Source organism: Electrophorus electricus, chromosome 9, assembly GCF_041902795.1.
Source record: "Electrophorus electricus isolate QZ-2024a chromosome 9, ASM4190279v1, whole genome shotgun sequence".
NCBI lineage: Eukaryota > Metazoa > Chordata > Actinopteri > Gymnotiformes > Gymnotidae > Electrophorus > Electrophorus electricus.
In genome coordinates this window covers 17131802-17200932 of record NC_137505.1, presented here as the reverse complement: position 1 = coordinate 17200932, position 69131 = coordinate 17131802, and the positions used below count along the sequence as shown (strand labels likewise).

At 40.9% G+C, this 69131-nt stretch overlaps 9 protein-coding genes across 29 annotated transcripts in view; 4 read left to right on the top strand and 5 right to left on the bottom strand.

Annotated features, from left to right (window-relative positions):
- The window catches only part of LOC113590770 (sushi-repeat containing protein X-linked), a 26416-nt gene extending 26204 nt beyond the window's left edge, over positions 1-212 (top strand). For 3 of the 13 annotated variants that reach the window (XR_014125408.1, XR_014125405.1, XR_014125409.1), the window contains one exon: positions 1-44. This exon is cut by the window's left edge and continues 285 nt beyond it. The gene's annotated coding sequence lies outside the window, so the exon portion shown is untranslated. Of the gene's footprint in view, positions 51-75 lie in introns of those variants that run through there. The other 10 variants (XR_014125411.1, XR_014125415.1, XR_014125414.1 and 7 more) reach the window with 8 other exon arrangements.
- The window catches only part of LOC113590769 (NADP-dependent malic enzyme, mitochondrial-like), a 3585-nt gene extending 982 nt beyond the window's left edge, over positions 1-2603 (top strand). Inside the window, exons 5-7 of the mRNA XM_081720371.1 lie at positions 76-246; positions 420-518; positions 871-2603. Of these exons, the coding sequence (XP_081576497.1) occupies positions 76-246; positions 420-518; positions 871-1128 (528 nt within the window). The 3' untranslated portion in view covers positions 1129-2603. The remainder of the gene's footprint in view (positions 1-75; positions 247-419; positions 519-870) is intronic.
- Positions 2604-3694: 1091 nt separating this feature from the next.
- On the top strand, positions 3695-5399 carry LOC118240790 (sushi repeat-containing protein SRPX-like). The gene is made up of 3 exons (XM_035522940.2): positions 3695-3883; positions 4378-4499; positions 4871-5399. Exons 1-3 carry the CDS (start codon positions 3752-3754, stop codon positions 5046-5048), a joined length of 432 nt encoding a protein of 143 aa, XP_035378833.1. The 5' UTR covers positions 3695-3751; the 3' UTR covers positions 5049-5399.
- Positions 5400-15454: 10055 nt separating this feature from the next.
- LOC113590773 (gamma-glutamylaminecyclotransferase C) lies at positions 15455-22224 on the bottom strand. Of its 2 annotated transcripts, none has more exons than XM_027031070.3 (2): positions 22115-22224; positions 15455-16318 (listed from the first exon to the last, which is right to left on the bottom strand). In XM_027031070.3, exon 2 carries the CDS (start codon positions 16316-16318, stop codon positions 15833-15835), a length of 486 nt encoding a protein of 161 aa, XP_026886871.1. In that variant the 5' UTR covers positions 22115-22224; the 3' UTR covers positions 15455-15832. The 2 variants fall into 2 exon arrangements, with proteins under 2 accessions (XP_026886871.1, XP_081577081.1); XM_081720955.1 differs by lacking the exon at positions 15455-16318 and adding an exon at positions 17062-20930.
- A 430-nt stretch (positions 22225-22654) lies between these two features.
- Positions 22655-38436, bottom strand: sytl5 (synaptotagmin-like 5). 5 transcript variants are annotated; one of them, XM_027031061.3, is made up of 17 exons: positions 37698-38431; positions 32503-32855; positions 31969-32178; positions 31753-31868; positions 31485-31635; positions 30274-30370; positions 29959-30088; positions 29682-29782; positions 29378-29455; positions 28469-28548; positions 27941-28114; positions 27355-27457; positions 27109-27270; positions 26914-27022; positions 26693-26822; positions 25101-25309; positions 22655-24162 (listed from the first exon to the last, which is right to left on the bottom strand). In XM_027031061.3, exons 2-17 carry the CDS (start codon positions 32619-32621, stop codon positions 24020-24022), a joined length of 2112 nt encoding a protein of 703 aa, XP_026886862.2. In that variant the 5' UTR covers positions 32622-32855; positions 37698-38431; the 3' UTR covers positions 22655-24019. The 5 variants fall into 5 exon arrangements, with proteins under 5 accessions (XP_026886862.2, XP_081576897.1, XP_026886863.2 ...); XM_081720771.1 differs by having other exon boundaries at positions 32503-32647; XM_027031062.3 differs by having other exon boundaries at positions 27941-28119; positions 28483-28548; positions 37698-38430.
- A 3441-nt stretch (positions 38437-41877) lies between these two features.
- piga (phosphatidylinositol glycan anchor biosynthesis, class A) lies at positions 41878-45976 on the bottom strand. Its single transcript, XM_027031068.3, has 7 exons — positions 45700-45976; positions 45024-45358; positions 44421-44853; positions 44201-44333; positions 43618-43750; positions 43281-43487; positions 41878-43139 (listed from the first exon to the last, which is right to left on the bottom strand). The coding sequence occupies exons 2-7, from the start codon at positions 45348-45350 to the stop codon at positions 42861-42863; spliced, it is 1512 nt and encodes a 503-aa protein (XP_026886869.2). The 5' UTR covers positions 45351-45358; positions 45700-45976; the 3' UTR covers positions 41878-42860.
- Positions 45977-48199: 2223 nt separating this feature from the next.
- Positions 48200-49577, bottom strand: LOC113590781 (TLR adapter interacting with SLC15A4 on the lysosome). 2 transcript variants are annotated; one of them, XM_081720833.1, is made up of 2 exons: positions 49466-49558; positions 48200-49306 (listed from the first exon to the last, which is right to left on the bottom strand). In XM_081720833.1, the coding sequence occupies exon 2, from the start codon at positions 49299-49301 to the stop codon at positions 48405-48407; it is 897 nt and encodes a 298-aa protein (XP_081576959.1). In that variant the 5' UTR covers positions 49302-49306; positions 49466-49558; the 3' UTR covers positions 48200-48404. The 2 variants fall into 2 exon arrangements, with proteins under 2 accessions (XP_081576959.1, XP_026886878.3); XM_027031077.3 differs by having other exon boundaries at positions 48202-49302; positions 49466-49577.
- Positions 49578-51639: 2062 nt separating this feature from the next.
- c9h13orf42 (chromosome 9 C13orf42 homolog) lies at positions 51640-54399 on the top strand. Its single transcript, XM_027031075.3, has 3 exons — positions 51640-52290; positions 52470-52614; positions 52885-54399. Exons 1-3 carry the CDS (start codon positions 51880-51882, stop codon positions 53133-53135), a joined length of 807 nt encoding a protein of 268 aa, XP_026886876.1. The 5' UTR covers positions 51640-51879; the 3' UTR covers positions 53136-54399.
- A 400-nt stretch (positions 54400-54799) lies between these two features.
- Positions 54800-59676, bottom strand: rnaseh2b (ribonuclease H2, subunit B). Of its 3 annotated transcripts, none has more exons than XM_027031073.3 (11): positions 59498-59675; positions 59156-59227; positions 58957-59064; positions 58594-58670; positions 58350-58464; positions 58158-58222; positions 57795-57900; positions 57629-57710; positions 56221-56266; positions 55569-55646; positions 54800-55356 (listed from the first exon to the last, which is right to left on the bottom strand). In XM_027031073.3, exons 1-11 carry the CDS (start codon positions 59559-59561, stop codon positions 55246-55248), a joined length of 924 nt encoding a protein of 307 aa, XP_026886874.2. In that variant the 5' UTR covers positions 59562-59675; the 3' UTR covers positions 54800-55245. The 3 variants fall into 3 exon arrangements, with proteins under 3 accessions (XP_026886874.2, XP_081577025.1, XP_026886875.2); XM_081720899.1 differs by lacking the exon at positions 59498-59675 and adding an exon at positions 59350-59475; XM_027031074.3 differs by lacking the exon at positions 55569-55646 and having other exon boundaries at positions 59498-59676.
- Between the last annotated feature and the right edge of the window lie 9455 nt (positions 59677-69131).

Genomic DNA, 69131 nt, shown 5'->3' with positions numbered 1-69131 from the left:
CTCTCTCTCTCTCTCTCTCTCTCTCTCTCTCTCTCTCTCTCTCTCTCTCTCTCTCTCTCTCTCTCTCTCTCTCAGGGTCATGGTATATTTGCCAGTGGAAGCCCCTTCAAGAAGGTGACACTCGCGGATGGCTGTACCTTCCACCCAGGCCAAGGCAACAATGCCTGCGTGATCCTAGGGGTGGCACTCGGGATCATCACCTGTGGGGTGCGCCACATATCCGATAACATTTTCCTCACAGCACAGGTAAGCATTCATGTTCACACACTCTGATCACACTGATAACACCGCAGAGAACATTAGAATGATAAATGTACCATACCTGCTCTAGTTTCAGTTCCTAGAACTCTCTGTAATCTGTCCCATTTTTACAGAGGTGGTAAGCCTGTGTCTCACAAATGTTCTGATGTGTATATCAGGCAGTAGCTGACATGGTCACAGAGGAGCACCTAGCTGAGGGAAGACTGTATCCTCCTCTTGGCTCAATCAGAGAAGTGTCCTTTAAAATTGCCATGAAGGTTAGTGACTAATTCCCTGTGATGTCCTGTTTAAACAAGGCCAGCAGTTGAGTATATTGTATAGTGCTGTTGAGCAGTGTGTACATATGTGCACGTATGTGTGCATGTACACCTTCATCTTAGTGCCCATAAAGATGGTGAAATTATAGGGAGCTATATTAAGGCACTGGTCTCGATTGTAAACTAGGTTGAGGAGTGTCAGGCCAGACAGTGGATCGGACTATTTAGGCTTCTATGTATAACCTGATATCCAAGTTTAGTCAACCTCTCTCCTTCCATTGTCTAAACGGTTCAGGTTCTCATTTCTCTGACTTCCTGCGAATGACTTTGTCTTCATCTCTTCTTCTCTCAGATCGTGGACTACGCCTACGAACACGGCATTGCTGCTTGGTATCCAGAGCCCAAGGATAAAGAAGCCTTTGTGTTGTCTCATGTCTACAATTCAGACTATGACTCCTTCACACTGGACTCTTATACATGGCCCAAGGAAGCCATGAAGGTCCAGGATGTACAGCTGCTCTTACACCCCCCACCCCCACCCCTGGTCTCCTCCTCCCTGAGAGAGATCCACAAAACGCCACCTTGTCTTGCCCATCTGCTCCTCATCTGACATGCTAGTCATTTCAGTCTTTTTGCCTTTGCATTCAGTGTTCAACCAAATCCCCATGGCTAGATTTTTGGTAAGTTAAAAGTAGACGTGCCTGCTCTTAAGACATTGCCTCTGCCCACAGATGCCAAAGACTGCAGTTCATCTGATTGGCCACATGGCTGTGCTGCAGACACAGGTGTTGAAGGTTCACTGGAATGATGGCTGTCGCTACAGGTTAAAAAAACTACCGCAGTCCACTGATGTCTAGCCAACTGCTAAATTATTCAAGTGTAGCTTTTATGAATAGATTGTATGTCACTCCAGGATTTGCTTTACACTTATGAGTGCGCTCCAAGCCAAAATATCTGGTTTTAAACTCTCTTTTGATTCCAGTCCGTGTTTTGTCTAGTACTGATGCATGCGGCAATCGTGCAGCTATCAATTTAGTGAGAGGTTCTTTTTATACCATAGCTGTCAGTAGGATCTGAAGAACTGACTGCAACATATTGGATGTTTCTCTAGTTTTATTTATAAGATGGCATCATTCTTGAATAAGCAGGTTGCCTCTGTTTTATTTATTTATTTATTTATTTATTTTTATTTATTTTTTGCTGTTTTTAAGACTCCTGTGTTGTCTCGTACGGATTTTGCCAAAGGACATTGTGTCAAACGCATCAAAAGCAGACAATACTGTGCTAACTACAAAGCATGACTACCTGTCTGGGCCACCCTCTTTTTCAGTGGTAGCTAGCAAATTGTTCAGTGCTTAGTGTCTGAAGAATTGTTGCTATCGTCATTCATAAATTGATTGAGCACTGTAAACAAAGTCTATTTTCACATGTTCAGCGAAGGGGAACTTTTAAATAAACAATTTAAAAGCAAATCCATTCCATGTATGTGTGTGATTTAGATTATTGGAGAAAAGGAGGAATACGGTAAGAACCAACACTTAAGAAACTGCTCTGTAGTCTACCAGTTATACTGAGCACCTTCTCAGCATTTACCTTTTAAACATTCTAACTTTCCAGTCCACTTCAGTAGAGTACTTCATGAAGTCTTGCTCGTCCACGTATCTGCATCTGGGCTTCAACACTTGTGCCTCCAATGGGCCTCGAGAGCTGTTGTGATGAGACATGATTTAGTCCCCTTAAGAACCTTTAAGGTGTCTAATCCCTGTGGAATTAAGTGACTTCAGGGCATGTGGTTCAGCTGTCTAGTCCTGTGTAAAAACGGAAGGGCGTGCCACATTCAAAATCTACAGACATGGAAGCTGACCAGCTACATTCACTGAATTAGCCTCTATACAGTGTAATTCTGGCTGTAACGCTAAGTAGCACTCACCTGTGGGCAGGCTGAAGCTGGCAGAGGCTGTGTGTAAAACTCTGGGCCTGCCAACCAGGTGGGTGCTGGCTGCAGTGCGACTCAGCTCATACAGGTAAAGGGGCAGTCTGGGCACGTGCGGGCGATGTTACAGCTCTGTCATTAAAGATGTAGGAATGCTACACAGAAAGAGGCAAACAAGCCTCATTGTTGGACAGTTGGATATAACCATCAAAGGCAAATAAATATATAGTACATGCTGCAAGATTTCTACAAACAGAAAATTTCATAAGACATTAATATTCAAGCTACAAGAACATCTGTATTATTTAATCATTTTATAGTTTGCAAGATCAAGCTGATTGAATATGGAATTCTATTAAACAATTGTATGGCACTCCTTTCTGCTTTACTGTTTATTGACTGGTTAGGTAGAACTAGGTGGGGAGAAGAGCAGCTGTGTTTAGGAGTGTCTGCCAGGCTGAACATGGCTGCTTCCTGTATGGTGACATCAGCTACTCAGCCTGCTGGGCAGAAGGGCCTGACAACCACACAGACTCACTTATGGGAACAAGACACATGGTAATTACTGAAAGGTCATCAACAGAACGTTCGCTTTACGGCTACACCCCCCTTCCCAAAAGAACTGGCAAGAAGTAACACATCTTTTTGTGCCTCATGGGTCCTCTGAGACCTCTATTGACATTCTCATGCCTGGTCCTGACTACTCCCTCTGCTATGCAACCATCATATCTCGAAGGGTGTGAGATATGGCTTGCCTAAGCAGACATTGCTTCTGAATTCAAGGCCCTTCCTGTCCACCCTGATTTTTGGTATCTGTTCATGTTGAGAAAACAAATTTTATTTTGCTGTGCACTTTGTATTCAGCTACTGAAGCAGCCCCAAGATTGTTTGATACCCTGATTGAGGCCTTTTGTGTAATCCTCTTGAACATTCAATGACTTCCCTTCATTCTTCATCCTCTGGATGACTTCCTCACCATCAACTTTCCTCCTTCCCCCTGCCCAGTGTCTATCTACCGAATTGTCTCCCTTCCACCACCTTGGGGTCCCAATCTCCCTGGAATGACCATGATCTCTACCATCTGATTTAAATTTTTCTGCATCATTCTTGAAACAGTCCACACGTGCCTCCATATGGATAAACTCAGCTGTGTAACCCTTACCTTCCAATTTTGTGACCATGGTGCAGCTCCTATCTCTCATGATCTTGATGCTTAGTAAAGCATTGTGCAGTGAGTCTCAATAACATAGGACAGGACACCCAAGACCCAAGTTTCTGTTTGTTTGTATATATTACAGCTATGAGTATTAATGTTGGAGTGCGATCAGCAGCTGAATTACTGGACCAGTTCTATGAGAAACGTCGCCTCCTTATAATCTCTGCCCCAACAGCTGCCAACCATTACTATAGATTCCAAGTATCTAATTTACAGGTAACATTTCTTCTCACACACCCTGATCAAGTAGATCCAAGCAAGCTTTAAAAGTGGTCACTTTATGAAGTACTCCTACTCTATAGTTATACCAAGCAGATAACCCTAGACTGTACAGCCAGTAGTAAAATGTAATCCCTCTCTGCCAGAGACTGGTAATGTGACATCAGGTGACTGACTGTACCAGAGTCTTGCACCCTGTGTATGCTGGTTTAACCTTTATTGGCCTCTTTAAATGAATTACCTATTTTGACCATAGAGCAGTTCATAGACAAGTTGCATATATACACATTTATACTCTAAATGCACTAATGCATAGTGTTTATGCAAACACCTATGAATAAACTGACATATAAATAGACATAAAACACCAAAACATAAACTGCCCTGTTTTTCAAATGAGGGAATTCTTGAAATAGGCCACTGGAACCATGGAACAGCATGTTCTAAAATCTGATTAATTAATTAATGTGTAAATGTATGTGACATTACAGCATGCTCAGTGTGGTTTGGATTTAAGACACGTGACTGTGATTGAGCTAGTGGGAATGTATCCAGCTCAGCTAGGCCGCATTCGACACCGCCTCATCCCTCCTGGACTGGCCCTACAACTCAGGTATACCCCAACAACCTAAATTAACATTCCTAAACAACACTCTAAGAAAATACCAGTGAAAATATTGAAGCTCATGAACAGAAACGTCATCAGGCTGCAAGCTATTCAAGTAGCAAGCAACAGCAGAAAACAAGAAACCCTGATACTTTCTTCACAAACCTTCTTCAATTTGTCAATAACTGAAGTAACCGTAACTTCAAGTGTAAGTGGTCACGTGGCCTGTCACATTGGCACACTCAGGCTTTCCAAACATCTTTGTCTTAGCAAAGAGTCATACCCACCAGCATGAACCCATGAACACTTATTGTTAATGAATGTGTACCGAATAGGCACTATAACACTGATTTCTGCTGTGTTTGCGTGTTGGGCAGACTGCTGCTGCAGTTGTCTCAGAATTCCTTTAACCTGGTGCTGCTGGATAAGCAAGGAGTGGACAAGCAGCGCTACACCTACCCCATCACTGCTGCAGAGCTCTTCAGCACTATTGATACCTTCCCCCTGCGTACTGAAGAAGCCATCCTGCAGAAAGAGGCAGGTCACAGCTGCTAGACACACACACACACACACACACACACACACACACACACACACACACAACCGACCAACCAAAAAAATGTATGCAATCTTTCACCCATTTTGTACTGGGTTTAAAGTTACCCAGGCTTAAGGGGGAGGCAGGACAGAGCTGCTACACATGCAAGCATGAGTGATTTTCTTTGATACCTGTATGTCATTTTTTTAAGATGCTCTGCAACATTTTATGTATTGTCTATATTTATGTCAGTCTATGTCAGAATGGAGAGTGGGACCTCTTTCTGCCAGTTCAATCAAATCTTAATTTGTTTATCGAAGTCCTTTTTTGTTTCGAGAAATAAATATGCTTAACTTGGTGAGTCTAAACTGCCTCTGATTTTAGTCAATCATTGCACTACATTCAAACATTTTAATATAAATAACTGATGCTGAAATTTTAGTCACATACACCGAATTTCATCAGTTAATGTTTAACTGAACCTTAGAATGGGCAAGCATGGCTTGAGAGCTGGTGTTAGTTGGTGTAAGCATGGCTTGAGAGTTGGTGCTCTGCCAATAGAGGCAGAGCAGTCGTTTGCAGATAATTCTATTTAAATAGTAAAATAGTATCTGCCAAAACCTGTTGCTTAACTGGTAAAAAGCACAACTTCAGTTAAAAATATCATATCCTCACACTGGCAGAGTTAAGCAAGAGCCCAGTGCTGGAACAGGAAAGGGCCTTCTTAAAAGTATGACCACAATGGAAGCATATAATTGTTTTAATTGTCTTTGTATGCTGTAGCATTAACAAGACTCTTTACTGTAAATAAGACATCTAGCCCATTCTGTGAAAAGCATTCCAAAACAGCCCTCTTTCATCACACTTGACTGTATGTACTTTGCATTCCAGTAGGCAGAGGTCTTGACTTTATAAGGGCGTGGATGAAACACCTAAACGCAATAATTACAAGGTGCAGCCACATTATTTGACCATAATGTAGCTCTTGGTACTGGGTGAGATTCTGTGTGTTTGCACTCACTTTATATTACTGTTATTAAGAAATACTGTGAACTTTATTTAAAGAAATCTCTTGTATCATGCATAACAACTCTTTACGGTCGGTGATTATAGTTTTGTTTCTAATATTCTATACATTCAGGTGACCTGTACTTAAGTACACAAAGAACCTATTAAAAAAAAAAAAAAAAAGATAAAATCAAACTACAAATTCATAGAACCCAGGGTCCCCTGTGTATGATCGTCATGCATATTAAAAGGGGCTGAGTCACTACATCAGTGCTTTGGACCAACAATAAATTATTTCACTGATGATATTAGAACAGGTTTCAGAGTTTTTGTATATAGCTCACAGATCAAAACAGCGTTTCAATAGTAAAAGTAATACATCAGTAGTATTATCATATTTTATTGCCTTTCCACTTAAAAAGTCACATTTGCTTTCTGTGTTGCACACTGTTGGATCCTTTTGTTGAAACCTAAAAAGGCTCAAATGTCATACTGAGGTCACATTTTGAGGTCAAAGAGTGGAGTTCCATGGTCCTTCCCTTCTTCCAACTGAGGTTTTTATTTTTCCTCCTCAAATCAGTCACTTTACTATACTCCGTTATTCATGGAGGATAATTATGGATCCTCGAATGTTGCTTCTTTCTCTATTCCTCCCTTTATGAGAGGTCTTGTTTATCGCCAGTGTACCAAATGGGGACTGAAAGCACAGTACAGAATAAAACATGTGGTTGAGTACAATAAAACCCACCCCCACATGTCTTGGTGAAAGAGAAAACTCCTTAGTAATCCTCATTCAGTAAACTAATAAACTACTCCTCAGCATATGGCCCATTGGAAAACATCTCTCCTTGTCCCATGATGCCATCATCACAGGTTCTTTTTGTTAATCTTATTGCCGTAATGTATGTTGATGGCATCCAACACAACTGTAGGAAGTGTGTCAGAGAATGGATATGCTGTTGTAGTGTGTTTTGATCCTCCTTGCTTAGAACTGTGTAGGAATTGAAGCAACTTCTGTGAATTAGAGCAAAAATTCTATGGGTATAATTTGCATTATTCACAACTCCCCTGTGGGATTTTGTTGGACAAACATTTCCTCACTAACTAGGAAGCTCTTCTCAGATAAGTGAATAATCACTTTCATTTCTCATTAAATACAAAGCTATCCCTTCACTCACTACACTTCTTGGCTCACTCCTGAGAATTTGGTGACTCTGGTTGCTCTGTCTTTTCATTCACCCATTCTCCAAGGCATCTCAGCAGAGAATGTCTCAAGAGTGGCATTTCACTTCACTTCTCTTTCTATCTCCTCTTTTGAATTTCATGCTATTATAGTGTGTTTCCCTACCAAGCTTTATATTTACAGCACTTAGCTCACACTGTTTTCCAAAGAAACTTACAACTATTATTGAGTACAACTTGAGCAAATGGCCAAAGGTTAATCCTTGGGCCTTGCCCAACAATGGCAACTTGGCAGGGGTGGGGCTTGAACCAGCAACCTTCTAATTACAGTCAAGTACCTGATTACAAGTCAAGTACCTTAACCAATGAGCTACCATGACCACTGCAAGTACCCAAACTTCACGTAGATAATTTAATTCATGAGCTTGACATCTGCCTGAGTCAATTCCCCATTGAAGGAAATCCATCCATTCTCCTTGGAGACTTCAATCTTCCGTCTGACAAGCTACATTCCTCCTGCATCCTTCCAATGTTGACAGTATCTGAGCTCACTCTCAACCAGTCTCCACAGACTGACAAAGTGGGCAATGTTCTGGACCTGATCTTCACCCGGACCACTACAGCAGTGGACATTGACGGCTCCAGCATTATGTAATATCTTCTCATGTTTCATATTTCTCATATTTCATTGTTTGATGAAAGAACAGGTTTTAGAGTTTTCACGCCTATGTCTGCAGTCCCTCCTCCACACTTTGGATCAGTCTCGCCAGTCTATTAGCCACTGGCCACACCACTGCCTGCACACCCATAGTATTCATCAAGGACTCTTTCTAGGTCACCATCACACACACCATGTCACGCTCGCAGACCGGAGCGTCCGCCGTTTCCCTGCCTACTTAACCACTTACTTGTTATCCCACTGTCGTCTGTTTCTATGGTGTCCTGTCTCCTCCCCTTTAGCTCCAGCTGTTCGTCGTTGGTGTTTCTATTTAAACCATGTTTCTTCGTTTCACAGCTGCTGGTTATTGTGTAGGTATATCCTTCGCGATCTCGCTTTTCGTCCCTATGCACTTTCTCTCGGCGCTCCAGGTTAAGTTACTCTTTGTCTACGTTGCTTCCTCTGTTCGTATTCGCCTATCTTATTTTGTTTTCATTTGTCGTCAGGTGTTCTCCCGTCGCTTCGCTTGTGTTTAAGGTCAAGTGACACTTCCAAAAACATTCATTTATTCATTCATACGGGTAGAGTTGGATCACCAGCAGACTGTAGAAACGATGCAGGTTGGCTCAAGTTCAACGGTATCCTCGTCGCTATTTATTGTGTTCTCGATTTTGGAACCAGATGAACAACCGCGTCGGATGAAATATAACTTTTTAATGTCACTCGCTACAACGGCTAGCTAACGTCCACCTTGCTCTAGCTTGTTCACCATCACCAGGTGGAACCGCTCTACCGCTACACATAGCTTTAGCCCCCTCTAGAGGTTTTCTCCAGACACCGCAATGCCCTTTTTCACTGACGTGCCGTTTCAGCCCAATTTTTGAATGCTCTTCACCATCCCATTTCACATGATGGACTACAGGATCGTGGATTCGCTCTCGGCTTAACTAAAGTGTCTGCGTCGGTATGCTATTTACTTTTTAAAAGTGTTTTATTTATTTACTTTTTGTACTACTTTTAAACTTTCTTTTTACAGAGGGCGATAAACATAAAGTAGGGTATGTCCTTTTGAAGTCGTTTGTTGGTCTACTAAAAAGAAAAGTAGACCATTCATATTACTCGTTTTCCTGGGCATATACGTGAAAGTCAAGCTCTCCATGTAATTTTAATTATATTAACTAGACTTTCAAAATATGTGGCTTGGTCAGTTTAACGCTACGACTCTTAGTCTTTTATTACATATAACCTGTACAGACCCACATTGCTATTGCCCCTTCAGTAGTAAATGAATACGAACTGAAATCTTTCTATACCATTAATGTGCAGGCTATTTCAAAACGTTTTCTTGCAATGTAATAATTTATTTCACAATATACTTGCTTTATCCACTATAAAGATTAATAGTTATAATTATGAATAATAGCCTGATAACAATTGAAGGCTCCAATAAATTTGCACAAGGCACGTCATCGCTGTGACGTTGGCGGCACAGAGGGCGGGAGAGGCAAATAAGGTTCAGGAGGGTCTTTATTTTCCATAACGGCTCAGATCAAAAGAAAACATTAAAAAGTAGCAGTGATAACTGCTCGGTCGCTCAGCAAGTGGGTGATTGGGACCTTGGTTCGGGAGTGGAGCGGGCATGTCTCTCCTATTCAGTGCTCGGCGCACCGTGACAGCTGTCTTACAGCGTTCATTAATCACTTGTTCGTTCCCATGTAATTCAAACTGGATTTATGACACCGAATCCTGACCCTACTACAGTCCCGCCCACTACTGGACTAGAACCAGGATTTAGATAGAAATGCAGGCCAGGTTCTGGTGCTTGGGTGAACTCGGAGTGATCACCCCTGAGATTGCACTTTATTGTGGCTTATTTGGTAGTGCAGACACTGTGCCATACCACACAATGACCATGAAGAAACCATGGCAGAGATGGTAAAGTCCTTAAGAAACCCCACTCACATAAAATTACTTCTCACTAAATACTCAAAACCATTACCATCCCGCCTGCATAAGTTTGAAAATGGCAGTATAGAATTTACTGAAAAGGGGGGAAAAAAGGTTTTTAAAATTCGTTTCAGGTCACGCAAATATTTATTTAAATATTTACCCAAATCAAATTGCAAAAAGTCTGAAAAATTCATGCATAACTATGCCTCCTTTCTTACACAGTAACATTTTTCACATATGCTGCCTTTCATGTATTTACATTTACACTTACGCTCACATATAGATCTTATTTAACGATGTAAAATACTCAAAATAATCTTTGAAAAATCTGTGGAAATTAGCTTTCTTTACGCAATCTATAAAGTGAAGCTCAATTATAAAACTACCACTATAAGCATAACACTAAATAAATTAAGTAGCTATGAGAAATCTTAACATTTTGAATTATGCTTACAAACCATTTACTTTTTCTTTGCTGTAAACGCTGTTTAAGTATCCTTGGTTTACATAAACTATATTAAAACAGAAAATCACCACAATTAACTCAGATTTAAAAAACAGAAACAAGCAAAATTATGGATACGTGCTGAATGATTAAATAAGCTTTATGCCTATTGTGCAGTTTTATGAACTCGTATTGACTGTCGTTCCTTTGCTAACATGTTCTTTTAACTTTTAAAGTATATAAGTATACATATGTAACGTTAAAGTCCCGACAGAGCGCAATAAGAAGCTCTCCAGTATTGTATCGTTCATATCCATGTAGAATCCCGTATATCAGCGTTCAGTTGATGATGGCTTTCGAAGTTAAGCGCGAACGCGCTTCAGTTAAGTTCAGTCTACCCAGACTGTACTGACGTCGATCCTTGACATTTTAACCGGTTTTCCTGGAAACATTAACTCTGGATATGTTTGGTCAAGTTAGTTCAACTCAGAGTTCAAGGTTACATTTAAGGTTTGTTAAACTCGCTTTCGGGATTACCACGTTGGTGTCTTTTTAAAAGCTGGTCTATTGTTAATAAAGAACTTGTCTTGAGCAGAAGTTGTCTTTTGGACTCTTCTTCAATATTGATGCTACAGTATTCATTTAAAATGCTCACTGATAACACATCAATGAAAAAAGCCTTCTGATATCAATGTCTATGAATGGCTAACTATTCCCCTTCCTACACAGATATAAACACACAGTATTGTATGAATGCTTACCAGGTTTTACAGAGCCTACTGTATTTTTGTTTCTTACAGTTATTAGTCAACATCCTGTAACAGCTAGTCCTGCTTTATGATTTTGTTGTGACAGTGGAAAACTCATAAAAAGGAAATTGTATTTAAGGCTGCCATAGTAAACTATGTGATGCTACATTGGAGGCTACAACAAATTTGCAAAGGATATGTCACTTCATATTATTGTCTTAACGCATGTTCCCTCCCTTGTAATTAAGACATGGTTTTCTTCTTGGATACAGAGGGTATCCCTGCCTGCTGCCTCCTACAACAATATAGCCTGATCCTGCTACTGTCTGCCTCAGCAAAGGACTAGAGCAAGAACTGAGACAGGAACAAAATCCAGGCCATGTTCTAGTGTCTGAATGAATTCAGGGTCATCACTGAGAAAGCATGAGACTTCATGGTGTGACATTACTCTGGGCCATCCGATTGGTTTTGCCCCATTTGTGTTTCAGGTGAAACTGCTTTGACCTAACTGGCTACTGAGACAAGCTGGAGAGGACTGTTGGAACCTTTTTTTTTTTTGGTCTCTCTTTACTGCAAAATAATTTTTCAGGCCTCCTAGGAGCCAGTACTGGCAGGGATTCAGTGATGTAGCTTTGCTGGGGTTTGATTTAACCGGTAGTATTTTGCTAACATCAGTTCAAGGTTTGTTAAACCCACTTTTTTGAATACCTCCACATTCACTTAGTTGGTGGGAGAGTTCAAAAGTCTGTTATAGATCATAAGGTATACAAAAAGTGGATTGAAGGGAATAATGTATCAGGTATAGTCTGAAAAATTGAGGCCATAACATTTATAATAAACATTTTGAACATTAACAAAGATCACACGTAAGAACTTCCAGCAAGAGAAAAGGCTCCAACCTGTGGTCATCAGTCTATTGCTACTATGATCTGTAGTTTAGAACAAGAAGGAGCATACATTTGTCCAACTAGCCCAAGAAGCAGGAAGATTATAGTGATATTTCTCTTATCCAAGGGGAGCTTCCTGATGAATAAGGAAATTTTTGTTCATCAAGATTTTAGTGATCATGAGAATTATCCTTGTGGAATTTTCATAGAGTCCAAAAAAGCTGCTTCCATTCCTATGGATTTGTAATCAAAGAGGATTGTGTGTGTGTGTGTGTGTGTGTGTGTGTGTGTGTGTGTGTGTGTGTGTGTGTGTAAGGGAGGGCCATGTCCCACTGTCCTTGGTCTAACAAAATGTGACCCGAGGATGACATTTGAGTCTTCTTATGGTTCAGCAAAAGGATCCAACAAAATCCAACAGAAAAAGCAGATGTGATGCACTTTAGGTGGAGAGGCAATAAAATACAAAACACTACTACTGGAAATTACTTCTGAATTACACACTTGGAAACAAACTGGTAGGGGAAATTTAGCCTGAGCCCAGTGGAAAACAAAAGAGCTCACAATGTTCTTATAGGAGCCCAGGTATACTACTGACCATTACACAATCAACAGACTTGATTTGATCCGCCAGTTGTATGCAAAATTGTAAAGACAAAGAGAAAGCATATGCAGGCAAAGCCACATGATTGATAGAATCCAAATCACAGATACAGAGTACGACCATTTAAAAAACCAGGATCAGCAGAGACAGGCAAGGCGAGGTCAAAATACAATCCAAAAATGATACGTAGCAGGCAAACACAATAGACAAGATAATGGCTTAGAAGGACACAATAGCGTTGTGAGACGTTGCATTAAAAAGGTTCAAATGTCACCCTGAGTTCACATTTTAGTGGTGTGTAACATTTGGGAGGTAGAGAGCGAATACACTTGCGAAGTGACAACGGCTCGGACGTGAGAAGGAACTGAATCACAAACTAGGGAAGCCATAATGTGAACAACAGACAGGATAGAATAAATGAATACATTTAATAAAAGAAACAGACTAACCAGGGAAACGATACAGAATAGAATGAAGGAACAAAACAGAAGAATAACAGGCTAATAGGGTGAGGGCGAGAACTAGGCAACAAAAGAAAAACACCAAGGAAAGACTAACGGAGAACAACGATGGGCCGTAAAACTAGGACAGGCGGGGAATACACTGAACCGGGCTTAATAAGATAGACAAACAATAACCATACCAGGCAACACTTGCTTATATGAACATGGGAAGAGAAACCTAGGTTAAGAAAGCCGTGACGATAAACTGCTGTGGCGGAAGCTAAGGTGTTGACGGGTACACCAGAGTGGCACGCTACGTCCGAGTCACGGAAAAGGCAAGCCAACACAGCGAGCTCGTGACATATTGAATGTTGCGCATGGAATTATATGACACAGATGTGGTCCCGGTAAGCACGCTGCTAGCTCACCTGGATGCCCTGCTAGAGACACTCTGTGCAGGAGTTGCAACAAGACATTTTGCTAAAGTGTGTCGAGGAACCAAGAAAGTTTCTGAAGTGACCATTGAGCATGAGGCGCGTGATACGCGCAAAACTAACGTGCTTGGTGCAGGTCAGTGCTGGCGGTGGTCAGAAACTGGAACTGATATTAGACACAGGTTCAGCTGTTTTCATTTTACCCATCTCAATGTATAAGCAGTTTTTTCCCCTCCCACACTGCCCTTTCTGCACCAAAGTTAAACCTGGTTTGGGGGTAATGCCATACATGTTGACGGTTGTTTGAAGACCAACGTAAATGTTCAATCATCAGAAAAACACCTCAAAACTATATATCGTGCAGCAGGGTTCTGCGCTGCTTGCCAGGGGCTTATTCTCAGCGTTACGGTTATAGATAGTTAATGGCATTGTCAGTCGAGCGCCACATGACCATTCAGTCTCCAAGTTGGCAAGTATACAAGAAATTGCTTCAGCTATGAAAAGGGCTTTCTTCATCACATGAAAATGTTATCAGATGTCCAGCCTGTGCAGCAGAAATTACAATGCCTACTGAGTTCAGTGTCGAAGCAGTTTCAGCAGAGTTAAAGAAAGCCTGCATCTGAATGGGTCTCTCTAATAGTGATCATCAGTAAGAAAGACAGATTCAGACTGGGTCGACTTAAGAGAGCTGAACAAGGGAGTAGTAATTGACAGTTTTCCTCTGCCATGGAAATGTTATGGAATAACATGGAAGAAATAACATGGAAGAAATGTTTGCAGAGTTGGGTGGAGCAACACTTTTCACACACATGATGGCCTTGTCCGTTTCAAGCTTGTACTGTATAGACTAGTTCCAGCATCTAGCTGTTTTCAACATATGATAGTTATCATTCTGAAGACTCAGACAGGAGTACAATGCTAACTGGACGATATTGTTTCAGTGACGATGGTTGAGGAACATGACTAGAATAAGAAAGCAGCACTGCAGTGCATAGAGCAGGCCAGGCTTAGGCTGAATCTTGTCAATTGTCATATCAGGCAACTGGAACAGTCCTTGAACATACTATATCAGCAAAAGGATTGTAGCCTGATGCTTCACACATGGCAGCAGTGTCACAAGCTCCACTACCTATGGATGTATTCAGCCTTTGATCATTTTTGGGGGCTTACCTCTTGGTATGCAAAATTCATAACACAATAGTCTGCTTAGGAGTTCTGCTTCATTTACATGAATACAAGCCCAGCAAAGTTTTGAGAGGGTCAAGGAACTCATAATTAGCAGCCCTGCTCTTGCTCTGTTTTATCCGGAGCTGCTCACCATAATCACCAGACTATGTATTGGGACTGTGCTTACGCAGATACATCCCGATGGTACTGAGAATTCTGTAGCATTTGCATCACGCACACTCACCCAAGCTGAGAGAAAATACTCTACCATATAAAAAAAGGCACTAACGTGTGTAGGGAACACAAAGATGGAGAACTTGTGCAGGAGATACTTTAAATTGCATACAGCCCACTGACCACACTGTTGTCTTCAAAAGGTCATGGTAGAGTGGGCATGCGCACAGCTAGATGGTCAGCTAGGCTAATGTTATACATGTACATCATTCAGTACAAAACAGGACGGGAAATCTACACTGCCGACTGTCTATCCAACCTGCTTCTGCATGGTAAAGGACCTTGCCAGGCATTCTTCCAAAGACAGTCTTAGTTTGGACAGCCTTAGTTTGGACAGCCCCTCAAAGTCATGGAAAAGAAGGGGCCGTACTCCTACAAACCACCAGGTGGTGCTGGAAAGCATCTCAACTAGGGCCAGCAACGGGAGGGAGGATTCAAGTGCTTTTTCATTAATGGTCTTTGACACTGCAATGCCTTCACAAAATATACAGGTCACAACCTCATCAAGGTCTAGAAGGGCACCTGTATAGGCTAAAGATTCTAATAGTAGAATCCTTGTCAACACATTAATTTAAAAAAAGAGAAAGACAAAGTTAGACAAAATTAACTGCATGCTTACACAAATAAATGTAAACATTATTTTAACACCAAAGAAATTCCAAACATTTGTTTTTCAGTAAATTAATGTTTTTAATATTTCATATGTGTAAATTATATGCATCTGTAAGACATTTTGTTTGCAAACCAATTATATTTTATACATAACAAGACAAAACCTATGGTTCCAAAAAATTACTGAAAATGTTTTACTGATGATTCACTGGATAAAATGTAGATTGTTTTTTGTCACCACTTTAAATCTAAAAGAACATACATGATTAATGATTCAAACTGGATCTTAGGTAATGCTGCACTAATGGGATAAACTAGTAATAAAGTGTTTTAAACAATTTTTCCAAAACTAAAGGAATTATTTTTGTCACAGCTCTAAAGATCCAGATGTATTCCTGTTCCTAAGTTTGGGAGTCACCACCCTAGGCTTCTCACATTTGCTTATGCCAGTCCAAATCTCTGGCTTCTCGAGACACAAGCCGTAGTCCGTGATTCCCATATGAATCGTAGCTTTCAAAAGTTGAATTCTGGAGCCACTCAGGTTTGTAAGTGGTAGTACTATATGTAAAAGCCTGAAAGGTACTCCTCACTTTAAGAGCATCTTCTCCTTCTCCAACCCAGTCCTCCAGCTCAAGTAGGACCTGTGAACGCTGATACATTTGTGGGCAGCTTTCAAACCAGTCCAGGAACTTCAACATCTGGTCATCTACTCTGTAGACTTCTCCCTGGACCCTCTGGCCTTCTCCGGGAACATTAAGAAGGAAGGGGATGTTGTACTTGCCTGCTATCACCAGTGGATATTTGTCGATGGTGCGAGCACAGCCAAGGAATTCGGCCCTACCATTGGCAGTGTTGAGCATCCTGTAGTGGTTGGGCTGGCCTTTTTTTAGAGTTCCATACACGAAGATGTTCGTCATCTGTCCAACAGGGAGTACAAAGTTAACAATCCCCTTTCAGGAGAAACAAAACAACTGTTTTGCATAACAGTCTTTAGGTACTCTATTATTAGTCATATCAAACATGACTGCCTCAAAAATGTTTATATATCATAATTCATAGGAATGTTATCAGATAGGGTGAATTTGTAAATTTGAAATTATTAAACTTATGCTTAGCAAAACTGCAGGAGTTACCTATCTTACCTGCTGGTGCAGGTCTTGGATAACAGTTCTTAAACAGTTATTTAGATATGACAAGTTTTATTATTTGAGTTTTATGTGAACACTAACAGGGAGAACCTTCTCTAAATAAGACAGTAGAGCCTACCGTAGAGATAATAGTTGTTAGTAATCTTACTGAAGTTGTCCTACATCTTTAAATGAAATCAAATGATAGCAGGAAAAAATGGGAAGTACCACTGCAGTTGAAAAACATGGAAAACAAGTGAATTTAACAAATCTTTGTTTTGGGTCATTGTTATTGTGCTTTGGCTGTGTGGATTTTCTTAATGCTTTTTGTTTTTACCCTAATGTCTTATTTGTTTGTTTGATTGATTTAACAACAGTGTGGTGACTATGTGCCACCCACTAAATTACGAAGTGGATCTGGATCAAACTCATTTGTCACCTGTCACAGAGTTAATCACTTCTAGATTGGCAATATTAGACATTCAAATAAAGGACTTCTCCAACACTCCATATTATAAGGAAAACATTTTATTGATTCTTTTGTAAAATTGAAATCATATATATTGAAAAGCAAACAATATTGGGAATTGCAAATTTCATTATTCACAAATTTGCATAATATATACATAATTATAAATAAGTGTATATATCCTGAATAAATAATTAACATAAGTACCATACATTATAAATACATGTATATAATGCAACCTCCTACGGTAGCTGTGATGCTCCATTGCACTGCAAATGAAAAAAGCGTTGCAATTGCACAAAACATTAATCAAAATGAAAACATGCCCAATATTTCCAAAATGCAGTGCAAATTTAAAAAATCCAGTCACGACACAACCATTTCTGGAGGATATGCAGCTGGACTCCTATGAGACAAGCTGTAACCAAGTAAATAATTATATTGACCACTGTTAAATCATTATAGGCTAATACAGAATTTTTACATTGCTCAGTGTCTGACCAGTGGAAACTGGGTGGTGGGGTTTGAAGTGGCAACTTTCTGATTACTAGCCAAGTACTGTAACTACTAAGTTACCACTGGCCTATTCATGGGCTGCATGCTAGGTTGTACAGAACACTGCCTTAATTAATTAAAGGAAACTGATAAAAATGCCATTTAACACTACTAACTTTCTATCTTATTACCTGGTTAGCTAGTGTGATGTATTAACGAGATGCACATGCATAAATCACTTTAGACCAACTTGTTACTGTTGAGCTCTTGCAACACCAAGGTCATTTCACATCACGTGCAGAACACAAAGCTCAAGTCTACTGAGATCTATGGCAACTCAAAGTTATCAATATACTACATTACCTCCCTCTTTAGATTTGAGCCACCCAACATGAACTAGTTAAAATTTAACATAACATCAGTGTTCTAGGGTGTTTGCCTCTTCAAGGGCTATAACATCTAGGTGTTCTGATAACCCTTTTTGAGTGCCTCAAAGCCAGTGGACTTGAGTTTGGAGGCTATGGAGGTTCCAAGGGCTCACATGGGCCCTGAAAGCCAGTTTGAATCAAAGTCCTTTTTCTTTGTCAGATCTGTGGCGTCTTCAAATGACAGCTGTGGTGTTTCTGGAGGAACACGCAGTTTTAGTTGATCTCCGTACGAGTACAGCCAATGAACCCTGTATGATACAGGGCCTGTCTGTCTACTCAGTACACCAGGTAACCACTTTGGACCACCTCCCATAGTATTACAAAAGGGACATCGGCTCATCCAATTCAAATGATCTCTCCACAGTATGGAAATCACGATAACTTTTCTGCAGATATGACTTCTGAAGGATGGCATACCAAATGTTTGGTTTGAGCAAGTCAAGTTGTGTAAGAATGTGGCATACTAGAAACACATCAGCTGGTGACTGTCCTGTGTTGCAGTTTGGCATTGTGTGATAGCGTAATATGAACAAAGAAGTCTAATCATTAACATGCCCATCAACAACAGTCTGATTTTTCATGGCCAACTTAAATTTTTAGACACGTCACTCTGCCAACTCTTAGTTCAAGTTCAAGTTCGGTTTATTCGTCACATACATAGTCATACACAGTATAACTCGCAGTGAAATGGTGGAGAGTGCTCTGTCCAAACTGAGGAAGAGAAACAGGGGTGCATAGAGAAAAATATATATATGCAGATAAATATATATATTCTATGTATGTACAAAATATATTAACAATGTATGTACAATATATGTATATTATGATTATATACACAATGTACAATGTATATGGTTGGGTATATATGTACACAATCTACAGAATGTACAGATCCATTTTGTATAATAACATATCTACAGTTGTTGTGTAACAGGGTAATTGAGTATAAATCTATATATACAGATGTACAGATATACAGTCATGTTACATGGTGGTGGTGGTCCCCACAGTTTATCAGTTTCCCTGATTCAGGGCCCGAATGGCCTGTGGGAAGAAGCTTCTCTTCAGCCTCTCTGTCTTGGTCTTCAGGGAGCGGAAGCACCTCCCTGACCTCAACAGAGAGAAGAGTCTATTGTTGGGATGGGTGGGGTCCTTCACAATTTTCCTGGCCTTGGTCTGGCACCGCTTGTAGTAGATGGTCTGCAGGTCAGGAAGTTCCGTGTGAGTGATGCGCTCTGCTGAACGCACTACCCTTTGGAGTGCTTATCTGTCCTGCTTGGTGCTATTCCCAAACCAGACTGTGATGTTCCCCGTGAGGATGCTCTCGATAGTGCAGGTGTAGAAGTTCCGCAGTACTTTGGAGGGCAGTCTGAAGTCCCTTAGGCGTCTGAGGTGGTAAAGACGCTGACGAGCCTTCTTTGCCAGGGAGTTGGTATGGCGGGACCAGGACAGATCCTGCGAGATGTGAACTCCAAGGTACCTGAAACTATCTACTCTCTCCACCGTGGTTCCACTGATCCTCACGGGTTGGTAGTGCCGCTCTTGCTTCTTGCTGCAATCCACGATCAGCTTCTTTGTTTTACTGACGTTTATGAGGAGATTATTTTCCTGGCACCAGTTTTCCAGGTGTTTAATCTCCTCCAGGTAGGCCCTCTCGTCGTTGTCCGAGATCAGACCCACGACAACGGTGTCGTCAGCAAACTTGACAATGATGTTAGAGCTGGAAGTGGCTGTGCAGTCGTAGGTGTACAGTGAGTAGAGCAGGGGGCTTAGGACACAACCCTGAGCAGCTCCAGTGCTGAGGGTGAGGGTGGATGAGGCGCAGTTGCCCACCCATACTGATTGTGGTCTGTCTGTTAGGAAGTTGGAGATCCAGTCACACAGGGATGTATGCAGTCCTAGATCTCCCAACTTAGTAGTGAGTAGGGAGGGGATGATAGTGTTAAATGCTGAACTGTAGTCGACAAATAGCATTTTAACATAATTTCCCCTCCCTTCGTCCAGGTGAGCGCCTCTGTTTATTATTTCTCTCTGTCGTATCTTTGTTTTTCATTTACTTCCTTGTTCCACTGCTTGGTTTCATTTTCTCCACCCCTCGTAGGTTCCTTCAGTCCTGTCCGTGTTTTAGTTCTCCCTGTTATGTTCACCTGAGTCTGTTTAGTGTCTGTCTGGGTTATTTAAGCCCTGTGTTTCTGTCTTCTAGTTTGTTGGTCATTGTGGTAAGTTACGTCTCCCTGTCAGGTTTGCCTTATGCCCGTTTTACTGTTGTCGTCGTCATTGCTTTTCTGTGTATTCCAACCATATGTTGTATTACCCTCAGCACCCCTTACCCTCTGTTTGTTTTACCCTTCGTGTTGTGTTTCCCCCATTTAATAAACCGCCTCCTGCAATTGCATTATACCTCTGCCTGTTCCTGTCGGAAGCCTTACACCAACCCATTAGTTGCTGGATCTCAGGTTGCCATTCTGCTTTCTGCATCTGGAATTCAGTAGATGTAAATGTGGTTGCACTGTCTGTAAGAAATTGTTCTGGCAGGATATATGCAAAAAACAATCTCCTCAAACTGGTGATGGTTGACTATGCAGTCATTTGTGACATAAGAAATATTTCCAAGCACTTTGAGTATGCATCAACCACAATAATCAACATCTAGTTGAGAAATGGTCCAGGAATGTCTATATGCAACCTTTTCCAACACTCATCTGGAAACTCCCAGGGATCAAGTGGGACTTCATGTGGCATTTTCTGTTCTGACTGGCAGGTCACTCAACCTTTGCAGATTAGTTCAACATCAAAATCCAGTTTAGGCGACCAGACATATTTGCAAGCCAGTGACTTCATCTTAACGATGCCCTGAGTGAATTTCTCTCAGAAAGGCTCTTCTTTGAAAGGGACTATCATCCTAGTGTCCCATAAAACACAATCTTGTTCCACTGACAGCTCATCTCTTTTTGCGTAATGTGTAAATTTATGTTTGCGGACACAACTTCCACTCCAGCATCACTTGTCTCTGGCAAGGAGAAACATGACAAACCATCAGCGTTACAGTGGTACTCTTACAGTTGGTATACTATGTGATAATCACAAGCTGACAGTATGATGGCCCATCTTTAGATACAGGCTGCAGTCATTGTTGGAAGGTTCTTGTGTTTCCCAAACAAAGTCACCAGGGGTCTATGATCTGTCAGAAGGATGGAATTTTTAAGACAAATATCAGGCATAGAACATCTTCGTCAATTTGGTAATATTTATTTTTGGCTGGGGACATTGTTCGGGAAGCATAGGCAATTGGGTGCTCTTCCCCATTTGGCATGGCATGCTGAATAACAGCTCCAATTTCAAAGGCAGATGCAGGTTATAACATACACCATGTCACAGCTCAAGAGTTCCTTGCATTTCATGAATGCTTCTTACTCTTCTCTTATATGAGGCTTTTGTATGCAGCACTGAAGCCAAAACCTCTCAGCGACTAGGATTTCCGCAATCTGTCTGATATTTTGTCTTTGTGCTTATCTGTCTGAACCAAATTTCGCAAACGTCCATATGTCGATGCGCCCACGGCACTGCACAACGTCGCAACTTGCTTGTCTTCATCCACTTCATTAGTAATTTAGTATAGTTCCACATTTTCAGCTTTTTATTCGTTCGGCCTTCCAGTTTGTGCCATAGTACTTATGATGATGACCAGATTATACCTCACGTCCATTTTGATCCTCGTCGCCAATTTTTGATACGCATTAGCGTAATCATTTTAGACCGATTTTTACTTTTTACATAACAAATAGGTCTACTGATATCCATGGCAACTCAAAACTATCAACCAATATACTACAGCTAGCTACATTCAGAGTGTGTTACTAATTTACAACATAGGCTACGTTTTCGTTCAAGTTTGACAGTTTAGCTGGTGATTCCCGCATCGCGAAAGTAGGATGTTTTCTAAATATGAACTGCGTTTCCGAAATGTAGCACACATGTTGTCATTTTCAATAAAGTGTTTTCTGAATTTGTACAAGCTTCATGAATTTGACTCGCGTTTCTGAAGTGTAGCGAATGTGCTATCATTTTCATCAATATGCTTTGAGTAATTGCAGAACGTTTTTTCATTTGCTGCGCGATTGTTATTACCGGTCACCGTAAATATCCTGTATAATTGTGGAGAAATTTATGCAAAAAAGCGTATACTTTATTTACCTTAATGTACTTGTCCAGCTTGCTTCCGCCAAAAATACCTTGCTTTAATCTACACGTATGCCACCGCAAGATGTCCTCGTTTATAGGGTCAACCTACCGCAACCTAACCGTGGGACACTGAGTCAGGAGTAACCTAGTACTTTAATAAGGTCACTAGTAGACCAACGGAATAATACATTTCTATTTCCAAAGCGGAATGGCTAATAGGCCTTTTGTAGGACAATTGCCTATCTGAGAGGAAAATGCGGTAACTCTTCCATCACCTTTGGATCTGAGACATTTAAGAGCATCGCTCAAGGGCCCAATAGTGGCTGTATGGCAGAACCACAATTTGAACCCCCAACTCCAACCTTCCAATTGATAGCCCAATGTCCTATTCACTGGGCTACCCCTGACATATTTGCTAGCATACATGTGTCAATAAATGTATACACATGTATATGCATACACAAATTTATATGTATACAATCACATGAGTACCTGCCAATAAAATGCAACTGGTACTTCATGAAATGACTTGACAATTAATTACAATAAGGTTAATATAGAGTTTATTCATTCTTATCTATGGATCATGTCGTGTCCCTGCTCAGAGAAGATAATATACACATAAACACTGAACATGCTGTGAGTCTAACTGCTTTACAGTCAGGCAACACCACACACGGTGGGTTAACATTTAACATATAGAAGCCAAACTCTGCTATTCATAAAACCCTATAAACACTGCACAGGAGATTGTAACAACAATTAGGCTTGAAATTTGATGTCATGTAGTGTTTTTAAGGCTTGCTGTGTGGAATAGGAACAAAAGGCAAACAAAAGGAATGATTGTTCATGAAAACCTCAACAATCTCACAGTGACACCAAGGCTCCAGCATGTCTGCTTGAATATTTTTAGAATTCAGCTCAAATCTCAGAATAAGGGCTGCCACACTCTGCTGGGCATCAGTGGTGTGTGTTTCAGTGGGTGTGTATGTGGGTGGATATGTATGTGTGCTTCTGCACATTGTGCAAATGTATTTAAATACTTTCTCTTCCTCTCTGTCAGGCTTTGAACTCCATAAAAAGTAAACATCCAAGACTGGAATCATTATGCCTGTCTCCATCCAAACATGAAGATGATCTGATAAACAGAACACTCAGATCTGTCACTCATGAACCACCTCCCCCCCACCCCAAGGCATGCAGGGTTGAAATGGGGGTTTGGATGAGTTCACTGAGGTGGGATTGGTTTCTCATCATTGAGGTGTCATCGCTACATGAAAATAGACCACACATGAAAATAGACCACAGTAAATCTGCAGAGATTCTCTATGTTCACAAAAAACAAAAAAAAAAGGCTTTTCTGTGTCTATGTCAGAATAGAATTCAGAGTACCATGATGTCTATATTGTGCCTAATAAGTCTGTGCTTTGAATGCAATGTTTTGTGCAATGTGCAAATTTTCAAATTTGTGCCCTCATTATGTTGTGTGTCTGATATCTTGCTGTAAGTTTTCACCTTAAACATTGTGCCCTTTTTAACGACACTGTTTACAGCCATGGCCTTGTTGTATGAAGTCAAGTTCTTCAGCATTCTGGCAATGTTTGTATATGCATGATGTGTGTTAGTGTACTAGGGTGACACAGGCCTGTATATAGGGTGCATCTGAATCAACTGACAGTGTGTGGTCATATTCTTGAATATCATTCTAGATGCAGTGATTGGTCACAGCTGATCTGTACGACTATATATATATGTGTGTTTGTGTGTGTGTGTGTGTGTGTGTGTTTGTAGGGGTGGGTGGATGACAATGTGGCTTCTATCTGTGTACACAAAGGGCACTTTTTCTTTAAGGTGGTGAGGAGTGGAAGGATCTTGACAAGTATTGCATGATTAATGTGTGTCTGCCCACTGCCGCCTCTATGTCTTTCTCTTGGCCATGCTGGACCGCAGCATGAGCGTGCACTCTTGGGAGACCTCAGGGTTGTCAATCATCTGCTGCCACAGCTGCTGCTCCTCCCCGTATGAATCATTCCAGTCCACCTCCTTCCCATAGCTCAGCCCTGCAGATCAGAACCTGTAGTCAGCGCCCAGCCGCCTTTTGCGTGCAGGAAACGCAGCCACTTTCTGTTTGTCAGTGAATGACAGAGGCAAAATACTAATGAAAGAATCTATTCAGAAGCAAGAGGCTAAAAAAAAGCCCCTCCAAACATCTTGTGCCACACTGACCCTGCCAGTCTGGATTATGGATGGATTATTTCATGCTTCATTAATGGATGTTATTCAACATGCTATTTCATAGAGTGAATGGATAAAGGGGTATGGGAATCTTTGGACTCACAAGATGTAGTTAGTTGGAGCCATTTCACAGGTAAATGACTAGTGAAAAATTCATCACCTTTGTCAGCTCTGTAGATGCCAGTACATTGTGGGCTCCAGGCAGTTTGATTTAATTGGGTACTGTATTAAAACTTCACTGATTTAGTACATATTTTACATCAATCGAGCAACACCTGGTAGAACAGGTAGTGTAATGCTAGTAAGACCAAGGTCATGGGTTTGATCCCATGGACTACAACTACTATCATTTTGCTAAATCTTTAAGTTGCTCTGTATAAGAGTGTATGCCAAGTCCCGTGAAGAGGCTCATGGAAAATGGCCCTGGAACTAGCTCAAAAGCTTGCAGAATGTGCTTTGTCTTTGGTGTTACAGTGAAAAATGTAGAGCTTCACATTTTATACTCTTACATTCCAAGCTAATACACACAAAAAGACAAGTGTTTCTAGACTCTCATTCCTTTTCAAAATACACACCTTTCAGTGTTACTAAATCATTCACAGTAAATGGTGAATACATGCTATAAGTTTTGAACACTGAAAAGCATACTGCATAACAAAATAGTAAGCCTGGATATTAAAAAATAATGAATGTTTGGATGTGGAGGCTGGAGACAAAGTAGGACAGAAAGAGAAGAAAACCCGCATACAAGAGAAAGACTGACCAGTCCCAGCTCCTAGACGGACTCCCCCGAGGAAGACGTTGCTGGCGAGAGGCTCCTTGTCCCAGACGGTGAGCTCCAGACAAACGCTGTCCAGGTCACTGTGCTGCAGGCCACAGTAGGTGAAGGTGTGGTTCCAGCGCGGGTTCACTGAGCGTCGCACTACCGCGGTCTTGTGCTTCGTGCTCTTCTTGTCATCAGGCAGCAAGTATCTACAGTCATGGCCAAAAGTTTTGAGACTGGTACAAATTTTGATTTTCACAAAGTTTACTGCCTCAGTTTTTGTTTGTCAAATATTTATATGGTATAGTGAACTACAGTTATAAGCATTTCATAAGTTTTTTTAAGTTTAAGCAAATACTTAATCATCCAGTTTAAGCAAATACTTAATATTTACAGCATTGACCCTTCTTTTTGAGGACTTCTGCAATTCACGTTGGCATGCGGGATATCAGCTTCTGGGCAAAATCTTGAATGATGGCAACCCATTCTTGCCTGATCAGTGCTTGGAGTCGATCACACCCTCTTTTTGAGGATTGGCCACAGGTTCTCAATGGGTTGGAGATCTGGGGAGTTTCCTGGCCATGGACCCAAACTTTCAATGATTTGTTCATCGAGCCACTTGGTTATCACCATCACGCTGGAAAAAGCATTGTTCATCACCAAACTGTTCCTGGATCAATGGGAAAAGTTGTTTTTGGAGGATCTTTTGATACCATTCCTTATTCATGGCAGTGTTCTTAGGCAATGTTTTGAGCAAACTCACTCCCTTGGATGAGGGCTTGCTCGGGAAGGCAGGTGTGAGTGCATCTGAACGCACAGTGAGGTGAAGGTTTTTGGAGGCTGGCAAGAAGGGCAGCAAAGAAGCCGCTTCTCTCCAAGAAAAACAACATCAAGGACAGACTGACATTCTGCAAGAAGTATGGGGATTGGATTGCAGAGGACTGGAGTAAAGTTATTTTCTCTGATGAAGCCCCCATCAGACTGTTTGGGACATCTGGACAAATGATTGTCCGGAGAAGAAAAGGTGTGCGCTACCATGAGTCCTGTGTCATGTCATCAGTGAGGCATCTTGAGACCATTCATGTGTAGGCTTGCTTCTCATCCAAGGGCACTCTCTCCATTTGCCTAAAAGCACTGCCATAAATAAGGAATTGTATCAAAACATCCTCCTAGAGCAACTTCTTCCAAGGATCCAGGAGCAATTTTGTGGTGAACAATACTTTTTCCATCATGACGGAGCACCATGTCACAAGGCAAAAGTGATAACCGAGTGGCTTGTTGAACAAAACATTGAAATTTTGGGTCCATGGCCAGGAAACTCCCCAGATCTCAATCCCATTCAGAACCTGTGGTCTATCCTCAAAAACAGGATAGACAAACAAAAACACAGAAACTGTGATCAACTCCAAGCACTGATTAGGCGTGTTTAACGTTGTTACTATGTGTGAGTGCCACCATTGTCTTTTATGTTATTCGTTAATAAACGTTTCACCACGTCTGTGCACCCTGTGCATCCTGTGCATCCTGCCCGGTGCCCTGCGGCACTCGGGCCAACGTTACAAGTGTGTGTGTTGTTGGGTGTTTGCATTTACCCTTTGACAAAAGGGTCAGAGGACCCTGATTTGACAGCTGTCAGGTTTTTGGCTTCTTTAACCAACAGCTCCACCATTCCTCCTTTTGGGAGAGTGATGTTCTTTTTCCCTTTCAGAAATCCCCTTTTCACTGATAGATAGATAGAACAGTGGAGAACAGTGTTTTCTATAGTGATATGACTTCAAGACACTGAGTTAATAAGAATATTTCACTATAATACCTTGTATTTGGTCCAGTGGAAGTGAGAGGTTCCTCTCTGCAGGAATGTACTTGAGAACCACGGTGAGCTCTCCCTTATACTGCATCATAGAGTCTGCAGAGCACTCGGTCTGCAGGAGCCCATCATCAGAGGACACATGATTACCAGCATATTATGAGGGGGAAGGGGGGGGAGGGTTGGTTATGCATGTCTCACCCTGGGCTGCAGGGAGAACCACTCCTCTATCTGAGTGTCAAACTCCCAAGAGTCAAAGGTCAACTCTGTCTCTCCCAGGAAGCTGTTGTGTCCGAAGCGGTCATGATGCCACACGGACACCTGCAGAGTACGCGTCTCCAGCTGGGAGTGACTCACCACATACTACAGAGAGAGAGTGTTATACACACAGAGACAATTCCAAAAGCGCGAGCGAGCACGCACGCACGCACACGCACAGTCTCTCACCCTTAGGTTTTCATTGAATACTGGGTTCGTGGTGTTGATTTTTATGCTGGTTTTGCGTTTGCTCTGTCGGGATTTGTCTGGTAGGAGATATGTTTTAACATAGCTGCAAAATACACACAGACAAACATACATAAACACACACGCACACACACACACACAGTTAGGACTCAACATTATTACATACCTAATATTCTATTTTCAGTATTGACCACTAAAACCCACCATCTAAAGGCCCAGTCACGAACACAACGGCATGCAGTCAAATTAATACTGCAACAACAGAGGCTGTGAAGCCCCATCAGTACTTCAGAGCCGTGCCCACAGAACTGCACACAGCTGTGAGGATTGTGCTTTGTGATGGTATACTCAGAGCCAGTGTTAAAAGCTGGGCTCTTTTAGCAACTCCTGACTGGGGCTTTAAATGAGCTGTGACTATGCTAAATCAAAGACTTAGTGAAATATTTAACCATCTCTACATATTATGTGCACAGTATAAGTTATGTGTTTGTGCACATGCCTATGTATGGGCATGTTTTGTGTGTGTGTGTGTGTGTGTGTATTTGCATGTGTACTTGTAGGCCCTTACGGGTCAGTGCGCTGTCTCCTCTCATCACCGGTTGCTAGGCAGCGACATTCGCGCACTAGAATGTTGAGTGCTCCTGTTTTATAGCTGTAGGAGACGGTGAGCAGGATCTCTCCGGAAACATGCGCGTTGCCATAGTCACCTGTCTCACTGTACACGCTCATCATACTGTTCAGACTGCTCTGCAGAGTGTATTACAACATCTCATCATTATGTGTTTTGTCATGCATTTTCAGGACCAGCAAAATGGTCCTGGCTGTGCTGAGGGCGTTTTATAAAATCTACACTATGCTTTGAAAAGTTTAGGCTTTGAAAATGTTTTATTGCTTATACAAAGGTACCTACACTTACAACACAAATGTGGCATATGTATGTACATACAGTGTGTGTGTGTGTGTGTGTGTGTGTGTGTGTGTGTGTGTGTGTTTTTGTGCGTGCGTGTGTGTGTGTTTGTGCGCGCGCGCATGTGTGTTACAGACAGAGACAGCTGTGATATACAGCAAGCAAACGAGCAAACGTAGGCACACCCACACGAGAGCACTCACAGTCTCGGCATCCAAGTTGGGCACATTAAGGTAGCCCCACTTTCGCTCCGAGCCTGGAGTGGAAGACTGGGAGAAGGCAGACAGAGCAGAGCGAAAGAAAGGAGTGAGGGACGGACTGAAAGAGCAGTAGGAGCGCAGGAAGTGATCAAAAGGAGAGTAAAAGAAAGATGGTCTGCTGTTGTGGAGAATGTCCCAACACCCTTTTAGACCAGGATATCTCCTTTTTCTATTAAACAGCTTGTTTATCTGATGGTCTCCCTTCGTCTCTCTGTGCAGTAAAAGCTCTCCTTTAACAATCTACCTTTGTCTTCTACCCAGGTACATTTCATTCCCTGCAGTATAATGACTCATTTAGCATTTATAGACTATGTGCTATGAGATACTTCACAATCCCTTCAAAGAGCCCACCTGTGCTTTTTTTTTCTGTTTTAAATTAACTTTTAATTAAGTCTTTCTGTATTCATATGCCAGATGTGTGTGTGCTGTTGTGTGTATATGTGTGTGCACGCTCCGTGTTTGTTCTTTGTGTATGTGCTGTCCCTGTGTGTGTGTGCTCTGTCTGTGCTCTATCTGTTTAAGTGTCTGTTGAAGAAAAAAATGAAAAGGTGTGCTTATCTATGTGTGTGTCTCCCAAGATGGAAAACAAGAAAGCTTGTCTTGTGTTAGATATTGACGGAGCAGAAATATCTAACATATATAAGGTATACACACACACAGAGATACACCTGTATCCAAATGATGTAAGCATACATTCAAAAATAAAGTTTACATTTATATTAGCTAAACATAGAACACACACAGCTAAACACAGTAATAAATGTATCTGTATGTTTGTGCACATGTGTGTGTGCACGTGTGTGATTGTGTGAGTGTGTGATTGCAAAAGAGGCAGTACCACAGACTGAGCACTGCAGACACTGCGGGTGGTTGTATAATGGGCAGACATCAGGCCATCAATGTCTTCATCTGAGTCCTACAATACAAGCACAAATGTCATCAAACACTATGTGAGGGCCTTAGCCACTCCCATTAACCTGGCAATTATGATTATCAAGCAATTATAGTGCAGCCTAAGTAAGCCCTATCCAATCACAAGTATCCCTTACTACTTATTAGAATAAAGAAAGCAATCCTCCTGAGCTGCCATTTAGAGTAAATGGCTGAAGAACCTATTAGTACTGTATGGGATGACAACATACTGCATCATTGAGTCCTGGAACTGAACGAGAGCGGCCAGGCAGAGGGTCATTATTAAACCCCTCCCCTGGATTACTGAGGTCAACTTCAGAGCGACTGCGATCTGGCACAGAGAGAGAGACAGACAGACAGGGAGAAAGTGAGACAGACATTATGATTATGATCTATCCTACATAATTATACATAGCCTCTTAGCAATTAAAAATCAACATTTGTCTTTGTGTGCCCCTTGTTGTATATTATCATCAGAGTTGGTTGTGATGCTTGCTATGGAGATACCTGATGAAAGAGAAGCTCTGGACACAGCGATAGAAGGTGTGACTGAGTCTGATCGGTTCTGCCCACTGCCAATTTTGTCAGGAATACTGTCACTGCTGTGAAGACTCAATACACTCTCAGCCCCATCAGGCTACACGCACACGCACACGCACACGCACACGCACACACACACGCACGCGCGTTAAAAAAACATCCTGTAAATACTAGCGTGCTCTGTACTGCACAAGCACCAATGTCCGGGTGAGTGTGATTATATTAGTGTGTGTGTGTGTGTGTGTGTGTGTGTGTTGTAGGTGTGTGTGGGAGGGTGGTTACCCTTTTCCTCCCTTCTGCCTGGTGCGGTGATCGGCCTCCTTGTGAGCGCATGTTATTGGGTGTGGTCGGTAACCCTGATGACTCTACAGCTAGGACTCTGATCCCAAGAGACACAAACAGCTTCAAAAACAGATTACATTACACATCATAATCAAACAGACATGAGTCATAAAGACCTGTATTTCACAATACTGGTAGGGCTTCATTTCAATTCAATTCGAAATTCCAATCAATTTTATTTTATGAACTCAAACCAGAATTACAGGAATCCAGCCCTTGACCCCTGAATAGCTAGCCAGAGAACTACCTTGGGGCATACAGACAAACCCACAAGATGAGTCAGACTCAGAAGGGAAACCCTTCCACCTTTGGGCAACACTAGATAGTAATATTCATAATCAAATGAGATCAATGAAAGCAGACGTGGGGAGGGGAGGGGAGATTTGGACCCTGGTTGGTACATGATCCCTGGACATCCGGTAGTCAAGATATCTGGAGGGGCCACACCAGGTAGCATGCCTCTGTCCTGCACCTGTATCACAGCAGGAAGCAGGAGCGCAGGTACGAGGCAAAATACTAGATTGCTCCACTTTTTGAATGCAATATGCACTGCAATATATTTAAAACTTACTGGTGAACACATAATATGACAATTACAGATTAGTCTCCTTCGTTTTGAAAAAGTATTCATGTTTGTTGGAGCATCCAAATAATCCCCACAGACAGAATTCTCATCTGGAACAGCAGGGACTGGTAAAGTTTAGGATTTAGTGATTTGTTAGAGGCCTCATTTACATGTTTCTGCAAACAGTGCATTTTCTGCATACATTAACAAACTATACACTCCAGAGTAACGATCACAATTTCAACAGATGTTAGAACAGGGGTGAACTTTGGGCTGGAGTTTTGCTCAGCCTCTGTATATGAGAGGAGCCAGCCCCCTACCAAAAGATGGAGAGAGAAAGGGGCAAAAAAGACAGTAAGCTGAGAGGAGACAGTTAGAAGGGGTGAAAATGAAGGAGGAAGGGTGGAGTCTCAGGCATTGTTTTTCTCCCAAAAACGGGCTACTCCGTATCTCCACACAGTGCATCTCTATCCTGGAGTCCCCCTGCACTGCACTGCAGGTTTTAGCTTTTTCAATGTTCCCGACGCTCATCATCCCGACATTCATCAGCTGTTTGTTTCTTTGTGGCGCAAGTATATTCCCTCACCCTTTTCTCTTGCCCAAATTTCTCCCCACACTCTTCTCAGACTGTGGCGTGGCCGACTGTTCAGACTGGGGTGTAGTTGGGCGCTCGGTTTGGGTTGGAGCCAGCTGGTCCAGCCCGGATGGGCCAAGCGTCCTTTGACCAGAGTGGCCATCTCCAAACAAAAGCAGACATTCGCAAAATGAGGAAACTGTAATAAACCCATGTGAAATACGCAATGATCATACACAGGAACGAAGAGTATTACTGAAACAAGTCTGGTCATTCTCACCTGGCTGGATGCTGAGAATGGACTGTTTGACCACGTCACTGCTGGGGCCTGTCCTGTGGTCATAGCGTTTGGCTCGTTCCTCAAGAAACCACTCTCCTGTGACCACCTTCAGCTCTCTGAAAGAAACCCATCACACCCAGCTCAACCCCTAATGAAACAGGGTGGTGTTTCCTGGTGAATCGAATGAATTCTGCACTGGGCAGGGTGGCGACTCACGCGGTCTTGGCGCAGATGGCACACATGCTGCGGCTGCTGCTGGGTGAGACAGTGGTGCACAGGCTGCAGACGCGGCGCTGACACTCAACACACACACTGCCCCTGTGCAGGACGAGACCAAGAGCGCGCAGACACACGCCACACTCACGCTGCGCTGCCTCGCCACGCCGGCCCGCACGCCTCAGCTCTAATAGCTCATTCTTCAGTTTTCTGCAGAGAGGGAGAGACCACTCACTGTTCACACGAAAGTCTGCCAACGCTAGCGGGACTGGTACTGTAAAAGACTGGGCATACCACAGTGGCCAAGGTGTGATGTTCTGATGGTTTAATTCAATTTTTATGAGCCATATTGTACACTCCACATTATTTTGTATCTGCAGAATATGAAAATCCTCAAATAGTTTTTGAACTATACAATTATAGTTTTATTTAGTAAAAGTATTAAGATAAACATTTTCATTCACATGCTTTCCATGATTAATTCTCATCAGGTTTCACAGTGAGGCAGACACTACAAGAGGAGAGAGGAGCTACCTTATGCGCTTCTCCTCCCGCTTGCGAAGTTTCTCATCTTTTTGTAGGACACTGAGGATCATCTCCCTCTCATGCTCCAGGAGGAAGGACAGGTTGAGGGCTTCCGTCATCTTCGCCATGACAATGAAGATGTCCAATCACGGCACTTAAGCAGCGAGGACCCGTAGAATCAGATCAGCCAAAGCATGTGGCAAGTAAAAGCAAACTTTTAATGCATGCCATTAGAGTCTTCAGCGTGGAATGTCACGCCACTTCATGTCATGTGACTCATTCTGGAGCTTCTGCCACTGGTCTGTTGAGTGTTTTGGTCCTTTATCCCAGTGCACTTTTACCTGTATAAGTCTGTAGCCATTCTATTCAATCAGAAATAATCTGTTAGTACATAACCTGGATCAAAAAATAGATCAATCACAACATTTCTTTGAAGTGCTGTCATTTCTAAGTGCAAACCCTGTTACACGGTCTCTACAGGTTTGAGAATAAAGGGAAACAGGAGTAGAGCTGAACTTTAGCACCACCAAGCTAATAGTCAGTGAACTACACACCAAAAAGCCCCACCTTATGCAACTACACAAGTTTAATTTGTGAGATCACAAGCAATGTTCAGAGTAAGTGTGTGTATTTTCATGCATCTATACACAACCATCCTTCTGTAAAATGGCCTTACCTTCCTTAAATATTCTAATCTTAAATATCCTAAATGTATTTATTCAGTGAGTGATAGTCAACAACTGACTGAGTGAGGCAGTGTGGATGGCATAGAAGCATATCCGTACTGACAGGAACACAGCCAGAAAGATTCCATTGGACAATATAGATTTAAGTTTCCTATTTTATGCTCTAAATTGTGAATTGATTTGAAAGAACTATTTAATCCAGTTGTCTGATGTCAGTGCTAGGAATGGGGCTTATACTGAGGTTAGACTGTTCATGTATATCGATGTTTGTGTGTGTTTTGTTCGTTTTATAAACCATGTTGTTGTAATGGGAGATGTCACTCTTGTTGTGTCTGTCTCAAGAGGCCCTCAGCATAATCATGTCACTGCTGCTGTTCACATCATCACACACATCAGCAAAAGCACCCACTCATGTTCTCTCTCACACACACCCACACACACACACACACACACACACACATACACACAGTCTCCGTACCTCTCAGAGGTGATGGTATAGTTAGAATTGATGTGACAAATTGCCATTAGCTTCTGTGTGTGTGAGTGTGTGTGCGTGTATGTTGAAGTGCCTGTCACATTTAGTTTCTCGCTCACTAGGAGGATGTGAAGCAAAAGTAATATGGATTTAACACACAATCATTGCTATGCACACACACACACACACACACACACACACACACACACACACACACACACAGAGAAAATAAGGAGATGCAGAGATAAAGGGTATCAGAGCAACCTGTAATTGACTGCATTCTGCCTGCAACTACATCATCTGGAGTTAGTTGTGATTTAGGTGCGTATTAGCGATATCAAATACTGAATAAAATAAGTAAATGTTCCTGTACGTAACTGCTGTTGGGCCACAATGAACAATCTCCACGGTTACACAAAGTATGCTGTCTTACTTGCCCCCACCTTGTGTACACACGCACACACCTGCATATGTACACAGTGCCCTGGGCAAACGCAAACACACACACGCATGCACATGAATCATCTCCTTACCGCTCAGATGTTACTTAACACAAGCCCACATGCCAGATAGATGCACAATAATTATGGGAGAACAATTAGCATTGACATACCAACTGTTAGCACCCTGATTTCAATAGCACTTAGGCTTCTTGTGAAGCAGATGAAAAAGAGGATGAAGGAGGTGACAAATATCACAAGGTTTATGGGAAATGTAGTTAAATGCCAAAACCTCCACAAAGGGGGTCAGTGAGCTTATCTTTTCTTGTGTACACGTTCACCACAAAATGCAAGGCATTATGGACATGAGGTTCATGAATCTTTAATATGACTCTGTAGAGGCTATATTACCACGACTTAAAAAAAACACCACAGAAAAACGGTCCCGTGAAACGAAGATTAGCATAGCACTATTAGGTATGCATTGTTGTGCAATATCTCCCAACTCATATATGTAACATACACATGTGTGCACATGCATATATAGGTTGCCATAACACTCTGGGCCAACATACTCCCATTCCAGCTGCAATTACTTGAATCTTTAATGCAAGACTCAAAGACACACACACAAAAATCAGTGTAACATGTCAGAGGAGCCACAGGAAAAAGGCATGGAATGATAAAGAAGCTTCTTGTGACCCAAGTTGCCAGACAGCAGGGGTTCAGTTCCAGGCAGATCATTAGGAAGTATGTCAGGATATAACACAAGTCAAGACTTGAGAACTCTTACAGGTGAGACGGTCAGCATCCTTATTTCACTTTCGCTAAATCTGCTTCCTTACTCCCACTGCACTACAGAAAACACAGATCCCTACACATACATAATAATTACCCTGGTTTTTTGCTGGACCGTTACAGCCAGAATCAACAGAACAGAATAGCACACACATAAACCCCTACAATGACACATTCTTCAGTTAACATGATTTACTATAATATTGATTGGCCAATAACCACTGGGATTTCTGATCCATGTCAACAGAATGACAACCCGTTTTGTCTCCCTAGTACCACTATCTGGTCAATTTAGTACAAAACTACTCATATCTATTTTCAGTTACATAAACTCTCTCTCTCACACAAACACACACCTTGTTAGGCTGCACATATTCAGAGTACAACACCCATTAATGGTTCTATAAGAAACTTTCAAGTGACTTCCATTCACTTCACATCTGTTTTGGATGTTTCATTAGATACAGGGACATGGCTTCATGTTCCATTAGAATAAGTGGATCAGTTTTAGTACCAGAATTCATGATCACAACCTAAATGTTTAGAGATCAAATTGAAACCAAAATAATAAGCAGTAGCATTTTTTTTCAATCATCCAAGGTTACTGAAATAGTAAACACACTGGAAGTATTACATGTAGGCTATATAATAAATAACAAATGTTTCTTCTCACATTTCCATTAATATCATAGTTCATAGATAATAAATAACAGGTAAAACAGTACTTGAAAAACCTATTTTAATGAATGGATACAGTATATCCTGCTTCTAATGTAATGCTGAAAATTCCAGGCTCATTTTCAAAATCCTTTCTGTATGTAAATAGTCTGTATTTGTATTGTCACACACACACACATCGAGACAACAATGTTTCACTCTTCCTGAAGTTAGTACTATTATATCATAGCAGTATATGGTGAAGGCTGGCAGAATTACAGAGTAAATTAAAGCAATTAAGAGATGTGTGCTCAAAGGGTGAAACCCAAGCCAGAGTTTTGTGTGGCTGCATGATCAGTCCTTATATTCTTAACACTATAGTTTCTAAGTCTTCCAAAAGCTTGTGGCCATATTGATTTTAAAACTACCCTACTGTCCCACTATAGTGCACAGGTTACTCCTGGCCTAATTCATATAGAGGGAGTGAAATGGAGTGGGGGAATATGAAATATGAATTACTGCAGTGTTTCCTGTTTATTTTAAAAGCCCCAATTTCCCCAGATCAAGATGTACTCCTTAAACAGAACTAACTGAAGATTGATGTAAGGGATCAAGGCAGGCACATGTTGAAGAATTAAATATATTTGTGATTTAGGAAAAACAAATCACACACACACACACACACACACACACACACACACACACAAAGAAATCACACACAAACCCATTCTCAGACTACAGTGATGCAGTCTCTCTTCTGCCTTAACTCGACTGGTTGGTTTATCTGAGGCCCAAGCCACATCCAAAAGAGTAATCTAATGTGTTTGGTGTTTTCAAAGCAGAAAGCAGTCTAATTGCCATCACAAACAGACAGCACTCATGCCAACGCCAGACTTGAATTCAGGATGATGAAGAGTACACCCACACACCTATCCACACCCACCTACACAGGACCTGAACAAATACCAAATTCCTACCTGTAAAATTCCACATAATCAATAATAACATTCCTGCGGGATGGTAAAGGGTGTCTTGTGAGACTGTGAGAGTGTCTGTGAAAAAGACAGTAGCATGACTTGCTAAGCATTTGAACTCATTTATGTCATCTCCCTCTAACCTGATTAGCTGCGTGATTAACTCTCAGGTCTGGATATTCAGATCACCATAACACATGACAAGAGAGAGGGTATATATGTTAGTGTACAGACCCACAGAGCAGTAGCAGTATATTTGTTTCATTTAGACCAAAGTTGAAAAAAAAAAGAAAGAGTTCATACAACCTAAATATGTGTACTGCAGCATATAAACATGTTACTGACAGAAAGAAGTGAAGAAATGAAGTGCACAGCACAGACATCAGACAACTTAACCAAACTGGGCTTAATTGTGGAACGCTCTTCCACTCCACTCCAAATCGATCACTAGTAATTTTATTTCTAAACTGACTGTATGTAAGCCACATCACTTAATAGATTAAATTATAAATGTCATAAATCCCAGTAGTGCAGCCCCTAATTTATATCACCGTTGCTATTCCAAATGAAGACATCCTAACTAGCCTAAATGTCCCTTTATCCTCTAATTGCTACACTACACAACGCCTGTGCACAATAGACTTTCTTCTGTAAAACCAGAGATTAATTATGTGCTTCTGAATGTAATTTTTAACAAAAAGAACCGGGGGGAAAAGGAAAAAGAAAGAAAGAATGTCTGCTGCATTGCACCTGTTCAAACAGCTGGCACGGGGATGTGTTCTCACATCCTCGCTGGTGGGAAAGACCAGGACTAGCTGTCTCTCTTGTAAGAGACATAGCTTAGGACCATTTTTGAAGCTACTGTACCTACTTCCAGTTTGACTATATTGGAATATTCTCATAAACGGTATGGAACAAAATAGTACATGATAGGTTGCTTCAGACAGACCAGAAACATAAAACACTAGAGTTGAAAGCTTTATTATCGCTGTTCTAAAAAACAAACAAACAAATAAACAACATAAACGACTGTCGACTAACGCCGGTGTCACCCTCCTCACACCGCCGTTGTCTTCTGTTCAGTCGCGATGCCAGTCGTATGGTTTACACTAATTAAACGAATGCAAATACAGAGATCTAGGAAAATAAAACAAAACAAAACAAAAAATCCTACCTGACACTGCGTCTCGTTATGGCGTGGTTCGGGGATACACAGCCAAAGGGGTAGCGATTACCGTGCAGTGAAGTGGCATATTCCAGCGTGGCAGAGTCACAGCCGCTCTGGGTACTGTGGGCCAGGGAGCTCGAGGCAACCCCCACATGCCGCGCGAGAAGGTCCGCGCGGGGGCGTGGCTTGGGCCACACGCGCGCTACACTCGGTAGAGACGGCTGGAATCCCCACTATGCGCGCGTCCACATTTTGCACGGACGTGCGTATCTACGGCGCCGCAGACACAGCGGTTGAACTACAGTAATGGGGTGTTTAAAAATACAGCTACTCACACCTTCAGAAAATACTCAATATTTATAGTGTAAAGGTAATATATATATCACAAAATTATGCAATTTTTATATATACCAAATTAAAATATGTCTTGAAATATAGTGGAGCTGCACTATATTGTACTGCTTCGGCCTCGATGTCCGAATGCGACAGAAATGTCCGAAATGCGACAGCGTAACATAACGCTCAAAAGCTTCTATGTGACCACGTCCCCTCGTTTCACTTTTGTCTATATGTCGCCATCTGCTGTTCACTTTGAGTAAAAGTTCTGCCTGATGCACTGTTCCTCATAAACTGATTATAGTACTGAAATTTGCAACAACGGCGGGAAAAAAAAAAAAAAAACACAATACAAAAATTTCATTTTGGTTTATCTGGGGGGGGGGGGAGCTAGATATGTATGTAAGTGTAGGGTCTGTGTGTGTGTTATTGATACAGAACATAATTAATTAGGATGTGTGGTAAGCAGAGCATTTTGGCTCTGCTCAGTCTTTTTTGGCCCAAGGTACGACGGATGCACAACCTGCTCAGATGTGACAGAGAACAAGGACCTAGAACACACAGAGAAGAAGTTAGTGGTCTTTAATAAAAACCTTTGCTGTTTACTTAGACTACTGCAGGGTATGTGTGTGTGTGTGTGTGTGTGTGTGTGTGTGTGTTTCTTCTCTTACCTGCAGTTTGCAAAAGATGTTTGATGTAATTATCCGTAGCCATGTCCAGGGGTGTTTTGTCTTCTGAATTCCTACATTTCACATCAGCCCCATGCTCCAGCAACAGCTCCACCTCCATGACACCACATGCTCTGACAGCAGCATGCAGTGGTGTATCAAGGCCATGCCCACAGTGCACATCAGCACCTAAACCAATGCAAACCAACATATACATTAGTCAACATAGTAAAATAACAAGAAACAATATAGCATAACAAACTGCATTTCTGTAATCACTATAATTCTCTGTGGGGTCATTATGAGCTGTTATGGAAGAAATTATACCATGCTGTTTTCTGAATATTTTCCACTGTGTGTGTGTGTGTGTGTGTGTGTGTGTGTGTGTGTGTGTGTGTGTGTGTGTGTGTGTGTGTGTGTGTGAACATATGTGTGTATGTGCTCACATGCTGACCTAGGATTAGTAGCCTCCGCACACAATCCAGACGCCGTGTCTCACATGCACAGTAGAGTGGCGTTCCCATTCCAGCCAAATGAATATCCGCATTCACTCCATGTGACAGCAGCACCTCCACACATGCTGTGTAACCTGAAATACATTCACATGCAGTCGATCACGCAAACTTAAAACATTTTAGCGATTTCAGTTTCAAGCCTTTACCCCACTTGTGTCAAAGACTACACATTATACTCTGGTATAGTAGCACACAGGACACATGGAGAAAAGAAAAGAAATGTAAAACAAACATACTACAAATGTGCTTAAATAAATACACACACCTCTCTTTGCTGCTTCATGGATAGGTGACCTGAGCAGGTGAGCTGGGTGGTGGGCAGAGCTGTACATCAGAAGGAGCCCGAGGAGGGTGGGGTTCCCACTGCAGCAAGCATTAAAGAGAGGTGTGACTCCATCGGCAGATACAGCACTCGCCTAAAGAGGCATACAGGCACACACACACACACACACACACACACACACACACACACACACACACACTTACTATGACAACAAGAATACATGGAAAGAAATTAGATTTACACTGTGGGGGAAAAAGAATCCGAAAGTCACATTTCAGAACATACATCAGCTCCGTGTTCCAGCAGGAATTTTACGCAGGCAAAATGGCCACCAAGACAAGCTTCATGTAGTGGTGTGACGCCATCCAGTGTGACCACACCAATATAGAGTCCCTGTGTAAACGTAAAGGGACAATGACCATTCATACCTGCTGACCAAACATTCCTAAAATGACACATTTTACATCTCTATTCAAAATAGCTGTATAGGTCATAAATGTGTAATGAATGTATAGGTATCTATTGCCATCTATTCACAACTTCAACAATGATAACCCATTGGTTATTTGTTTAATATTAACAAATAAGAGTTTTCAGAAATTCATAATATGCGTGTGTGTGTGTGTGCATGCATCTTTGTCTTTTCTGCACCTGAGAGAGGAGCCTCTTCACTGGAAGCAGGCGACCTTGCAAAGCAGCATCGTGGAGAGGAGTTCTGTCTGCCCAAGAACCTGGAACATGCACACGCACACCCACACCCACGTCTTATCAATGATAGGGACTATAAGCAGGCACATCCCCCAGAATTTGTCTTATGAATAGTCGTTATCACTAACAAAAGCATTCCTAGTCTAACTGTGCCAAACTGGCTTTGCCTGATCGTTAACCCTGTCCTTCCCAAGTTTCCAAAAAAAGAAAAACAAATCACAGAGTATAGCAGTTTAGAAAGCTTAACAAGGCCAGGTTTTCCCAAAGCTCTGTAACACAAAGATCAGTGTTAAATGGTAGAGCCAGCAACACTCTCCCTTATTTAAGATGTTCTTAAAACACTACAATGCGTTTGGCAAATAGGGCCCATGCTTATGGTTTATAACTATGAAATACTGAAGAGTGACAACAATTGTAGTGAGACAGTGTCCTGTATGCAAAAGACTCAAATAGTTTACTTTACTCAGTACATGGAAAATAGAAAATAAATAAGACAAGATTTCTGCTAGATTGGTTTTAGTGGCCACATTTATATTTCTATTCTGAGATCATACTTCCAAGTCAAAATCCTTTTCCATAAACATATGCAAAGAGCAATCAAAAAGAAAACCTACCTGCCATGAGTGTGTTACACACCTTTCCTCCATAGACACGAAAGTCTTGGTGCCAGGGCTCACTCCATACACACACCTGAACACGGGAGGCAGTCATCCTTCAGACTTTGAAAGACCTTAAGGCAGTGCTGCAAAATCAAACACACAAGTGTGTGTGGCAGTGGGAGCTCACTGCTTTCATTATATGGGATTCCATGTGAACACAGATGATTCTCCTTGACAATACTGTACCTCCCACCACTTATCATGCAGATATCCACCAACACTCCTCGGGGGGTGTCTCCCACCCAGAGGAGTGAAGTCCCTCTACATAACAATGGGACACAGGATTCCTGAATCAGAGGAGTTTCTCTATTTTGAACATGCAGATGCACACCTCTTTCTCTCCATCTCTCTCACACACACATACAAAGTAACATTTTGAAGTTGGATTTAGGTACTGCTTAGAGAAAGGTTTACAAAAATAACCTAAATACACCTAAACCCATGCAAACAGCTCACCTGTCATTACAAATAATTGAACAAGTGAAATACAATAACTTCACAGATATGTGAAATAGTGTTCACCAAGATATGAACCAAGGCACTGTAAATGTCTCTTGATGATAAACTGGATAACTGACATGTGTTTAAACTTATTTACATCAATACTAAAACAATTCACCGCCCAAACTATGTAGGAATGAGGAACATTCAGGCTGGCAGAGCATGTGTGAAGAGTATGTGTGAAAGCTGTTAAGATAAGGTGAAAACTGTGGGTTAACGAGGTTCCTGTGCTCAGCCTTGAATGGAGGCACATCTGCATTATCAGTCCTGTCTGGGATTCAGCCTGGAAGTCCTGAAACTGAGTTCATGGTCTTTATCTTGCTTGCATTTAGTACTTTACACTGTTTGAAAAACTTCTTTCACATGCATAACTTTGTTTACATGAAAACTAGCTACTATGTGTTATCAAATGAAAAGAATCACTGACCTTCTCATAGGACTACATAAAAATCAAGACAAATTTTGACAACCTTTTGGCTTATGCTATACAACTGCAGAAAAAGGAAAATAATCAAATTAGAGAATTTTGCAAACTTTAATAATCCGTAAGTTTGCTTGCTAGTATAAATTTACTTTAAAGTGGTTCAATGTATTACAATTTCAGCTTCATTTTTATAATTTAATTTTAGTCTGTAATTAAAAAAAGAAAAAGACAACACAATAAACATTTAAACCTAGTTTTGCATAAATACTTTACAAAATCCCCTGAGTAGTTCAGAGATAAAGCACTCAAAAGCTACATCACTTCAGCAAATAAAACTATAACCACATCTTAGTTAATGTCATTGCACATTTAACATAACCATTTTAACCAAAGGCTGAGGTTTACCTAATGTTACTGTGATTTACCTACAAAGGAATGTTGCCAAAAATATCAAGAACCTTACAGCAATTTATCACTTGTCACAGTAAACCCACATTTGGCAGGCCAATCTGTATTCTACATTATTATTTTCTGTAGTTGTAGCTGATGTTCTGCAAAAATGTTTGGGGGGTTAATTAATATAAAGATAGCTTATGTTCTTTCAGAACAACCTTGCCACTTGATTTGCATGAATTTCTAAGATGAAGCAGGAATTTGGAGACATGTCGCCAACGCAAGCTCATGAAGGGGTCATAAAGTAGTATATTTCTCTGAGACACAGTGCTAAAAACAGTATGAATGAAAGAAAATGTAAACAAAATCCCATAAAGCCTTAGCTTTAAGATAAACAGTGCCTGGGATTTCTTTTTCACTGCCTCAAAAAAAAAAAGTACACGTACTACAAACAGAAAAATGTAATATTACTGTATGTAGAAAAGTGAGTCTAGTGAGTCTCCTCAAGGAGGTCATACATGGCTGACAGAAATATGATGTTCTCCCAGACTCATGAAATACCTTTCCCTGGAATGTAAATGGGAATATTCGGTGCATTCTGTAGAATCTACTCATGTACTCAGGGTTTCCAAAAAAAAACAAAACAAAAAAAACAAAACAAAACCTGACATCTGACCAGACTCTAACAGTGCCTTGTATCTGCACCAGGAGGCCATGCTCTGTTTGAGTCTTTAGCCTTCTTCTTGAAGCTAGGCCCCCAGCAGCTGTGTGGGCCAGACGCATCCACGGCAACATCAATGAGGTGATCTGGGTGGAGCCATTGCAGGAAAAACAGGAAGAGGAAGTCAATGACAGCCAAGAAGGAGAAGATGAAGCCTGCAAAAGCACCGCAGTGAGACTGCAGCCTTTGCAGCCGAGCAGGCAATGGCAAGACTGGCTGCCTGCACGCAAGGTCATACACCTACGAAACACAAACACACACACTTCAAGAAGATGGCAAGAATTTCTATAATACTGTAACAATTTTAATACAGTATAACAAATTATCTTCAAGCAGAAATTCCACTCCACAATCAAAACCTTGAGCCTCGAGCTTGCATACCTTTTCTGTCCGTTCAGCAACATTTCTCCAAGTGTAGAGCGTTCTGACTTTGCTGTGAATGTCTGCTGGAGGTGGCACTTTGCCTGAGCGCTGCCTAGCAATAACAGTCTCCAGGCCAGCACAGAGGGAGCTCACAGTAGGCTCACACAGAGTTACCAACTCATCAGGGAGAACCTCAGGTATACCTCCAACACGGGTACTCACCACCTATACACACATACACACTATAGGTCTATGCACCAGACAATAGTACCAGAATGTTTACTATTTCTGGGTACTGTATTGGCAAATTCTTCTCCGTGAATGTTTTGTCACCCCTATAAAAACAGACACAGACCTGTAATCCACAGCTTGCTCCCTCCACTATGGCCATGCAGAAGGCTTCAGTCAGTGAAGTGTTGAGGAAGATGTGACCCTGTACCAGGACATCTCTTACATCCTTATGATCCAGAGCACCCAAGAGACGCACCCTAAAGAAAGACAATCAAAACATTCACCACCCACTTTATTAAAAACATTTATTAATGATAAACACCTCAGAGGACAGCTAGAGAATATAGCAATGCATAATTTGTGTTGAGCATCCTCCAACTCTTCATCACTGGTCAGTTTCTGACTACGGAACTACTGCTGGTTGCACGTTTGCATGGCCACACAAATAATAATCAGTGGTACTGATCTGTGATGAACAGGGTTGACATTTGTGTGCATGACAACAGATAGGCCATAGTCAGTGAATGTACACCAATAAAATATACCTATAATGCACCTTTTTAGATGTTGCCAGTAAGGTATCTGAAATATGTATATACACACAAAATCAGACACACAAATGAGCCTGTCTCAAATACTGTTATGATCCAGAGCATCCCACAAACACAATGGTAAGACTGAACATACATGCAGAGAAATAGTCTTACCTGTCATGAAGCTGATACTTCTCTCTAACTTCCTCTAGAACAATTCTCTTAGGACCTTCTCCACCAATCAGAAAGTAGAGATCATGATGCTTGGTACACAACTCTGGAATAATTCCACCCAGCAGATCAATTCCTGTGAAGCACAGAACCAGCAATCATTAATAACACTCTACACCAAATCCTTTACTATAACCAGTGAGACACTTCAAACTCCACATACCCTTTCTGTAGACCAATCGGCTGACCACAACAATGGTGATCTTGCTGTTATCGCGGCGACTCGGGTCCGGGGTGAAGTCGGTGGGGTCGACGGCGTTGGGGATGACAGATACGATGTCAGGATTGAGGGCGGCTCTGAGCACCGTGTTCTCCTTGCTGGTGTACGACACGCACACAATATGGTTGGTGTCACACAGAGACACAGTCAGGAGCTTATTGGTCAGAACTGAGCTAAGGTCAGCGAATCCAAAGAGAGAGTGGTCTGTGAAGACAGTGTTGAGGCCCATGGTCTTGGCATGGAACAAGGCATCATGTGCCATGGCTGAGAATGAGCTGTGGGCGTGCACCACTGTGACACGTTCACGCACAAACACGCATCTCAGTAGAGGTAGGCTGTGGATGCAGGTGGTGGTTGTGGACTGGTTATACATCACCTGTGAGAACAGACGGTCAGTCAGTATGATGGCCAACATACATAACCCTAGACTTTATTCATATTATTAGGTCTCCCATAAAAAAAACAGAAGTTACTTTCACAAGAAACACGACACATTACATGCACATTATAATGATTCTTCAGTCTCAGTGCCACCCAAGCACACACCTGTAGTGGGAGGTAGTACACCTTCAGACCGTTGGTTAGGTAGCGAATGCCACGGCGGTTGCCGTAGGCGTGTGTTGCTATGACGACCTTGTGACCCTTCTCTATGAGGCACTGCGAGAGCTGATAGATGTGACTCTCTACTCCACCCATGTTGGGGTAGAAGAAGTCAGACACCATGCAGATGCGGTGTCTCGCTCGCTCCTCACGGCCGAAACCTCTGGCTTTGCTGGAGTTGGGCGGGTCAAGCGTGCGAGCGGCAGCAGGAGGCTGCGTTTCAGATGGACAGGTAGGAGGGTGCACTCGACCACTTCTCTTCTTCTGGCCCATGTTTACTTCTAGTCAGGGACAAGAAAGTGTATGCTGTGTAGCGTCATCTCCCAAATTAGGCTGCATGCAACAAAGCAAAAACGCTAGCTAGCTATCACCCAAATTACATTTTGACCTGTAAATTACGAGATAATAAGATATAAAGCTTTAAACTTTAAATACATTGTGACCTCAAGTTTTCTCAATTTCGTCTATAAATGACAGGAAAACAAGCTAACGTTATACTGACATCTAAATAAGATAACTAGGTTAACGCTAGCCAACAAGCTTCTCATTAAATCTAACTAACCTAACGCTAGCTAGCAAGCTTACTAACTAGCTAGCGTTGCTTATAGGCTAGATAGGTTACCTAAAGTAAGATTCTGATCGCTTGAAGAAACTGACAGTTGTCACGTCTGATGCATTTGATATGGTTCAAGCACATAACAAAGTAAGATGCAGTTTGCGGGTGACACGCAATCTCCACAAATTTCCAAACACAATATCTAGCTATTTGGCTGGCTGGCTAGCTAGCTACCTGGATGCTAACTAAAGACACTTTGACACTTCTAGTTTCCCTCACTTGTGGGTGGTTTTCTTCTTCAATACTTTCTATGTAGACTCAATTGTCCTTACTTTGTCACACTGCCCTCTTGTGGGTTGGCTATGTAGCTTGGGCCCAGGATACGCGGAAGAGGCAAGGTCAGAGTTTCTTACCCAAAGCAGGCTATAATGCACTTTGACCAGGATTTTAGGCTGGTCAGAGGAACTGATGTAATCCTCACTTGAACTATGGTTCAATAAAGACCCAACTTTCATTTATATTTAAAGTGTCCTGTGGTGGTTCTATTGCATGGTGTAGGCTCAAACTAAATTAATGGGTCAATGTTTGATGGCTTGATTGCTTAAACATTTATTGAGTTCTTATGAGGAACACTATTTCATCTCTGTAATCCTCTATTTTTAGAGAAAGTCCATGATCTAAGATACAAATGTATATCTTACAAAAATCCAAAATCCACCTCAGCACAAAAAGCAAGAACAGAAAATCACAAAGAAATTAGGCTCACGGGGGTGCGCAATACTCCAGCAAGCATCACGGGAACAAGACAGAAACTAAAACTGACAAAGGCAAAATATGAGTGGATGTAGGATGGATTATATAGTGCAAACACAAGCAACATATATTTCATAAAGTCAAAGTTGACCAGAAGCATCAACAGTGACAAGAAGACAAGGGATCTAAATCCAGACAACTGAACTGAAACAAGAAACACCAGAGAATGATAATGGTGAGGGAATGACAACATAGGATTGGAGAGAAGACGGGGAACTAAATCAACAGAAACCACCCTTAAAACAACTCCTGAAGTGAGTCAAGGCCTGATGTAGTTAGTTGTCCTCAGAGGCAGGTGTTGTGTGGCAGGGGCGGGAAATTGGAAAGGATCAGTAACGATGACAGTAGCACAGACACTCCAGTAGGAGGAGTCTAAAATAGGCCCAGGGCTGGGACCAGAGTAGGGGCCACAGACTGTCTTAGGGTCATTGCAGAAGACGGGATGGAGATCAGAGACTCAACGACAAGTTGGATATGGCACTGGAGAGGAGGCTGAACGAGAGGAGCAGGAACCTGTATGGGAGACTGGTAGACAGGAGGCTGTAAACGGTTTTAAAATTTTGGTTTTGTGGCAGAATAAACAAGGTTTTCATTGCTATTTTACAGAATTACAACATTTCACAAGCAAATTAAAGTTTAATTTTATGAATGTTATGAGCACAAAGAGAGGAAATAATGTGACTTACCAGATGGCAAAAGGATAACAGAATCAGAATCTGATATGGACATTATGAATGTTGCTTTTGTGCAATTAAACAAATCAAAAATATAACCTCAAAATCATTTGATGAATTCCTACCTAACATATAACAGATAGCCTATTTATAGTTTATAACCTCTACATAATTGTTGTATTCAGTCATAATTGTAAGTCACTTTGGATAAAAGTGTCAAATAAATGCCATAAATGTAACAAACTTGTTTAATATTTATTTTGGGCAGTGTTAGCTCAGTGGTTAAGTAATCAGAAGGTTGCCAATTCAAGCCCCACCACTGCCAAGTTGCTACTGTTGGGTCTCTGAGCAAGGCCCTTAACCCTTAATTGCTCAAATTGTGTTCACTCAGAATTGTAAGTCACTTTTGGATAAAAGTGTCAGCTAAATGCCATAAATTGCCATAAATGCCATAAAAAAAACTCTGGATCCCAACACTGCTCACCGTGAACTTATCCTGTCTGATGATCTCAGTGATGAGACTCAGTGATGAGAAACAACAGCTTACTGAAAAATCAGAAAGATTTTATGAATGTCGTTACATCTTGGGCTCTGAGCGCTTTAGCTCATGGATACACTGCTGGGATGTTGATGCCTCTGGGTCCTGGGTGTGATCACAGAGTCTGTTCAGAGGAAGGGAAATGTAATAATGAAAAATGGAGTCTGGAGACTGTGGTGTTACAATGACGTGTATAGGGCATGTTCATCACCCCACCCATCCACTCTACTCACTATACGACAGAAACTCCAGAGGATCAGAGTGCAGCTGGACTGGGACAGAGGAATGTTATCATTCTATGATCTGTGATCACTTACACACATTCACACATAAGTCTCTGAAATTTACCAGTTCAGTTCTCTGTAATGGTGAATAAGTTCAGTTTGAAGTGATATGGTCTGTGTCTGTAATGGAATACAGCAGTGGAATTTGAAGTTGTATTCTGAAGATTTAATATGTAATGGTAAATGCATGTGCTTTTTAAATCTGTAGGTTATATATGTAATGGAGAGTGAATATACCACATAATATATAACGTGTAGACATTTGCATAAATGATGAGTGAACTCTTTTGTTGTTTAGTCAGGTAAGGTTTTTGTATTCTGGAAACTTTCCAGTATTATTTATATTCCTTTACAACATAATCTTCCTTTGATATTACTATGACTTTATATTAATGTCAGTGAAACATTTTCAAATCGAATTGCATTTTAGCAAATCAATTAAAAGTTTATAAGTTTGAGCATTTACAACCCCCCCCCAAAGTCTTCCTGCTCTTTCCTCATCACTTTGTCTGGGTGGAGGTCTCCAGCAGTGGGGTTCTGATCACACTTCGTCTGGGTGGAGATCTGAAGCAGTGGGGTGCTGATCTCGCTGGACTGCTGGCTGCTGGTGGCTCTCAGCAGGCAGCTGAGCAGCATGTCTTTAGCTCGCGTCGTCTCCAGCTTGTGCTCTCGGCTCAGCTGCAGGGTCATCTGCTCCAGGCTACACTGCAGCAGCTCGGAGGCCATGACAGGCCGCGGACCCGCGGGGCCCTCACTCAGGTACTCTCTGTACAACTCCAGCAGCTTCTGCTCCAGGTAGACGTTGAGCTGGGAGTTGGAAAGGGGCCGGCTGGCCTGCAGCAGAGATGCACGCTCACGGCCACTACCCTCCCTCCAGTGCCTAGAGCTCCTGGTCTCAGGGAGCAAGGGAGGGAGCAGGGAAGGGGGAGGGACATCTCCAGATACCAGAAAGGGCCCTGGGTGAGGTTCCTGCAGGTAGCTGTTCTGTGGATCCTCTGCACTGGGACTGAGAGGCAGCACTTGGCCACCAGCGATATGCAGGTCACTGTAGTGCTGGCAGATGCTGTGGCAGCTGGATGGCACCAGGAATGCCTCTGGGCCAGGAGACCCTGTCCGACCAGGAATGCCTACACCTGGAGATAGATGCCGGGAATCCACGGGGGCTACAGAAGAAGACTGGGAGTCTCCCTGGTGGGACTGGTGCTCTCTGGAGGAGCTGACTGGGAGCGGAGTCTGGCCCAACAGAGTGGAGGCCAGTGGTGGGGATTGAGACTCAATGACTGAGCAGCATGTAGGAGGATCCACAGAGTCAAATTTGGAGGAAAATGCCACACACCACAAACTGCCTTCACACAACATGCTTTCTTACCATGAATGTGTACAAAGATATACCCCCCCCCCCACACACACACACACACAAACACACACACACACACACACACACACAAACATAAATAAAACAATTGTTTAAAGCAATTACTAACATTTGTTCATATTCCTTGTCACTGTAATAATATACTTACCTTGATGCTCGTGTTGGTTAATTTGAGTATATTGTAAAAGTGCAGAATTTTGTGCCTGGTTCCTCGTCCTCTAGAGAGGTCTGCTCTGCTAAGTTCTTGGGTTTTATGTTATGTTGAATAAGGAAGTGAAAGTATTATCTATAACAACAGAAACTGCCATGAAAAAAATTCCGATATAAACTTAGCCATTCTGATTACATTTTGGTGACCTTATGAAAGGGAGATTGTTGTTGTTGCTGTGGTTTTATTTTTATTTTATTATAATGACATCCTAAATAAAACATATTAAGAATGAGTGGTGTAGGTTTCATTCCAACTTGGGGGACGGGGGGGACGGGGGGGACGGGGGGGGGGACCACAGCTCACACCACCCAACACATTATTTGAGTAGTGTGAGCAGGAATTACTGGGGGGGGTGTCTCTCTGTATACCCCCCCCCCCCACCCTCCCCCACCAAAAAATAAAACAAATCCTACACCTATGTTAAGAATCAAAGTTTTTACATTGTCATAAGGAACCCATTAATTTTGATTTGTTGTACATATTGTAACACCCTGTGTAACACACACACACAGACACAGAGCTCACACAGATATCTATGTTGGAAGAGGAAGAAAGTAATTTCAGTTTCAATAGAAAAAAAATCCACATTTTACTCTATATTTCAGTCAGAGGATCTCCCCATGATTGCACCTGCTGCTATTTCAGAAGTAGAAATAAGAGGCATCGCACCAATATTTATAGATCCTGGTCTGACTAAATACTGATAGTCAGTGTAGACGAAGGGCAGAGACACACAAACACTAACTTTATTTCACACATCTAAACCATGTTTACATTATGTTTGTGTAATTGGAATTATAGACAGGATAAGATGCCAAATATCCTGGTCCAAACCCTGAGTTTCACATAGGGCCCAGCCCTCTGACTTCATACTATAAATCACATTGTAAGCTCTTCACAAGGGTCATCAGGTAGGCACCTCCCTTCATCTGTGTTTTGCTGAATTAAGACAATAACACCACCAGAAGTCTCAAAAGTGAAGTCTGTTGTCCCAGACCCATGTCCTCCAATATCACTTTTAAATCAACTACATATGCCTCTTTAGGCATAAACCCACATTGGCCTACCTGGTGATTCAAGTCATACCCAGCCCCACTGACACCATCAGAGCATGCTTAATGCCACCAGTTCCATATGGGATTTACGCACTACACTAACAACAACCAGAGATAATCTATATTTAGCCACTATGCTCTACATATTTCTATCCTTTTTCTTATACAGTTGATTATAATATTTTCTCTCTATAACTGAAGCATGTGTTCTGTTGTAATTTAACTCAGCATTAACACCAGTCTCTCTGTACCTAGACAATCTTTAATTAGAGCATGCTTTATAGTACTAGTCATAGCAGTAGTATGCTTGTTACATTATTTCCATAATAAAGCAACTTTAAAATTTCATACTGTTAAAAAATTTATTTTTCAAATCTGAATCCAATTTTACATGCTCTGCAACCCTTTTCCCCTCGAAGTAGCCACTTAAACTGTCTTTTTATGCTATTTTAATGTACCTTGAAGATTTTTTATCTGAATAATGATATTCAGGTGGTCCAAAATAACACTACAAAGGAATACAAGACTACACATAGGCTAATTTAAGCAGGACTAATTTTGTTTAGCGTCGTAAAATAAACTGTGCCATATTCATTCTTATTAACTGGCATCTTTACAGAAGTAGCATTTTAGAAGAAATCTTTTATTTTCTTAGGATCTCTTAGTGAAAGCTTGTGGGATCACACTCTCAAAAAGCACTTGACCGGAAACATTAGACACCAGGTAGATTCAGGCAACAGTTACGCTCATCTGCTCGGCGTGAGTAGCTACACGTTACAAGTGAGTATCTGTTAAGAGGTTGCATGGCTTCCAACCCATCTTGAAACGGTAAACCTAATAATTAAGGGAAACTGTATAAGAGCGGAAAAATGCCTGGAGTCATTATACATTTTGTACAATAATCACCGAAATCGGGGATTACCTAACGAGTTTTTTTTTTTTTTTTTTGCATAATCTATCAAGCCCTGTGTGTAACCTAATATGTTTATTGTTGATTCATTATGTAAGACTGGTTTAGAATTACTGTCCTTGTTACCATGGCTGCATCCACAGAAACACACGAAACAGAAATGTTTTACCGGGAGTTGACTGGTTCATTTATGCTGTTCAGCACCATGGACAACGGTATGACCGATGAAGATTTATTATATGCACCCTAGCAGTCTTAGTAAAGGCATGTTAATTCCTGGAAAGTTCTGATGTATCCGAAGAAAGAATGGATGTGGATCAAGAGAATGGGTTAAGCAAATATCAAGGTGAATATTCCCTGATAACGTGGTCACTTCGTTTGCTGTAATGTTCAAGAAAATAAATGCCGTTTTCCGACCGAACCATGGACAAAGGTCTCGGGATGGCTTTGGCCCACAGGTAGATTACCATAAAGCGTGCACTGTCAAGCTAGTTCGCAGTACATCGATGCTCGTGGTCGGGGATAACCGTCGCATGCAACAGGACTCCACACTGAAGCGGAGTGTCAGCGCGGTCAGTGTGGAGTCCAGCACAGCGTTCTATTACTACCAAAGTCGAGAGGATCGGGTGTGGATCTACTACCAAAATCAGAACTGTTTGGAATATCTACAAGAACTAGTCGCGCTCAGGCGACAGTACACCAAGACCGTCAGCGATCTCAAATACGGGCAACGCCGCGAAACCGCCTCTCGCAAGAAAAACCCCGCTCCACAGCCACCACAGCACAAAACTATCGAGGTGAAAACGAACGACTTACACCAGAGTTATGCGAGAGCTGACCATGGTTTAAATTTTTCTCCAAATAAGCTTTCTTAACCACTGGCTAGAACAGTCACAGTAACATTGTTTATACGAAACGTATGAATGTATTCCTGCCGAAAAACTAATATACTTATATTTGTCTAAATATCCTAAAGCATTTAAGTCCAGAACCGACAGCACCACCAATCCCTAGTGAAGAGGACACACTGCAATTCTTTGACGCCGTCATTGCAAGCTGCGACCTAGAGCGCACCAGAAAACCACATGTAGATAATGGCCACGTGGACGTAGATTTTGTTGGTATGAATAAGTCTACCTTACAAATATTATATAAGATAAATATGTCATATTTTCATAACTAAGCCTTCCTATCAATTGAGAAAAGGTAAGGATTTTTGGCTGGGCACATAGTCAAGAAATTTAATCAGCCAGGCAAAATCTCATCCAAGTTGCATTTTACATACAGTAGCATGGTTACCCCGCTTCCCACCAGAAGCAATTTAGAATGTGATAAGTTCACTTGATAATTAATTGCGTGCAGTTACCTTCCTGCCAATGTCCTCTCTCCAGTGGCAACCAGTACATGTGAGCATGACCTCCACTCTAACTGGATGTTGCGGGACCCTCGGCGTGTCTCCATGGACGAGTCTCAGTTGAAGCAGGCAGATGTGAGCATGGAGCAAGCAGTGTGGAAGAAGGCAGCTGGCAGAACCATGGGCAGCACAAGACGCCTGCAGAGGAACCCCATCCACCTACCCAAAGTGGTGGAGAGTGCCCTGCAGACCCTGCGCTTCAAACCCATTCTTAAGAAGAAAGTGTAGCATATGCCCTTAGCTGCCCATTCCTTTTTCAGCAACCTAACATATTATTTTAAGGATCCATCTGATTCTGCAGAACATAAGATTAGTTATGGATAAAACATTTGATAGTAGGATACCCTGTAGGGACACAAGCTCTTCAATGGCATATCAAAAGGCGAATCATAAGCTCTTCAATGGCATATCAAAAGGCGAATCATAAGCTCTTCAATGGCATATCAAAAGGCGAATCATAAGCTCTTCAATGGCATATCAAAAGGCGAATCATAAGCTCTTCAATGGCATATCAAAAGGCGAATCATAAGATACTAACAGTTGGAAGGTATCGGGGGGTGCCTTTGCATATACTTGGCAATAACAGATTCTTATATCCAATGAAAATATTGCATAAGGAATGAGACATTTAGGAATTTGAGCTTAGAAAATAGCATTCTTAGCATGTCGGCTGCGGCTCCATTACTGGTATGGCTTCAACAAATATTCACAGCTGAGCAGTCTTAATTTCAGCAACAGTCCATGGCCCTGTGCTCATGGTGTCACAATCACCCTCATTCCATTGTTTACAAAGTCAACCAACATGGGTTTCTCCAGCATTAATTCTCCCGCTGAGAAACTTAAGAGATTTATCTACTGATCTGATTCATGTAAGATGAGCTGGCACCAAGGCCTGTAAGGCCCCTAGGGCACTTCTAGACTGCCAAAGGTTATCATAAGCCCATTAAGGGATGCGTTGTACATGATAGAAACCTGGATATAGATTGCTCAGATCATGCATTGGGTGCAGGTTTAACAAAGGCCGAAGGCAGCCACCCTACCGAGGACTTGCACCCAAGTTCAACAGGAGGTAGTCATGAGCTCTGACCACCGGATCAAAGCGGCAGCTCCCTGGCATAGCAGCTAGAGCATCCATTTAACCTTCCTAAGTAACAGTCTGTCACAGCAGGCTGCTATCTTTCCACTTAATCAGCACTACCAACAACTTCACAAGTCATATTCAAGGTTTTAAACCCAAGTGTAAACCTATAGCCCCGATTCCACCACTTTAGGCTTCGTTAGGGCCCAGTTTTATAAAGTGACAAATGTAGTCATCAGCTACAAATCTAGATTAACTGGCTTTAACTGCATGCCATTTAAGTGCAAAATACGCACCTGGTTCAAAGCGGATTAAAAACAAACAAACAAAAAAAAAACCCCCACAAAGTGCCTTTTATAGATTTAAGGTGTTTTTAGTTGCAGAATAGCCTAGTCATTGCTTAAAACACTTCAGCAGAAAGCTCGTTATTTAGTAATAAATAATTCCATTATTATTTGGCATATGTTTAATGTGTTTCACAGGCTGTCAGCTCTCATTTACACAAGTACAATTTGTAAAAGTTTAATGTACTGGTGATGGATGGTATCACTTTGTTTCTAAATAAAATTCACTAGAAGAAACAGATGCACATCACTAATCTAGTTCCCATTTCTTAAGAAAAATGAAACCGCTAACAGACAGTGAAACTAATAAGTAGGTGGCAGATGTTTTAACAATGCATAAATGAAGATGGTTTTATATAGCTTTGGCCAACATTACTGATTGCTGTATGCATTATGTATTACAATTAGAAACACTTTACATTGGCATCAAATAAAACCATGTACTCAAAATACAACACAAGACCTCTCTATGCTAGCAAACCAGATGTTTGTTTATTGTTCAGAATATCTTAAATTAAGCAATTTAAGATATTATTTCAACCAAATAACCAAAAGCGAGGCTAAAACCATTAAACCATTTAGTCCTACAGTAGTCAGTCAATGCTCCTGAAGGCATTTAAAACACTAAAATGACAATACCTAGATTCATTTACAACAACCTGTTCCAATCTGTGGACTAACCTGTATTTTATGTTTAATATTAATCTTAAATTGAAACAAGCTTTAGGATGTAGCAAAAAATACTTTCAGCACATGAAAATACCTGTGGTTTCTGGAAGAGACACAGAAGCTAAACAAAAGCTCTGTGTCTAAATGAAACTTGACATACACCACAACATTAAAAAGATGTGAGAATAAATGCATGATTTTTAAAAAAAACTTTATTAACTAAAAACATATGCGCGTGCGCACACACTCATTTCTTCTCCTGTTTCACTTTGGGGCTAAAGAAAGCAGACATGCTCTTCATGCCTGTTTTGTCCACTTTGGCCAGAGTTTTCTGAGCTGCTGTCATCTTCTTAGGAGGCTAGAGGTAATACACATCAAACATTATACCAACCACAACTCTATACCTTTAGCATTCAATAGTAACATCGGAAAGCGACAGACTCAGCTCTGCAGCAATAGCAAGGACACAAAGGGAAAGAAAGAAAGAGACCCAGAGCAGTTTCCTGTAAGCAACTTGTAAAACAATGGCCAACTCCTACTGTTATTAGGTATATTTTTTTCCCCACTCACTTTTCGGACGAAGTCAGCACTGTTGAATTTAGTGTAGTCCTCTCCCGCCTCCACTGGTTTATCTGATAGTTTCCTTTTCTGTCGAACATGGGACACCAATTGCAACAGCCATCAGCACATCCAAGCCCTACTGAGCCTGTCGTCAATGCCCTTTTCTTCCCCATGTTAAATTAAGCCAATTCCAACTTCCTGCATTTCTCCCATGTTACATAAACTGTGAGGGCATGAATTCATGCATGCATGTTCTCGGCCAACCATAACTTATCACATACCCTCACAGAACAGCGGAACACAGAAGTGTGTGCTAACGGCATAACGGGTACCCTTGATTTGTGTTCTCCTAGAGGCTCATGAAAGTGGCATCACTGGGAGTCACTCTTTTCTCCACAGGAGAACCTACCTGTGTGCTTGTGGAACAGTACTACTGGGGAGTTCAAGACATAATCCATAATATTCTGTGTCATAATATCTGTGTTGCTGACCACGACCCACCCTGAAGCCCCAATCAGACCAAACTAATTACAATGCAAAGCAGATGGAACAGTTAAGAAGCAAAAGCACTAGGATTTATTTATTTTTTATCATTGGTGGAGAGATAACAAGAAGAGAAAAAGAAAAGATATCTGTATCCCAAATAGAGCACCTCATTTACCTTTGAAGGAGGCTCTACTTCTTTAGGGCTGGTTATTTCAGGCAACCTTTTTATAAGAACAAAAACACCGAATTTTTTAAATCAGAGGGAAAACATTTACTAGAACAAAAACTTGTAATTATAGACAGGATAAAATGTCAAATATCCTAAGGCAAACCATTAGTTTCACATATGGCCCCGCCTACAAGCTTTTCACAGGGGTCATCAGGCAGGCACCTCCCTTCGTCTGTGTTTTGCTAAATTAAGCCCATGACACCTCCAGAAGGCTCAACAGTGAAGTTTGACATCCCAGCCCACCCCTCTCCAAGCTTACTTTTAAACAAACCTGCACCTTTTTAAGCAAACACACACTGGCCTCCCTGGTGAAAAAGGCCATATCCAGCCCCACTGACATCTCAAGTATGTGCTCAGTGCTTACAGTTCCCATTTGAGCTTTATGCACTATGCTAATGGCACACACAACTGCGCTGCCCACACCCAGCCAGCCACTTCCTAGCCTGTAAAATCCATATTGACCTACCCAGCCCTCTGGCACAATAATGTGTACTCTGTGTTGCCATTTCCATATGGATTCAACCTAATATCACCATGCATTCTCAAACACCGCAGATCCATGCTGGCACTGGTACCATTAATGCATGTTCAGTGTCACTGGTTCCATTTGGATCTACTACATTACACAATGACATGACAACAACCCACTCACCTACTCAGTCCACCATGTACCTAAAACACAAAACACCCCAGCCATTCCAACTGTATAGTGCATTTCCCCATGTAGTCTGTGCTCTCCTTATCCAAACACTGACTAGCCCTTTCAGGAATTTCCAATAGCTACTTCAATTATATTTAGTTCACAGCTTCTAAACCAAACTGCACAAGCAAGGATGTGGCAGACTTAGTTAGAAATCCCCTAACACCTATCTCTACTGGTCTTATATGCGTCTACCACCCGCATTCTCTCACCTCAGCTATCAAACCTGTATACTTCAGCTTCTTCCTGTCAAACCCTTCATTCACTGCATCTTCAAATGTAACTATTAACTGTATAAAAGTACCCATTTACTTTCAGAGTATAACACTAAATCCAGCCTCTGCGCAGTGCATTCAATCCAATCTGGAACCTGTAGTTTTTTTTTTTAATCCACTAGCAATTTCCAAATAATACGAGGCAGCAGGCCAAACTGGAGACACCAGTTTCAATTTTCTGGTAAAAATGATTTCATAATGCTATTAATAATCTTCACCAATACCATCTTTAGCCCAACTTGCTCATTATTGTTTAAGGCTACACATAACCAGCTACCTAAACTCTTTAATATTTAATAGGGGGAATTCTTGTTCGGTGATAAGAGTTCAGGAGTATATGAAGTCCATATGTGTATTCTATCTGTGTGTGTATACTTACTGCAAATGCTTGAGCAGGTCTTTGCTTAGCTCCTCACTAATATACACAGAGATGAGTCCATGAGCATAACGTAGGTAGTCTTCTGCAAAATTAAACAACCACAGATATCCTGAGCATGCACTTTACAGTAAAAACACTCCATACAGTTACCATTTCAGTTTTTTACCTTCAGTGGCCAGAGTTTCCTGTTTAACTCGGACATATGTGGTGGACTTCACTCCTCCACCTACAGAAATGTCACTGTTTCTGAGTGCTGTCACTGTATTCCAAACCTGAAATTGATATGATACTTCAAAATGAACACAAACTTATATGTTCCACAAATATGAAGCCTTTTCAATGCACTAACAACTGTCACCTTATTCTATTAAGTATATAATTTGCTGTACTCAATGTTCTAGCAAGTTCTTACGATGACGGTGTATGTACTGTTGAGTACACTAAGCCTGCAATAATGTTACAAATATCTAAAAACAGCTTGCCCTAGAATGGCATGATGCCATCAATAAAGTTGAAAGAAAGTACAAACCTTTTTCTTCAGCCATTCCATGGTCTTCTCGTGATTATATCGATGGAACTTCAAATTGTCCATCACTACCAGAGGACAAAACTTCCAAGTTACACAAATGTACATTATAATCAGCACAATTTCATCAAAGTTTTAAACTAGAATTACATTACTGGTGAAAACACTCTAATGTAAATAGAAGCATGGACACACTTTTCTCATCTGTCACATAACGGAGAGAGTCTAGAGCCTGGGTGCACTTTAGCAACCGCATGCATCCTGGATAATGTTCATCCATCACCATCTGCTGCAGTGGCTGGAACTTCCCCTTTTTGAACAACATTATCACAATGCACGATTTTATAGCAAAAAAGGTCAAGATCTTTAATTATATTTGTGCAATCAAGCACATATTACATTGGCTTTGTATAACTGACATAATAAACACTGACTGCACCTCCACTCCATCACTCTGCATGTATGGCAACAGCAAAAAGATTGGATCAACAGGAGTTAAATACAGCAGTTTGCCATCTGAAAAAAACAAAGACATGCATACAAACAAAACAAAAATACGTTTATGGAGCATTAGGTCAAATTTGATATCAACACAACATCAACAAAGAGGAAAATGTACTAACATTTTCCTACATATTATAAGAAGGAAAAGAGGTTTATTACTTTAAATAGTAAAAGTTCCATAAACTTTCCAGGTCCCTGCGCGTTACACTGCACTGTACTGTACATTTCAGTCCTAGGGGAATTCGTCACACATGCAGCAGGTCTTGTCAGTCAAATAACGTGTGTGAGACGTTCTCACCTCTCTGTACTGTTTGGCCGATAAACCATGAGCGGCAGTCTTCGGTAAACGCCTTCATCTCGTATACCCGCACGTCTCCGCCACTAAACAGGTACTGAGAAGCGGTACCTCAAACAGAAGAGTACTGTTAGGTGTCTAACCTAGCTAAGTGGCTGCTCTGACAGCCTAACCCTGAGTAACCATGAGAACTCAGCAATACCTGTTGCCGGATTCCTGAGTTTAACGAACGTCGGTTCGCTGTCATGCGTCTTCGTTGACTCGAGGGCCGAGTCTGTTCAAAATAAGATGCAGTGTCAAATCACACTGGAAGGAGGTTAAGGGTTTAACTAGATAGCTACTTTAAAACAAGCTAACGAACATATTGTATTTGGTATTGGGTAGTAAAGCATGTACCTTAAATCATTTTAGATAGCATCTAGCTAACAAAAAGAAACAGCGTGAACGTTCGCGTGCAACTTTTTTTTTTTATTTTAAGTCCGAACAACTGTTTACCGCTAACTGTCCAGTTTCCAACATGAAATGGCTTGGTAAACCGTCGTACCTGCAGCGATGACGACCCAGCTATCATTACTGGGAGGCACAGAACGCGTCTTCTTGGTTGTCATTTTACGGGATTAGCCAGACAGCTAACCTAAAATAGCTAACATATCTAGTCCGCAATCTTGTAGCTAAAACAGAATTTAAACTGACGCGTTGTTGCACCACGCAAAAATGGCGGCACATTTTCTTAACATTACGTAAGGGGTTTCTGTATTTTATATGAACTGCTTTTCGCAAACAATTCGCAAACATTTAAGCAAATAAAGATTGACCTAATATCGTGGTGGGAAGAATTAATCTTGATCTAAATGTTTCATGAATTATTTAAGAAAGCAACTATTTACGCGGAACCCGTTACTCCAGCACCCCCTAAAAATAGTACATTCCTTTTGAGACAAGCGAGTTGGCGCGAGTTGAAACCTGAAGGTTTCATCTGAACAGGATTTCGTCAAATGCCATTTAATTGTATCTTGTATGTAATTGTATCATGTATATATGGCTATGTTATTTTTAGTGGCTGTGTTAATAAATGTACATGTAGCACAGCTATAGCGGTTGCAGGCTGAATGGTCAGTTATCTCTCTTGACGAGCATAGCTTTGATGTTTTTTGACTCATCTGTCTGAGATTAGTGGAGGATCCTTAAAAAGGGATGCGGTTTCTGCAACATCCTATAAGATTCTTAAGTGTTTAGGTATAAGATTAGCCACTTATCTGTAGGATGATATGTCAGTACCAAAGTAATTCTAGTCTAAACAGTAGATTGTTTATACCTATCTGAACAGGTAAAACAGCAAATGCATCATCTATGACTTCCTTAGGGAACCCACAGTTCGGAAAACATTCACATATTTACAATATACTGTTTATACTAGAATTCCTTTGGTACTGACATATCATCCTACAAATAAGTTTTCTTTTCTATAGGAAGTCTTCATTCTCCCTGCAAATGCGCTTGTCTTATGAGTAATGGATGGAGTTTTTGCAGGCCTTACAATGTGAAGAATTGTATTGCAAATAGGAATGAGAATCCATAGGTTTAAAATAGCAGACTTTCTAAACTTCTCTGAAACATCCAAAACTGTCTTCATGCCAGGATATGCTATATACCACGTATATTCCAGAGCTGGTTGGAACTTGTAGAAGGAAGAAATGAACAGTTGGAGCTCTTCAAATGTGCATGTAGCAACTCCAAAAATGTCATCAAGGTATCTCAGAAATTCTAAGGGTACAGGTCCAGTATATTATTTTAAAAATGTTGGTCCACAAATCCAACAAAGAGGTTAGTAAAGGATGGTCCCATTTTGGTATCCACAGTAACTCCTTGTGAGTAGCATTTGTAGTCAAAGGTGAAGCAGTTCAGAGTTAATACAAGTTCTGACAGTTTTAAGAGAATATCTGTGGGAGGGTTCTTCTCAGGCATCAAGAAAATGTTTGAAAGCTCTCAAACCATCTTCATTAGGGATGACTGTGTATAAACGTTTACTAGCCATTGAAAAAAGCAAGGATTTACTTACATAGGACTGAACAATAGGTTGAAAAATGTCATCCTGGATCTGGGATATTATTTCTTTTGGGCAGGAACAAGCAGATACAATAGGATGTCCAATATTATTTTCCATATGAATTAAGGGAGAAGATAGAAGCAGCCATAGCAAGGATTATCTATCTATCTATCTATCTATCTATCTATCTATCTATCTATCTATCTATCTATCTATCTATCTATCTATCTATCTATCTATCTATCTATCTATCTCTCTCTCTCTCTCTCTCTCTCTCTCTCTCTCATATATATATATATATATATATATATATATATATATATATATATATATATATATATATATATTTTCTGGTCATCGCCCCACAGTTACAATCCTCCATTCAATCACACTATTTCATCAGGACCTCTGCCTGATTTGTAAATAATCCTTGTTGTAGCTGTTTCTGTCTTCTTAAATGTTACTAGTTCAGTTGCCATGACAACTGTGATAACAGAAGTAATGATAATTAGTGATTTATTCACAAAACCCATTATAGGTGAATAGACTTACTTCTGAATAGACTTACTTCTTGAAGTTGCACTGTCCTTTAGAATGACAAATGCAAAAAACTATTTGTGTCCACTAGATGGTGCGAAAGTCTTATGCAATCATAATCACTGACATACTATGTAGTGTAATTTCTCTCTGGCAATCATTGGTTAAAACGGAGTGTTTATGCAAATTTTCATTCCTATGACCAAGCAAGCATCAAGAGGAACACGCTCTCTCTCTCTCTCTCTCTCTCTCTCTCTCTCTTTATGGGTTACATGAGGACGGATGTCTGAATCTGCAGGGTTTCATCACACTCTGGGGATCACTCTAGCCAAAAGACATTTACTGACTCATCTAGATTTATGCATGTGGGTCTATGAATTGAAATTATTGGCCCAGACCCCCCACGTCTAGCATAACACCAGTAGTGTTCAGGTCATATGTGGTCTGGTGAGCAGGATATAATGGAGGTTCTGAGTCCTGCAGCTGGTCAGGAAATTTTAATGAATTACCTTTAGAGAAAAACAGAATGGAGCTTGTGCTAAATGTTAAATATACATTCATGCAATGCTGTTCATTTTAGATGCCCATATAGATAGATAGATAGATAGATAGATAGATAGATAGATAGATAGATAGATAGATAGATAGATAGATAGATAGATAGATAGATAGATAGATAGATAGATAGATAGATAGATAGATAGATAGATGGATGGATGGATAGATAGAGATAGGTAAAACATAAAATACACAGTAGAGGTTATTAAAGAGGTGTTTTAACAAAGAGCATAAAAGCAGAGGAGTAAGTCACAATGAATAAACAAAGAAGAGATAACAGGGATAAATTGGAGAACAAAAAACATGTCTATCCAAATTAGAGTGAGAATTAGAGATTTGTACCAATGGCACATTGGAGTCTGACTTTAATGTCATCATATAGAGTCCACTGTTGCCAGGACATTCTAGCAACCTCTTTTGACTCTGTATATGACTGCAAGAATGGCTGGAATTCTCAGATGATCAGGCACTCCCACAACTGGGATAATGCTACTCCGGACACACAAACAAGCATAGCCAATGTCACCTTGATCACATGACCTCATTATGACTGCTGAAGTAATCCTGTTGCCTCCCATGAACATACACACGTGCAGCCACATTCCTGATAATGTGCCATCGTAGCAACCTTTGTACAACACGACATGCAGAACAGTGTGATATAATTTTTTTTTTCTTTCTTTGTCACTTTCTTTCCTCCGTTCTTTCTTTAGGAACCCACAGTGAAATGTGACAATATGATGCCCCCATGATATGGCACTGTTTTCAATATACTCCAGGTTCATAAATTCATTGAAATGTCTCATTACAGTAACCTGTGAGGTCCTTCCAAATTGTGTTAGATCTGTAATTTCTGTGCAATACATTTTACTGCCAAAAGACTACAATGCAGCTTTCATAATATGCTCTTTCCAGGTATCTTTCTTAATGTTTTCCATCCTCCTTACATCATTCCCTGTATGTGTGTGTGTGCACGCACAAGCATGCTCATGCACGTGTATATGTGACCGTGTCTTTGTGTTTTTGTTTGTCTTTAGGATGAGTGAGACACAAGCCCAATCTCAGTACCATCCCTTGCTACTCCAGCTTTGCTCACTGCCAAAACCTGAGAATGGTGTTTTAGCAGTGAAAGACCATACAGAAAAGAGTTTTTCCCTGGTGTTCCACTGAATCTTACATAGCTGACTTGATTCATGAAAGCTTTGTGGAGCATTCACTCTCACTACAAATGACTTGAGAATGCAACATGCAAAGTGGAACATCAAGGCAGAGGGCGGTGGGTGTAGAGACCACTAAACCACTAAACAGAAAGACATAAAGGTTGAAATCTTTAGATTTCCTAACAACTAAACAATTATCAAGAAGGACACTCTGACCTATTGCCAAAATAGTAAGCTTGCGTTGGATTTGCCTCAAAAACCTTTATAATTAAAAATCTGTTTGACCTGCCTTCACTGACCGAATCACTATCTGGGTCTCATGATGTGCCTCTTTTGTTTTAAAAAGTTGTGAATATATATGAGATCATATTGGTCTGTCCTATTCTTAATATGGTTGAGCGCTCGGTAATCAGATGTATGCAGTATGGTCACTCACAGATATGGATGTCACCACCATCGGCATCATCATCAATAAGAAAGCTTTTTATGGTTTGCTAACAGGAATGTCTGACCTATTATGAACAGTGGGGATCAGAGTGATGATTCTTACTGTCACAATTCCACCTACACACATGCAAAATTAGGCAAATTATGAACACATAAGCATGCACACAGTGACACATGTACATATCCCTGAAATTCAGCCAATACATTTTCACATTACAAATAAATTTAACAGTCTCTCCAAGGCCCTAATCCTCTACTGCTGTTTTAAACTCATAAATGTCCTACACAGCATTCATAGACTAATAATATAAATGCTTTGCATGTCTCCAAATGATACATTTCCTCTCAGCGAACTACATGGGCTAGTCCATCCTAATCTAAGAATTTGATCTTTAAATTTCTTTCTTCTTTCGACGAATAAGGCTTACTTGGCGAAAATGGTAGTTTGTTTTGAATATGAAACAGATTTGACCACGTGAGGTCAAGTTATGTAATGACAAGTTCAAATGGGATGATCGGATTTATTGTTACTTTATATCTTGTAAATAAGGATGGCCATGTGTCATTACAGAGACATTAGAGATGATTTTGTTGAACGTTCTCATAAACCGTAATTTAAAAAAAATCACACTTTTAGTTCTGTAGCGGGCTTAAAATGTGCTTTTGTTTCAAACAGACAAACTGCTCCAAAGTTTTTGTTTGTAATCTATGTTTATTACAATTTTGTACGATACATTAAAATGACAGATTATGGGAGTTTATTTAGCATATAATAAGATGGGAGTTTTTATTTGTCAGAACACCCAATGAACTATATGTACAAAAAAGAAAAACAATGCAATTTCGTTAAGAACACTTTTTATTCATTCTTTCTTTAAACTAACCTTTTAAAGTATTTCTCACCGTATCACATTTTAGCCACCGCTAGTCTAAGTGCAGAGTAACTTCCAAAGCCACATAGATGAGGTTTGGCATTTTCACTGAACGGCAGTTGTATTGGTTGTCCTAGTTAAAGTTTATATATTATTTCATTTATTTAAGAAGATATTCTGTTGCATTAAAGTATACATTACGGAAACAAATGTAAATGTAACCTACACTTATTCGCATGTAATCGGCTTTTGTGGGTAATTAAGGAAATTAAAAGAAACAACTTAATCGGTGGGAAATGCATAAAACCTCACTTCTCCTGTGTCAAGTTTTTTGCGCCGGCACGTTTAAATATTTCCAAATCAAGTCAAATGCCTTTGATAAAACAAACAAAGATCATATTTCCTATTAGTTTGGCCCTACGATTTTATATTTCAGTTGATTAAGTTGGACTGTGTTTTAGCTTTTTTATTTATTTAATTATTTTTTACAATAGTTTTGTATCTGTACTGATACGAGTACCTGTATCAGTAAAATATTACCTTGAACCAGTACCTTTTAATGGAAACTGCTGAAAGGCTAGTTTGTGTTTTCAAAGCAAACTTAAAGCCTAATTGGCGTCAGTGCAATGCGTCCACCTCTTCAACGGATTTTACTTCTTGTCATTATTCTTGCAACTTTGGTGTTGATCATAAAATTATCAATAGCAATATCTCGACCTCTTACTTTGTATTTTAGTAGATGAGCAGTGATATCTGGTATGCAGAAACGTACTTCACCTAAATGGATGTCATATTATTTGAAGCCAGCACACTGCGCAAAACAATTACAGAAAGACCACGACCTGGAAAAGACTCGATTAAGACTAAAACTGAAAAGAACTGGTGTAGCAAATCGGATGTTGTAAGATTTAAAACATAAGTATGAGTGTCCTTCAACTTTATATCGACTCCTTCTTTGTTAATGCATTGTTGTAGCACATTTTTAAAGGTTAATGATGTCTGGAATCATGCGTATATGCTTATATGTACACACAAACATACATATATGCTTATATGTACACACACACACACACACACACACACACACACACACACACGCGAGTGTATATGTGTGTGTGTGTGTGTGTGTGTGTTTATGTGTGTGTGTGTGTGTGTGTGTGTGTGTGTGTGTGTGTGTGTGTGTGTGTGTACATATATGTATGTATATGTATATGTGTCTCTTCAAGTCACAAATGTTGGTGGAAATGTAATGATGCAACTCAATTGCAATATCACAGCTTTAACCTAAACGGAGCATGATCGGAAGAAAATAGTGAAAACAATAGTTGAAGAAGTTTCCCACGTCTACTTTAAGTGACCATTCTAGCTTCTCAGAGGATTATATGGATGAGACATCTACACACGCTTGTGAAAGGACAGCGAGTAAAGCACTTGTTTCCATACTAGGTCTCGCACAGCTCAAGGTAAAGATGTGCTCAGTCGCCAACCCTCTGTGGCGCGCGTCAGAAAAAGCGTCCCGTCTCAAGCTCTCCAGACAGAATTGCTTGCTTTGGTGGCAGAAGAATACTGCACGACGTGACATAATATAACCCTGTAATATGTTTGAAGTAGATTCGAAAGGTTTGTGTTTAGTAGATCTGAGGTCGCGCGCTTGGTCTCTTTATCCCTTCCCTTCGCGCAGTGCCGCTCCGCCTCCTCAGCGCGCAACTTTGACGCTGTGTATAAATACTGGAACAAAAGAACTTCCTCAATGCCCGGTGAAACGGCAGAAAATAAACTGAGAATTGCAATAGCATTAGAAAATGACTGGTTTTTAGCTCCGCAATGGAAGTATATTGCGTATACACTGTTTTTTTCTTCAAAGTCAGGCGATGGTTTCTTGCACATAATCGCGTTTTCTTCAAAGGCAAGTAGTCTATCTTTCATAGCCTGTTAACTTTTCTTTGGAACTAACCTCTCATAAATGTGATCTTTATATATGTAAGCCTCTTAAGCTCATGCAATAAACCAAACAGAGTTTTTAAGGTTTTGGTATCGAGGTATGTTGAAACCGTAGCAGGTTGTGAATTAAGGCGGAGAAACTCCAGTTGAAGATTACTTCCTGAGATGGAAGCTTATTTTTTTTAAACAATGATTCTGTTCAAGACTTGTCCCTCAGTTGCGGAACATTATCTTGAATTCTTATCATGTCAAAATGATTTTTAAATAGCTAAAAAGTTTGGTGTGGATGATGATGATCTTATTGAAATATTACGTGTTTCGTGATCAAATTTAAGTCCAACAAGCAAATGATAAATTGCAATACAAAAGTTAAAACTAATGCAGTTAAAGCTATGCTATGTTCCAGAGCTGGACCATTTATAAGATATAGCAAGTTGCCGGTTGTCTTTTAAATATATGCTTTAATGAACGCGTTGATCTTTAAAATATTTATAGTAGCATTTCCTAGCCAACTAAACTGAGTGATTCGTAATTAAAACGAGTTGTTTCATCTTCAAAGATATGCTTTCAAAATACGCTATAATTAATTTCTTCTGTGCTGTGGATCCTTTCCCTGCTTGAACAAAGAAGCACGTAGGTTACATTTGGTACTGGAGCGCCCGTGGAAAGTAGGCACCCTGTTTACAATAACACCAGCCTCATGGCGTCACGCGATTGACAAAGAGGTGGACCACTGAGTGCATGGATTTGTGACAGTGGGCGGGTTTTGTGGCATTAGCAACATGCTATATTTGGAAAAGGTTACATCATCGGTAGGCTGCCTTTTAGAGGCGGGACATCCGTACGGATACGCGCTTGTCTGGACATGTCTATAGCGCGCTTTGTTAGGCAATGTTTACTTATTCCGGCGGTGAAATGTAGGCTAATGAACTGTAGCATGAGGTTTAAAAATATATAAACAACCACGTTACTATGTGGTGTAGAATTTATTTGACGGTCCATCTTTTCGAGGAATTCATTCACAAAGGTGTGTGTGTGTGTGTTGTGTGGCGCAATTTGTGGACTGTAGTTCAGGCTAGGCTTTAGTTTTCATAAACGGGTGCAATATAGTACCATAGAAATCTATTCTTTGAATAAGACTTCAAGAAGCTTTTTGCTGTCCAAACTTAAACTAAAGAATCACAGTGTTTCAAGATATATCAAGGTGCATATACGATCTATTTAGCTCGTATATGCATACACATTGCACATACCTCTCTCCTTCCTAAGGTTTTCCTAAGGTTAAAGGTCATAGAATTTGACAAAGTACAACGTCTGTTGTATAGTTCAGTAGACCAATTGTAGAATATTGGTGTTAGTTATTCTACTTTGACGTGAACAAACACTGGTATAGTGCCATAAGTAGTGGCATAGTGTTATAAAAATACTAACAGTAGTATGTTACAGTATGAATGGTGCATGGAATGCATTATATGTAGCCTATATTCTCTCAACCCCCTCTCAAGTGTTACATATTTATGTATTTTATTTAAGGTAGAGATTTACAAGCAATCACTGCGGAATAATTGTGTTTTAAAAATGACCATTTTGCATAGTTTTAGTGATATACACTTAAGGGTCAATTGCACAAAGGTTGTTGCATGACAACTAGAAATCACTTGGTGCTGTGCTTAGATGCTTTCTTGAATAGTTACACATGTCATCATTTCAGCACAAAGGACAATAATAGTAAGGGGACTACTTGGATGAAATGTTATGGGCCAGGAGAACAAGTTGTTCTTGCTTTGTGAACTATTTAGATTATCATTTGGTAATTAATGAAAATGAGTTTATTAAAGGAATGTAATTTTGTAATTTCATGGTTATAACACTAATATGCTGAATAGACCTTATGTAGAGGTAAGATGTATTTTATCCCCTTACTGGTGAGTGAGAGATTTCACATTTCCAGACAGCATAGAAAAATTTGATTGAGACACTTGAATTTGAAATACCCTCGGCTCCATGTTCTCTACAAAAGAAAGAATGTGACCAATGTGATGATTTTGGAGATAAGCCATCATTTTCTGGAAATTGAGCAGTGCAAATACATGTACATGCACACACAGAGACACACAAACAAACAAAACACAAACACAGAGAACAGTTAAGGACCACACAAAGCAAGAATGGCCTGAAGCCACATCCAGTTTGGTGTTTCTATCTAATAAGCTGCAAGGTGTGATTCAGCTCCACTTTAAAAACACATGAATGGAGAGTGTTTGAGAACTAGTTCTGTGCATTATAGTGCTTACACCCAAAAGTGTGCCCTTTTATCAGTGTATACTGTGCCATGTTGTCTGATAATCCATAACATTGAAGGCACCACTGTATAATAGTGCTGTTTCCACCAACACACTTCCTGTATGATCTAGTTTATCTGTAAACTCACAGGCCTCTTTTTCTTGCCGCTTCCATTGTCCACTGCCACAAATAACATGATAAACACATGCACAGTGTGCTCGGTAAAACTGTCACTGTAAACAGGCCTCTTTGTGGCAGCAAAAGCTCTTGAGTGGCAGTTAAATATGTTGTGTTTGTACTGGGTGCAAGGCTTAAAGCTTGTTGCACTGCTTA

Excerpts from the sequence above, each read along its gene's own strand:
- c9h13orf42 (XM_027031075.3), top strand. The coding sequence starts at position 51,880 with ATGTTCAAGAAAATAAATGCCGTTTTCCGACCGAACCATGGACAAAGG. Across the intron at positions 52,291-52,469 it reads CACAGCACAAAACTATCGAG|CATTTAAGTCCAGAACCGAC; the intron begins GTGAAAACGAAC and ends AATATCCTAAAG. Across the intron at positions 52,615-52,884 it reads CGTGGACGTAGATTTTGTTG|TGGCAACCAGTACATGTGAG; the intron begins GTATGAATAAGT and ends TCCTCTCTCCAG.
- LOC113590773 (XM_081720955.1), bottom strand. The coding sequence starts at position 19,894 with ATGCTATTTGTCGACTACAGTTCAGCATTTAACACTATCATCCCCTCC.
- sytl5 (XM_027031061.3), bottom strand. The coding sequence starts at position 32,621 with ATGGCGAAGATGACGGAAGCCCTCAACCTGTCCTTCCTCCTGGAGCAT. Across the intron at positions 32,179-32,502 it reads CGGGAGGAGAAGCGCATAAG|AAAACTGAAGAATGAGCTAT; the intron begins GTAGCTCCTCTC and ends CCCTCTCTGCAG. Across the intron at positions 24,163-25,100 it reads CCGTCTAGGAGCTGGGACTG|GGCTGAGCTATGGGAAGGAG; the intron begins GTCAGTCTTTCT and ends TCTGATCTGCAG.
- rnaseh2b (XM_027031073.3), bottom strand. The coding sequence starts at position 59,561 with ATGACAACCAAGAAGACGCGTTCTGTGCCTCCCAGTAATGATAGCTGG. Across the intron at positions 59,065-59,155 it reads ACTCAGGAATCCGGCAACAG|GTACCGCTTCTCAGTACCTG; the intron begins GTATTGCTGAGT and ends CTTCTGTTTGAG. Across the intron at positions 55,647-56,220 it reads AAGTAGAGCCTCCTTCAAAG|AAAAGGAAACTATCAGATAA; the intron begins GTAAATGAGGTG and ends CATGTTCGACAG.
- piga (XM_027031068.3), bottom strand. The coding sequence starts at position 45,350 with ATGGGCCAGAAGAAGAGAAGTGGTCGAGTGCACCCTCCTACCTGTCCA. Across the intron at positions 44,854-45,023 it reads TGTACTACCTCCCACTACAG|GTGATGTATAACCAGTCCAC; the intron begins GTGTGTGCTTGG and ends CTGTTCTCACAG. Across the intron at positions 43,488-43,617 it reads GAGCAAGCTGTGGATTACAG|GTGGTGAGTACCCGTGTTGG; the intron begins GTCTGTGTCTGT and ends ATGTGTGTATAG.
- LOC113590781 (XM_027031077.3), bottom strand. The coding sequence starts at position 49,301 with ATGTTGTGTGAAGGCAGTTTGTGGTGTGTGGCATTTTCCTCCAAATTT.
- LOC118240790 (XM_035522940.2), top strand. The coding sequence starts at position 3,752 with ATGAGTATTAATGTTGGAGTGCGATCAGCAGCTGAATTACTGGACCAG. Across the intron at positions 3,884-4,377 it reads TCCAAGTATCTAATTTACAG|CATGCTCAGTGTGGTTTGGA; the intron begins GTAACATTTCTT and ends GTGACATTACAG. Across the intron at positions 4,500-4,870 it reads GGACTGGCCCTACAACTCAG|ACTGCTGCTGCAGTTGTCTC; the intron begins GTATACCCCAAC and ends CGTGTTGGGCAG.